Consider the following 69,700-nt stretch of genomic DNA (forward strand, 5'->3'; position numbering starts at 1 on the left):
AGTGCTTTCTAAGGCCCACTTGACCTCACTCTACTCAGAGTAGACACATTTAAATTAATGTACACCAGTCATGTTCATAAAGTTCAATTGGTTTACTCTGAGTGGGACTAACATTGGCTACAGCCCAATGAAATTTAGGGGTAAGAAAAATTTAGGAACAGCATCTTCACAGAAAAGAAGAGTACAATAATTAGCCTGTGAATTAAATGTGAAATAAAACTGTATTAAAGCATATGGTGACATGCATTGATTAGAGCAGGCAAAATTAGTTATTGCTGAGACAATTCTGCTCCTGGCCTTCCTCCTCCACCCCCCCCCCTAAAAGTATATTAGGTTTCCAAAGGGAGAAAAAGAAAAACAGCTAACTATTCAAAGCAGAAGTTTAAATCAATCCAGCAAAGGAAGCCCAGGGAAAATTAATCCAGTTAATACATTAGAGTAAAAAATAGCTTTAAAAGTGAAAATAGTTTTGTCTGAGCATCACCAGAGAACAAAGGAAACAAAATGAAATCAAAAAACAAAATTAACCTGACTTCTGTAATGAGAAAAGAGAGACTGGAAAAAAATGAAATACAACTGTTCCTAAGCCAATCCCCAACACAGGATGGCAGCTCAAAAGTTAGACTGAGCAACAAAATAATGAAGGGATGGGTGTTTGAAATCATTAAATTCTATCTTCTCTCAAAGAGAAGGCAAAAGCTGGGACTAGAAGGAGGAAATAATGCAGCAGTATACCAGAAAAACCAGAACTAAATACTGGGCCAAAAGTTAAATCAAGTAACAATGCAGAAGTGCAGCAACCAAAAACCTTTTCCTACTCTAACCTCAAATCCCTGACTGTCTAAAGACTGTCTCTCTGTTTGGGTATTTTGAGGAGGAGACTGGTGATGCTTATCAGGAACACTCTGGGCCCGTGAAGCTGTTGGGAGAAAGGAAGCATCTCAGCCTTGTATAGTGGTACCTCGGGTTAAGTACTTAATCCGTTCCAGAGGTCTGTTCTTAACCTGAAACTGGTCTTAACCTGAAGCACCACTTTAGCTAATGGGGCCTCCTGCTGCCGCCGCACTGCCGAAGCACAATTTCTGTTCTCATCCTGAAGCAAAGTTCTTAACCTGAAGCACTATTTCTGGGTTAGCGGAGTCAGTGACCTGAAGCGTATGTAACCTGATATCTGAGGTTGTTGAGGGCAGCAGTTGAGCTTGCAGGGCAGCAGTTGAAGAAGGAGCAAAAAGGGGTGTGGGTTTTTTTTTTTTTGTGTGTGTGTGTGTGTGTGTGTGTTTCTTTGTGGCTGATTAGCTGTTCTCCCTGTGCAAAGGTCAGAGGGGGCAGGATTTCTGTTGAGGCAGGTGATTAGCTGTTGGAGGAGCTTATCAGAGCTTGCAGGGTAGTTTGATCCATCTATTAGATTTAGGGGAGCTAGTCTCAAACGTTTGTTGGAGGAGACCTAGGTTTTTTTGTGGGGGGAGTTATTTGTCCTGTCTTCACGCTTTTTATGATGGAGGACCGCTGTAGCCACCCCCAAAGACACGTTCTCAAGATGGAGGGGGAGGGAACAGCTGCAGTCGCCTGCGGTTTCTGCGCAATGTTTGCCATCTTGCCAAAGGTTGCAGGCAGCTTTACCTGCAGCAATTGCATGTTGATTGCCCTCTTAAAAGACAAAGTCCAGCAACTGGAGGAACATGTAGCTACGCTCCAAAGAATTAGAGAGCTGGAGCTCTTCTTGGAAGCAACAGAGCACACCGTCTCCACCAAGGAGGAGACATGGGACTCCCCTGAGAAGGAGGCTAGTTCACCAACACAGGAGCCAGATATATGGAGAAACGTGACTCAAAGAAGTAGGAGGACCAGGGTTCGCTCTGATTGTTTAGAAATACACAATCGCTTTGAGGTCCTCTCCCCTAGCATGGAAGACAAAGAGCAGACTCCATTTGAGGATCTCTCCCTCATTACAGTCAATCAGGTATATGAAGACGAGCAGCAAAGTCAGTCCTCAGGGAATGTGCAGGCGACCTTGGAACGGACAGCTCACGGAAGAACCCCGACCAAACCTAAGAGGAGGCGTGTAGTGGTGATAGGGGATTCCCTACTGAGGGGAACAGAAGCAGTGATCTGTGGGCCTGACAAGATGTCTCGGGAAGCGTGCTGGAAAAATAGTGGAAGTGAACAGCTGGCTTCGCAAATGGTGTAAACAGGAACGGTTTGGATTCTTAGATCACGGACTGCAGTTTCTTGAAGATGGACTTCTGGCAAGTGATGGGCTGCACCTCACAACGGTTGGGAGAAATGTTTTTGCCAAGAATCTCAGAAACCTCATCAGGAGGGCTTTAAACTGACTAATGTGGGGGAGGGAGACAGTGCTCCTGAAGGTAGGAGTCTATCAATTGATGAAGATGATCATCCAAATGTCATAGACCAAATGGAGCAAACAGCACGCAGACCTAGTGGTGGGAGGAAAAAATCCTTAAATAAGAGACACGGGGGAATGATTAATGGACTTCAATGTCTGTACACTAATGCGCAAAGCATGGGAAATAAACAAGATGAGCTTGAGCTCTTGGTACAGCAAACTAAATATGACATAATAGGCATCACTGAAACCTGGTGGGATAAGTCCCACGATTGGAATGTAATAATGGGGGGATACAATCTATTTCAGAGAAACAGACCAGACAAGAAAGGAGGAGGAGTAGCGTTATATGTCAGGGATGTGTATACCTGTGAAGAGATCCAAGATTTAGAACCTCAAAGCCAAAGTGAGAGCATTTGGGTCAAAATTAAGGGAGAGAAGAATAACAGTGACCTCATTGTGGGAGTTTACTATAGATCCCCAAGCCAAATAGAGGACATAGATGATACCTTCCTGGAACAGATGGCCAAGCATGCAAAAGGAAGGGAGATAGTAGTAATGGGGGACTTCAATTGCTGTGATCACCAATAGTCAGCATGGATTTCTGAAAAATAAGTCATGTCAGACTAACCTGATCTCGTTTTTTGACAGAATTACAAGCCTGGTAGATGAAGGGTACGCAGTGGATGTAGCCTACCTTGATTTCAGCAAGGCATTTGACAAGGTGCCCATGATATTCTTGTAAAGAAGCTGGTAAAATGTGGTCTTGACTATGCTACCACTCAGTGGATTTGTAACTGGCTGACTGACCGAACCCAAAGGGTGCTCATCAATAGTTCCTCTTCATCCTGGAGAAGAGTGACTAGTGGGGTGCCACAGGGTTCTGTCTTGGGCCCGGTCTTATTCAACATCTTTATCAACGACTTGGATGATGGACTCAAGGGCATCCTGATCAAATTTGCAGATGACACCAAACTGGGAGGGGTGGCTAACACCCCAGAGGACAGGATCACACTTCAAAACAACCTTGACAGATTAGAGAACTGGGCAAAAACAAACAAGATGAATTTTAACAGGGAGAAATGTAAAGTATTGCACTTGGGCAAAAAAAATGAGAGGCACAAATAGAAGATGGGTGACACCTGGCTTGAGAGCAGTACATGTGAAAAGGATCTAGGAGTCTTGGTTGACCACAAACTTGACATGAGCTAACAGTGTGACGCGGCAGCTAAAAAAGCCAATGCAATTCTGGGCTGCATCAATAGGAGTATAGCATCTAGATCAAGGGAAGTAATAGTGCCACTGTATTCTGCTCTGGTCAGACCTCACCTGCAGTACTGTGTCCAGTTCTGGGACCACAGTTCAAGAAGGACACTGACAAACTGGAACGTGTCCAGAGGAGGGCAACCAAAATGGTCAAAGGCCTGGAAACGATGCCTTATGAGGAACGGCTAAGGGAGCTGGGCATGTTTAGCCTGGAGAAGAGGAGGTTAAGGGGTGATATGATAGCCATGTTCAAATATATAAAAGGATGTCACATAGAGGAGGGAGAAAGGTTGTTTTCTGCTGCTCCAGAGAAGCGGACACGGAGCAATGGATCCAAACTACAAGAAAGAAGATTCCACCTAAACATTAGGAAGAACTTCCTGACAGTAAGAGCTGTTTGACAGTGGAATTTGCTGCCAAGGAGTGTGGTGGAGTCTCCTACTTTGGAGGTCTTTAAGCAGAGGCTTGACAACCATATGTCAGGAGTGCTCTGATGGTGTTTCCTGCTTGGCAGGGGGTTGGACTCGATGGCCCTTGTGGTCTCTTCCAACTCTATGATTCTATGATTCTATATTTCTTCTGGCAATCTCATCCAGCCCAGCCTTTCGCATGATGAATTATGGATATAAGTTAAATAAGCAGGGAGACCATGTATAGCCTTGTCGTACTCCTTTCCCAATTTTGAACCAATCAGTTGTTCCATATCCAGTTCTAACTGTAGCTTCTTGTCCCACATAGAGATTTCTCAGGAGACAGATGAGGCACTCCCAGTTCTTTAAGAACTTGCCATAGGCTGTCTGGCTCAAGGTCAGCAACCACACTACCTGGGGTGTACAAGACATCCATATCTTTCTGGTATAATTCCTCTGTGTATTCTTGCCACCTCTTCTTGATGTCTTCTGCTTCTGTTAGGTCCTTTCCACTTTTGTCTTTTATTATGGTAATCTTTGTACAAAATGTTCCTTTCATATCTCCAATTTTCTTGAACAGATCTCTGGTTCTTCCCATTCTGTCGTTTTCCTATACAGTGGTGCCTCGCAAGATGAAAAGAATCCGTTCTGTGATTCTCTTCGTCTAGCAGTTTTTTTCGTCTTGCGAAACAAGCCCATTGAAGGATTAGCGGATTAGCGCTATTAGCGCTATTAGAGGCTTTTAGAGGCTTTTAGCGGCTTATCTGGTGATCGGATCAGCTGATAAGCGGCTTAGCGGCTTAGAAAAAGGGGGGGGGAGAAAAAAACCAGCAGGAACTCGCAAGACATTGTCGTCTTGCGAAGCAAGCCCATAGGAGATTCGTTTTGCGAAGCACCTCCAAAACGGAAAACTCTTTCGTCTAGCGAGTTTTCCGTCTTGCGAGGCATTCGTCTTGTGGGGCACCACTGTATTTCTTTGCATTGCTCGTTTAAGAAGGCCTTCTTGTCTCTCCTTGCTATTTTTTTTTGAAATCTGCATTCAATTTCCTGTATCTTTCACTATCTCCCTCACATTTTGCTTGCCTTCTCTCCCCCGCTATTTGTAAGGCCTTGTTGGACAGCCACTTTGCTTTCTTGCATTTCCTTTTCATTGGGATGGTTTTCGTTGCTGCCTCCTGTATAATGTTACGAGCCTCCATCCATAGTTCTTCAGGCACTCTGTCCACCAAATCTAAATCCTTAAACCTGTTCCTCACTTCCACTGTGTATTCATAAGGGATTTGATTTAGATTGCATCTTACCGGCCCAGTGGTTTTTCCTACTTTCTTCAGTTTAAGCTTGAATTTTGCTATAAGAAGCTGATGATCTGAGCCACAGTCAGCTCCAGGTCTTGTTTTTGCTGACTGTATAGAGCTTCTCCATCTTTGGCTGCAGAGAATATAATCAATCTGATTTCGATGCTGCCCATCTGGTGATGTCCATGTGTAGAGTCGTCTCTTGTGTGTTGGGAAAGAGTGTTTGTGGTGACCAGCTTGTTCTCTTGGCAGAACTCTATTAGCCTTTGCCCTGCTTTGTTTTGAACTCCAAGGCCAAACTTGCCAGTTGTTCCTTTTATCTCTTGACTCCCTACTTTAGCATTCCAATCCCCTATAATGAGAAGAACATCCTTCTTTGGTGTCATTTCTATAAGGTGTTGTAAGTCTTCATAGAATTGGTCAATTTCAGTTCAGTGGTTGGTGCATAAACTTGGATTACTGTGATGTTAAAAGGTCTGCCTTGGATTCGTATCGAGATCATTCTATCATTTTTGAGATTGCATCCCAGTACAGCTTTCGCCACTCTTTTTTTGACTATGAGGGCCACTCCATTTCTTTTATGGGTTTCTTGCCCACAGTAGTCATCTCATCTGTCCTCCCAGTTGAACGACGTGGCCCAGGGAGAGAGGGAAAAATAGTGGAAGTGAACAGCTGGCTTCGCAAATGGTGTAAACAGGAACGGTTTGGATTCTTAGATCACGGACTGCAGTTTCTTGAAGATGGACTTCTGGCAAGCGATGGGCTGCACCTCACAATGGTTGGGAGAAATGTTTTTGCCAAAAATCTCAGAAACCTCATCAGGAGGGCTTTAAACTGACTAATGTGGGGGAGGGAGACAGTGCTCCTGAAGGTAGGAGTCTATCAATTAATGAAAATGATCATCCAAATGTCATAGACCAAATGGAGCAAACAGCACGCAGACCTAGTGGTGGGAGGAAAAAATCCTTAAATAAGAGACACGGGGGAATGATTAATGGACTTCAATGTCTGTACACTAATGCGCAAAGCATGGGAAATAAACAAGATGAGCTTGAGCTCTTGGTACAGCAAACTAAATATGACATAATAGGCATCACTGAAACCTGGTGGGATAAGTCCCACGATTGGAATGTAATAATGGGGGGATACAATCTATTTCAGAGCAACAGACCAGACAAGAAAGGAGGAGGAGTGGCGTTATATGTCAGGGATCTGTATACCTGTGAAGAGATCCAAGATTTAGAACCTCAAAGCCAAAGTGAGAGCATTTGGGTCAAAATTAAGGGAGAGAAGAATAACAGAGACCTCATTGTGGGAGTTTACTATAGATCCCCAAGCCAAACGGAGGACATAGATGATGCCTTCCTGGGACAGATGGCCAAGCATGCAAAAGGAAGGGAGATAGTAGTAATGGGGGACTTCAATTACCCGGATATTTGTTGGATGTCAAACTCAGCCAAGAGCATAAGGTCAAACAGATTCCTCACTGGCCTTGCAGACAACTTCATTGTCCAGAAAGTGGGAGGAACAACAAGAGGAACAGCCATTTTAGATCTGGTCCTAACCAATGTTGATGACCTGGTTAGTGGGGTAGAAGTGGAAGGATCATTAGGCGCGAGTGATCATGCTCTTCTGAAGTTTACTATACAGCGGAAAGGAGCAGCCAAGCATACTAGGACTATGGGTATGTTTGTAGGGTATGTTCGTAGCAAAAGGAAGAACAAAGAAACAGTGGGGTCACTCAGAGGAGAAGATGGTGAAATGCAAACAGGGGACACAGAAAGGGCTGAACTCCTCAATGCCTTCTTTGCCTCAGTCTTCTCCGATAAAGAAAAGAATGCCCAACCTGAAGAATTTGGAGCAAATGATTCAGCAAAGGAAACACAGCCCAGAATAACTAAGGAGATAGTACAAGAATACTTGGCTAGTTTAGATAATAATAATAATAATAATAATAATAAATTTTATTTATATCCTGCCCTCCCCAGCCAAGCCGGGCTCAGGGCGGCTAACAACAATCAAATAAACAATCAAATAATAACACATTCTAAAAATATTTCATTATAAAAATTAGTTAAAATCAAATTGATGGCAACCGATTAAACAAAATTCTGTGCAGGTTGCCAGAGGAGGGAGTCAGGCTGCACCCTGACCAAAGGCCTGGCGGAACAACTCTGTCTTGCAGGCCCTGCGGAAAGATGTCAGGTCCCGCAGGGCCCTGGTCTCATGAGGCAGAGCATTCCACCAGATTGGAGCCGCAGCCGAGAAGGCCCTGGCTCTAGTTGAGCCAGCCTAACCTCTCTGAGGCCTGGGACCTTGAGGATGTTATTATTTGCAGACCGTAGGTTCCTCTGTGGGGCATACCGGGAGAGGCGGTCCCGTAGGTACGAGGGTCCTAGGCCGTGTAGGGCTTTGAAGGTTAAAACCAGCACCTTAAACCTGATCCTGTACTCCACCGGGAGCCAGTGCAGCTGGTATAGTACCAGATGAATGTGATCTCGCAGCGAAGACCCCATAAGGAGTCTCGCCGCGGCATTCTGCACCCGCTGGAGTTTCTGGGTCAGTCTCAAGGGCAGCCCCACGTAGAGCGAGTTACAATAATCCAGTCTGGAGGTGACCGTCGCATGGATCACAGTGGCTAGGTCAGGGCGAGAGAGATAAGGGGCCAACTGCTTAGCTTGGCGGAGATGGAAAAATGCCGCCTTTGTTATAGCTGTAATCTGCGCCTCCATAGAGAGGGAGGTATCGAAGATTACACCCAAACTCTTAACGGACGGTGCTGGCACTAATTGCACCCTCGCAAGAGATGGGAGTTGCCCCCTCGATCCCATATCGTCCCGCCCCAGCCAGAGGACCTCTGTCTTCGAAGGATTTAACTTCAACCGGCTCCCACGTAGCCATCCAGCCACAGCTTCCAGACATCTGGTCAGTGTGTCTGGGGCCGAGTCAGGATGGCCATCCATCAACAGATAGTGTCAGGGGTTCAGGAGCAGAGACGCAGAGAAGGGAGGAGACAGAGAGCGAGGGGGAGGAATACGAAGGAAAGATGAGTGGGGATGACGACCCGAGATCACCGAGCCTGTCCAGTGAGTCCGAGGATTCCCAGAAGGGAGCGCCAGCGGTCAGAGCAAGGGGGGAAAGCAGGGGGACACCCCAGGAAGAAGGGTCCAGAGAGGGATCAGAGAGCAGCAGTTGGAGATCGGGACCCACGTACCCAGCCGGGAGCAGCGGGGAGAAAGGGGACCAGATATCGGGTTCCGGAGGCTTTCAGAAGGAGGGAGGGCATGAGTCAGGAGTAGTCACGCCCACCTCGGGGAGCGACGAAACGATCAAGAGGAAGGTAGAGAGTTGGGCGCGCGCGCCAAGTTCAAATGTAGCGGAAGCTGGCGCAGTAAGCAGCCCAGAGAGTGAGCCAGGTCCCAAAGCCCGCCGCAAGGAGGCGGAAGGGTCAGGGGGATCCGCGTCAGAAGAGAGTAGGAAAGAAGAGACCCCGGGGGGCAGAAGGACCCAGAGACGGAAGGAAAGGCGCAGGAGGTGGAGCAAGGCTAGGGTATTAAGCTGGTGTGCTAGAGGCGGAGACTCAGACGGGTCTTCGCCGGTCTGACCTAGAAGAAGTAGGGCTGCACATTGCAGTTTGGAAATGGAACCTGTAATCCAATAAAGACTCTTTTAACCGGAACGCTGGCTAACGTGGTCCTATGTGAGCTGGGACTGAGTGGCAGCCCTGACAGTAAGACCCGTCTCCATTAGCTTCGGACACCTGATACCTCGCAGCGGAGGCAGAAGCAGCGAGAGGAGGAAATTGGTGTTTGGGAGCAAGCTCACAACGGTTGGCAGAGATGACGGAAGCAGAGAAAATTTCAGCGCTGCAACAGGCAGTGACCCAATTGAACGCGGAGGTACAGGCATCCAAGAAAAGGGAGGAGGATGCGGCAGCCGCCTACAGAGATCTCCACGCCAGGTTTGAAGCATTGGTTAAGCATGGGCAGCCAGGACCCAGACCGGAGGGGGTTGGGTTGGCACGGAGAGCAGGAGGGCTTGTGGCTCACTTCGATGGGAATTTACAACAGTACCCCAATTTTCGAGCAGACGTAATGTGCGCACTGCAACTGCTGGCAAAAGACTTTAGAGATGAGGAAGAGAAAGTGGGGTTTATACTATCCCATTTGCATGGGGATGCTAAAGCGTGGCTACGCAATTTGTGGAGGGATAAAGATCCGGCGCTTCAGAGTGCAGATGCCTTTATCAAAGCGATGGATGCGTGCTTTTTATCTACCATTGACGTGGATCTTGCCCGACGGGAGATTCATGGACTGGAACAAGGGAGGGCGAGCGTACGGCAGTACCACGCCCGCTTTTTTGCGCTGGTCAGTGCCTTGGAATGGGACCGGGATTCGCCCCCAGTCAGAGACCTATTCTGGGAGGGTCTGAGCAGTGCTGTTAAAGACGAAATTGCGAGGGGGGAGAGGCCCCGGAGCACGCAGGAGGTGGTCCAAAGGGCGCTGACTGTGGGGGTGAGGCTGGAAGAACGTCCATGGTGCAGAGACCAAGGACGTGGAGGGCGCGAAGCAGCAAGAAGTTTCTCTTTCGTTCCCAGGGAAGCTGCGCGTGCGCAATCCACACCTCCGCCAGGAGGGGGAGTGGAACCTATGGAGGTGGGAGGCGCCAGGGCTCAGTCAGCTACCAGAGCCCCTGCACCGGCGGCAGTCAAGACTAAACCTCCTAGAGGGACCCGGAAGTGTTACATATGCAACAGCTCTCAACACTTGGCGAAAGAGTGTCCCCAGAGGAGCTCCAAGCACACTGCAGCCTCCGCAACGGTGAAAGCGGCCACGCAACACAGCGAACCCCAGCAGGGAAACGATGATGTCTGGCTGGAGACAGAGGCACTGGGGCCCAGCCAGACGCATCACTGAAGCAGTCCCCAGCGATCTTGCAACCCACGGACCCCCTCCCACCCAAACCAGTAGTGCAGCTCACAGCATCTCTCCAGCTACCCGATGGCGTCACTATCGAAGTGCTGCTTTCTGTGGATTCTGGAAGCAACGCAGACTTTATAGCGCAGGATTTTGTGGAGCAGCACGCTATACAGCTATTACCTGCCACTCTGCCCCTGCAAGTCGTCACAGTGGATGGCAGAGAGCTGCTGGGGGGGCAGGTGGTGAAGCAGACGCCGCCAATGGTGATGCGCCTTGGTAACCACAGGGAAGTCATCAGTTTTAATGTCACCCGACTGTCGGACACACCCATTGTGTTGGGCATGAGTTGGCTGGACAGGCACAGTCCGACACTGGCTTGGTACCAGCGACAGCTGATCTTCGGCTCCTCTTACTGCGCAGAACACTGCATCCTGCCCAGACAGGAGGGAGAGGAGGAGGAATCACAACTGCAGTTGGGAACGTTGCAAGCAGTCCCCCACAAATACGCAGACTTTCTGGAGGTCTTCTGCGAGAAGGAGGCAGACAAGCTACCACCGCACAGGCAATATGACTGCAAGATTGACCTCCTACCAGGGGCGACGCTACCGAAAGGGAAGCTGTATTCCATGTCTGAGGACGAACTACAGGAACTCAAACAGTTCATAGATCACAATTTGGAGCGCGGTTTCATCCGGGAGTCCAGGGCAGTAGGGGGCAGTCCTGTTTTCTTCGTGAAGAAGAAGGACACGCCCCAAAAAAGACTGGTGGTGGATTTTCGCCTCTTGAACAAGATGACCAAGCCCTCTGATTTCCCCATGCCCAGGATTGACGACCTACTGGCGACGGTGCGCAAGGGACGCGTGTTCACCAAGTTGGACCTGCGAGGGGCGTACAATCTCATCCGCATGAGGGAGGGCGATGAGTGGAAGACAGCCATGTTCACGCCTCTGGGCACCTACGAATACAGAGTGATGCCGTTTGGATTGCAAAACGGTTCTCACTGTTTTCAAGCTTTCATGCATCATGTGTTGGCGGGACTCCTCTACAAGAAGTGCGTCTGCTTTCTGGATGACATCCTGATATTCTCCGAATCGCAGCAAGCGCATGACCAAGACGTTCGGGAGGTGCTGGAGAGGTTGCAGCAGCATAGACTGTACGCCAAACTGGAGAAGTGCCAGTTCGACACGAAGGAGGTGGATTTCTTGGGTTACAAGTTGTCGGACAAGGGGCTAGCCATGGACAGCGCCAAGGTTCGCGCGGTGTTGGATTGGAAGAGCCCGCGCAACCGGAAGGAGGTCCAGCGGTTTGTCGGCTTCGCCAACTTCTATCGCAAGTTTATCAAGGGGTTCGCGATGCAGACGGCGGCTATTACGGACACGCTAAGCTCCAAGAAAAAGAAATTCATCTGGACGGAGCAGGCGGAGCAGTCCTTTCAGGCACTCAAGCGTCTCTTCGCGTCGGAAGAGCAACTGCTGCATATCGACCCCAGCAGACCGATGCGGGTAGAGACAGACGCGTCCGATAGAGCAGTGGGAGCTGTCCTGCTGCAGAGGGACCCACAGGGGGTCTGGAGGCCGGGAGCGTTCTACTCCAGAAAGCTCAGCAAGTCGGAGCAGAACTACACCATCTGGGACAGGGAGTTGCTTGCCATTCATGCAGCTTTCAAGGCGTGGAGACACTTCCTGATCGGCGCCAAGCACACGGTGCAGGTCTGCACGGACCACAAGAATCTGGAGCACTGGCGCACGGCGAAGTTCCTGAACCAGAGGCAGATACGTTGGGCGGAGTTCTTTGCTGACTTCGATTTCCGAATAGAGTACGTCCCAGGCGACACCAACATCATGGCGGATGCACTGTCCCGAAAACCGCAATACCTCGAAGAGGCGACGCCAGCGGCAGCCATGCACATCTTCGCGCCAACAGCGTGGGCGTGCGCTTCAGCCACAGTAGACCTGGATGCGGTGCGGCGGGCGTTGCAGGACGACTCATTCGCGCAGGCGAAGATGGCCGAGGTGCACAAGGGCACGGCGAAGAGCGACGAGTTCCAGATACGAGACGGCTTGCTCTTACGTAAAGGGGCCATCTACGTGCCGGGAGACGAACTTCGCGCCAAGGTACTGCAGCAGTTGCACGACGCACCCACGGCCGGGCACTTTGGCACAGAAAAAACGGTGGAATTAGTCGCAAGGGACTTTTGGTGGCCCAGACTGAGAGGGGAAGTCGCGGACTACGTCGCGAGGTGCGACACCTGCCAGAGGGCCAAACCGGTGCACAAACCACCGGCGGGACTGCTGGAACCGCTGCAAACGCCGTTTGAACCGTGGGAGAGGGTGGCCCTGGACTTTGTCACGGATCTACCCAGCTCGAGAGGCAAGACAGCTGTACTAGTGGTGGTGGACTTGTTCACCAAGATGGCACATTTCATACCGTGTGCGAAGGTGGCCACGGCAGAACAAACAGCCAAACTGTTCATAGATCACGTGTTCAAAGTGCACGGGCTGCCGCGGTCTATACTGTCCGACCGCGGCCGCCAGTTCATCTCGAATTTCTGGCAGAAGCTGATGGGCTTCCTGAACGTCAAGATCAACCTGACATCAGCGAGACACCCGCAGACCAACGGGCAAGCGGAGAGGGTCAATGCCATCATGCAGCAGTACCTGAGATGCTATGCCAATCAACAGCCTGCGACGTGGGTGGATTACCTGCCGCTCGCCGAGTTCGCCTACAACAACACGAAGCACGTGTCCACAGGGGTGACGCCGTTCTTCGCCAACAATGGGAGGAATCCCAGAACCTTCCCGGGACTGGACAGAGTGGGGGAAGGGGAACCGCAGACGGCGGACGCTTTCGCGTCTGAGTTGCAGGAGGTCCACGATCAACTCCGACGGCAGCTGGAGCTAGCGAAGCACGCATACAAGGTGCAAGCTGACAAGCACAGGCGGGTTGGCGAAGAGATACGAGTGGGAGACTGGGTCTGGTTGGCAGCCCACGCAGTGCCGACCAGATCGTTAGCCAAGAAGAAGTTGGGGCACAAGCAACTCGGTCCATACCAAGTCGAAGCGCAGATCAACCCAGTAGCTTTCAGGCTGGTGCTACCGGAGGGTTCCAGGATGCATCCGGTGTTCCACAGGTCGGTGCTCACTCCCTACAGGGCACCTCACAGGTTCCAGGAACCAGGAACGGCACCGAGTCCGTCTCAGGAGCGGACGGAGGCGGGGAGATTGCCACAGCAGGACCCCATCAACGAAGTCACGGAGATTTTGGACTCCAGATGGGGGGGAAGACGGAGTAGAATACCTCCTAGCCAGAGAGGGCACCCGGGCCAGTGCTAATAGCTGGGTGCCAGACTACGCTTTGGAGGAACCCCTGCTCAAGGACGAGTTTCATGCCCTTTTCCCACACAGACCCATGCCGGCAGGCTTCTTCGACGACTGGTTGTTCACGCCCACACTTTCCTCCAGCACGTTCCATGGCTTCGACTCGGACGGGGAGCCCGCACAGGGCACACGTTCCCCAGAGGGGTCACCGGAGGGTTCGGCGTCCGACACCTCGTATTGGTGGGACGATCGGCCAGAGGAGCAGTGGCGCCGGAGGTGGCTGGAGATGCCAGGTCAAGCGACCGACGCAGAGACTGACATGGACGTGTGCGGGGAGGATCTCGGTTTCGAGCACGGCGGCACTGAAATGGAGGCGGAGCAGCTCACCGTTGACGAACGCGAGGAGGAAGACTCGGAGGTCTTCAGTTGGCGGCCAGCGACGAGGAGCGAACTGTATCCGGCATTCACTCCTGTGATGATGGAGCACCCTGCAACCACCCTTGAAAGTGGGGAGGGGGGAAGGGGGGGCTTCGAGGGGGGGATGGATGTCAGGGGTTCAGAAGCAGAGACGCAGAGAAGGGAGGAGACAGAGAGCGAGGGGGAGGAATACGAAGGAAAGATGAGTGGGGATGACGACCCGAGATCACCGAGCCTGTCCAGTGAGTCCGAGGATTCCCAGAAGGGAGCGCCAGCGGTCAGAGCAAGGGGGGAAAGCAGGGGGACACCCCAGGAAGAAGGGTCCAGAGAGGGATCAGAGAGCAGCAGTTGGAGATCGGGACCCACGTACCCAGCCGGGAGCAGCGGGGAGAAAGGGGACCAGATATCGGGTTCCGGAGGCTTTCAGAAGGAGGGAGGGCATGAGTCAGGAGTAGTCACGCCCACCTCGGGGAGCGACGAAACGATCAAGAGGAAGGTAGAGAGTTGGGCGCGCGCGCCAAGTTCAAATGTAGCGGAAGCTGGCGCAGTAAGCAGCCCAGAGAGTGAGCCAGGTCCCAAAGCCCGCCGCAAGGAGGCGGAAGGGTCAGAGGTCAGGCGGGCGCTGGTCCGGGTCAGGCGGGCCGAGGCGGGGGAGGGGCGGGGGGCGCCCCCTTGCCGGCTCCGCTCTGGGGGTCCCTCTCGCCGCGGGGGGGGGGCGGGGGGGGTCTCAGGGGCGGCGGAGCGGGACCCTCGGCGGCTCCAGCCTCCCGCCGAGCGCCAGTGACGCAGCAGCCGGAGCGGGGGGCCGCCAGGGGGGATGCCAAGGGCCGGGCGGCCCAGCCCCCCCCCAGCGCCCCCACCCGGGCCCGCCACGCCCCCGCCGGGCTGGGGGGGGCAGCGGGGGAAAGACCGTGGCAGCGCCCGGGGGTCCCCCCAATGCCAGGACCCCCCGCCCCCCTCCAAGGGGATCGCCCCGCTGCAGCGTCCCTGTGTGCCCCCCCTGCCTCAGGCCCCTCCCCCGATCCCCCTTCATGGGGGGGAGGGGAAAGGGGCCAGGGTCACTCGGGGTCCCCCCCCTCCAGGCCCCGCCCCACCTGCGCAGAGGGGCAGGCGGGTGTTCAACGGGGGAAGCTGCTGCCCCGGTGGCCAAGGCGCGCTCCGCCGGCCTCCCCCGGGGGGCCCCTCCCGTTTGTTTATTGATCTCCCTAGACATTGATCTCTCTCCCCCTAGATCTCCCTGGCCCCGCCCCTCCGGCGCAGGCCCCGCCCCCGCCCGCCCCCCCGCCCGCTCCCTGCGCGCCGCGGCCGTTGCCAGGGAGGGGCGGGGCCGCCTGCGGCACGCGCGCGCGCGCACTCACGCTCGCCCTCCCGCCGACGCTCCTTCCGGCGGAGGCGGGCTCGGGCGCCTTCTTGGGCGGCGCGCGTGCGCAGTGCGTGCGCCGAGGAGGGACTTAGGGGCGGAGCCGTGGGCGTAAGACGAAGAGGGCGGGTCCGGCCCGCGCGACGGGCGGCGCGGATTGGTCTCCTCCTCTCGCCGCCTGGCCATTGGCTGCCGGGCGGCGCCGCGGAGGAGGACGGGAGCTGTCCGTTTAAATCGACGGCGTTTGGGTCGGAGAGGGAGACGGAGGGCGAGGCGGAGGAGCCGGAGGGGCGCCGGTGAGGCCTCGGGGCGCGGGCAGAGGGCAGAGGGGCCCCTTCCTCGGGCGGGAGGGAGGGGGGACCAGCCAAGCCCCAGCAGATCGGGGGGAGGCGGCCTGAGGCCCGCGGGCGGATCCGGCCCCCGTCGCCTTCTCCCTCCGGCCCGCGGAGGGCCCGGCAATCGGCGCCCTTGGACATGCGCAGAAGGTGTCCTTTCCTTGAAAAGGCATCTCTGGCTTCTTTGCGGGGCCGAGGAATTCGCTCTCTTCCCCCCCCTCCCCGTGTAGTCCGGCCCCCCCAGGGCCTGCGGGACAGCGGACCGGCCCCCTGCGGGAAAGGGTTGCTGCCTCCCGGCCCAGAGGCAGCCTATCTCGGTGCTGGGGGCCATTTGGACTAGCCGGGCCTCCTTTGACCTTGCAGGCTGGGCTTCATTTCCTTACTGGCCTCCCACTGGCTTCTCCCCGAAGGCCTTGCCTGGAGCTGATGGATGGTCCACCTCCCGTGAGTCCCTTTCGGGGGCCGGGGGGGGCGCCTCTCTCTTGCCTGCCTCGGCCTTCGACTCCCCCCCCCCCTCCACCCTGCTTCTGAGATGCTTCATTAAATGAACTCAGCGGCCTTCTCTTTCTCTCCCCACGATGAACTCTGAGGGGAAAAGTTTTCTGCTGCCGAAAGGCCCCTCCCGGCTCCCTGTGTCTGCGCTGCACCTCAAGCGCCCGGCCAGCGATGAGAATGAGCCCCCCAGGGTGAGTTCCCAAGCCCCTCCCTTCTGCAGCATGGGGGGGGGGGTGCGAATGGGGCGTTGCCATTTCCAGCAGAGAGGGACGTGGAATAGGACCGGTGAGGGGGCATCCAGCCTGGCCCTGGAGAATAACAAGCGGCTGCCCTTTCCTTCCTCCCAGAAACGGGCTCGGGCTCCCCTGGAGCCTACCAAGCAGGGAGGACCTGTGACAGCAGCCCCCTCCGTTCCGAAGCCTCCGCCAGCGGCCCCTGCGCTCCGAGGCCACCGCCAGGCCGGTAAGCTCAGGTCGGGGGGGGGGGCGGGGCAGAACCTGGGGAGCCCTTCTGGACTTTGCTGTAACACCGCTTTCTTGGCAGGGGGGCGCCGCCGCTCGAGCACTCGGACCCAGGCGACTGCGGGTGTGGCAGGGCCGTCCACCACAGGTAGGCAGCGGGCTGCAGAAGCGTCCCTGTTAAGGGTGCCATATCGTACCTGTAAGGAATTGATCATTTAGAGGAGCAGCACCCATCGTGTTATTTTTCAAAAATATTATAAATATTGTTGTATTGATTTCCATTACAGTGGTACCTTGCTTCTCAAACGGCTTAGTTGTTGAACAAATTGGCTCCTGAACGCTGGAAACTTGGAAGTAAGCTTTCCAGTTTGCGAACGTTTTTTAGAAGCTGAACATCCGACACAGCTTCCGAATGAGTGCAGGATGCTCCTGCAGCCAGTCGGAAGCCGTCCCTTGGTTTGCGAATGGTTTCTGGAGTCTTGGACTCCAGGAACGGATGAAGTTTGAGAACCAAGCCACCTCTGTATAAAAAACAATGGCATTGCATAGCTAACCTATGGAACTTCCTCCCACAGGAGGTAGTGATAGCTACTAACTTGGATGGCTTTACAAGAGGATTAAACAGATGCACATCCGAGAGGGCAATCAGTGGCTACTAGCTGTGATGTCTGTGCTCTGCTTCTATGGCTGGAGGCAGAAATTCTTCTGGATACCTGTTGCTGGAAGCCACAAAGGGGGAGAGGGCTCTTGGACTTGAATCCTGCTCTCTGGTTTCCCACAGGAAACTGTTTGGCCACTGAGAACAGGATGCTGGGCTAGACAGGCCCCCTTGGGCCTGATCCAGTTATGTTCTTACAACACCAGGCAGCTATCTTTGCTGGACTCTTTTTGGCACCTGCTGAAGCCATTTTAGTTTTTCCAAGCTGATTCAGATGTGTAGAATGTGGGTTCCCCGTAATCCTGCATCTGGTGCCCCTTTAACTTGTGTGCATTCAGTGTAGGAAACAATATTAAAAGTTTGGAGAGGGGCTGGGGAAAATGCTCTGGCAATCCTGCCCACCATTAAATCCAGCATATTTCAGCTATACGTGATTTTGACTTTAGGCGCAATCCGTGGAAGGGAACCCCCACATATGTTGCTTTAATCTGTCTTGAGTTCCTTGCTGATTTTATGTTTTGAAGTATTACTATTGTTTGGAGATATTTCATGAAGCAACGGAGGGGAGACAGGGTCCCCTTGGGAATCCTTTCACTGCTTCATGTCTCGTTCCTTGTTTCCCAGCAGGATCCCGTCGGACGGTGGCTGCGGCAGCCCCTAAGCCAGGTAAGGCCTAGAGAAGGGAGGGAGGTGCCCCCCCCCCCGTGCCATCCTTGAGCCGCCACCGGGTCCCTCACACTGTCCTCTCTCTCTCTCCCTCTCCCCTTGGCAGCCGCTGCTCCTGCCGCTGCTGGCGGGGGTGAGAAGAAGCGGGCCCCCTGGGACTTGAAGGGGCAAGTGAGCGACTTGCGGGCCAAAGGGGGGACCTACAAGGAGAAGGCCCAGGGGCTGGCCGGGGAGAATGAGGCCCTGAGGCATCAGCTGAGCCAGCTGGAGGGGGAGCTGAAGCAGGCGACGGCCCGCAACCAGCAGCTGGAGGGGCAGAACAGGTGAGCGAGCAGCAGCCTGAGAAGGGCATGGCGGGCTCCGTCTGCTCCTCCTGCAGCAGGACCTGACCTCTGCCCTACCCTCTCTTGGCAGTGCCCTGGCCTTGGAGCTGCAGACCTGCCAAGCGCAGGCCACAGAGAGCCGGCAGAGGGTGGAGCAGCTGGTGAAGCAGGAGCAGCAGCTGGAGGAGACCGTCAAGAGCCAGAGCCAGACGATCCAGGAGCTGGAAACCGCTGGCCGCAAAGCCAGGGAGGACAAGGAGGATTTGGCTGCCCAGCTGGAGGCCAGAGAGGTGAGGGGGGGGGCTGGGGACCCTTCCACCCGCCCTTGAATGGTGCTTGGAATCCCAAGGTGAGGCGAGGAATCCTTGGGACTAGCCAACATCCGCTTGTGACGCCTGCATTCCAGCGGGTTGGACTAGATGTCCCGTAGGTACCCTTCTGATTCCACAATGCCAGACTCAAGATCACAGTTAAGGGTCCTCAGCCCCAGAAAAGAGAGCTAGATACCTTAAAAAATGTTTTTTTAAAAAAATTATTAAATATTTTCAACATATAATACAAACCAAACTAGTTTTAAAAAAGATAATAAGATGAGAGAAAGATGTTGCAAACACTTTTGGAAAACAAGAATTTTTTAATAAAAGATAATAAGAAATACAGAAAAAAGCAATAAAAGGTGGGAAGATAAGGAGAAAAAGAAAGAAAATAAATAAAAATCACAACAGTAATAGTAATAATCGCAATAAAACACAAAATTTTATGTGTCTAGCCCTCTATCATAATTATATCTTAATCTTCAATCCCCCCCATACAGAGAAGTGTATCCCTCTCGGCTCTCGCGGGAAGCGCTTCCCTTCTCCTCAGCCTCACACCCTGTTTCTCACACAAGTCCCTTTTCTATCCATCGCAAGAGGGCCCTAGATATCTGTCTGGGGGAAGTGCTAACCTCTGCTGTGTCTGTTCCTGCTGGTGCTTTTCCTTTCCCAGCTGAGGAAGCCTGCATTTGCCGCCTCCTCCCTGAATTGTTGCCTGGCTGAGAGGGCGGGTGGGCGGCTCTGGGTTTGAGGTGGCCCGTCCCTCACTGGCCCTGGGGTTTCTCTGACGCAGGCGGAACTGCGCCTGGCGCAGGAGAGCCTGGCCCGGCGGGCGCAGGAGAATGAGGCGCTGGCAGCACACAAGGCCCAGCTGGAGCAGAAGCAGCACGAGTCGGAGATGGAGCGGCGCTCCCTGCACAACGCCGTCCAGGAGCTGAAGGTGGGCCGGTGGTGGTGGGGGGCTGGCACTGGGGGACCCTTTGTGGGGCTGGGTGCTGACGACTCCCCGCTCCCTCCAGGGCAACATCCGTGTCTTCTGCCGCGTGCGCCCCCTGCTGAGCAGCGAGAAGGAGGCCCAGAAACAGGGGGTGAGCCACCTCCGCTTCCCGCCAGACAACAGCAAGAGCCTGGTCTTATCCAAGGCGGAGGAGGTCAGTCTGGGGGTGGGGGGACAAGGCGGTTGTCGAAGTCTTGGTGGCATCTTGGGCTGTCACAGTTGCCAGGGGACGTCAGGAAGTCTCCACCTGCCGCAAAGCCTGCCGAGAGCCAGTGTGGGGTAGTGCTTAAGAGCGGTGGCCTCGTAATCTGGGGAACCGGGTTCGCATCTCCGCTCCTCCACATGCAGCTGCTGGGTGACCTTGGGCCAGTCGCACTTCTTGAAGTCTCTCAGCCCCACTCACCTCATAGAGTGTTTGTTGTGGGGGAGGAAGGGAAAGGAGAACGTTAGCCACTTTGAGACTCCTTTGGGTAATGATAAAGCGGGATATCAAATCCAAACTCTTCTTCTTCTTCAAATAAGCCAGTGTTGTTCCTGCAATGACCTTTGCAGGAGCAGGAGAAACCCAAATGTTGATGGCCGGCCCAAGGCCAACAGACCCAATGCCAGCTGGAGGATATGTGTGTGTGTGCGAGAGAGAGCATTGTGGCCCCGGGAGAGCTGGCCAAGGGGGAACGCGGCCCCTGTCACCACTTAGTCGGTAGAGGCTCATAATCTCAGAGTTGTGGGTTCAAGTCTTGCTTGGGGGTGGACTAGATGAGCCTCGTGGGTCTTCCAACTCTGCAATTCTTTGATTCTCTGCCAGTCCCACGTTGGCCGGGAGCGAAAAGAGGACATTGTCTATGAGTTCAACTTTGACCAGGTCTTCCCTCCGTCCAGCTCCCAGGAGGAGGTCTTTGAGGAGATCTCTCTGCTTGTGCAGGTAAGGAAAAGCATATTATTCTGTCAACCACCCTGAAGAGCACATAAATCAATCAAATAAATATATAGAATAAATACATTAAGGGGGGAAGCGGCCCAGTTCTTCTAGTTTGTTATTATGTTGAGCATGGTACAGTCGTATCTTGGCCCTCAAACACCTTGGTACTCGTACACTTTGGCCCCTGAACGCTGAAAACCTGGAAGTAAGTGTTCCAACTCCCCAACATTCTTTGGCAGCCTTAGTTTTTGAACGGACTCGGTTCGACAACCAAGGTGCCACTGTATGATGATGATGATCGTGAGGATGATTTCCCGGCTGATTTGGCTGGTTTGTCCTGTGAGTCGTGGCTGAAGGATGGTCTGGAAATTCCACATAGGGCGGCTCTCCCCCTCCGGGGGCAGGTGGGGTCTGGTGGACGCCAGCCTGACGGCTTCCCTTCCTCCCCGCAGTCGGCCTTGGACGGCTACCACGTCTGCATCTTTGCCTACGGGCAGACGGGGAGCGGCAAGACGTACACCATGGAGGGCCCCGACTGCCAGGACCCTTCCACGGCCGGCATGATCCCCCGCGCAGTGCAGCAGATCTTCAGGAAAGCCCGGGAGATGGAGGCCAAAGGCTGGAAGGTGGGGGCAGAGAGGGAAAGCGGATGCAGGTGTCCAAAGGGGGTGGAGACCCCCGCTGCATTCACTCGCCATGCTGCAATTGCCAGGGGGGTTTCGCACTGGGCTTGGGAGCTCCCAGAGAGGGCGCTGGTGAGAGAGGGCTGCCTCCTTCACCCTCACCCACCCCACAGGATGGTGAGACCGCCAGTGTTTTTCTGCAGGGCCTTCCGTTCAGCCTCACAAGATCCCCTGAACACCCGAGGGCTGGCCTGTCTGAACTCCTGGGCCTCACCTTTGGAAGCCTCCTCTTGGAATAGCCATGCCAGTTGGTCCCCGAGTCTGAGCTGGGAGCGATGTGCTGGCTGGGCACACGCCACCCCAGCCGCCTTCCCTGGTCTGATCCTGCCCCTCTGCCTGTCTCCTCCCAGTACCATTTCACTGCCAACTTCCTGGAGATCTACAATGAGTCTCTGCGGGACCTGCTGGTGTTGCGCCCTGAGCAGGGCTCTGAGCTGGAGATCCGGCGAGTGAGCCAATGCACGGAGGAGCTGCACGTTCCCAACCTCTGCTACGTCCCCGTTGCTTCGGAGCAAGAGGTACCGCGGTGGGGGGGGGGCAGCTGTCTGTCTGGGATTTTCCTGGGGGGTTCCAGCGGTGCAGGGGGTCGGGTAGATGACCCTTGGGGGTCCCCTTCCAACACTACTCTTCTCCCGCTCTCTGCACTGTGTCCGGCCACCAGCCTGCTTGCAAGGGGTGGAGGAGAGGCAGAAGCCAGAGAACCAGCCCCATTGTGACCCGTTTTAGGGCCTTGGTCTGGGGACAAGGCAGCCAGAGTGTGTCTGCATCCAAAGCCTCTGAGGGGAGGAGCAGAGGGAGGAATCTGGGGTTGGGCTAGATGACCCTGGGGGCTCCCCTCCGACTGTGCCGTTCTCTGAGAGGCTTCTGCATGAAGGCCTGAGCCATCCTGCCTGTCTGGAGAGCTCAGATCACCTGGGTCTTGGCCCCTCGGCTCCTTATGGGGCTTCTGCCTGCCCTAGAGTTCCCAGAGGAAGAACTCCCCCCCCCCCCATGCTTCCCTTTCTATTTGCAGGCAATGGTAGAAACTCCAGTGTAGAGGCTAGGCACCAAGCGGCTCCTTAAACCAAGCTTAAACTCACCCAAATGGGATGTCTCGTTGCCATTTTGGGGCCAGGCGTTCTAAAGTCTTATTTTTCAAATGATGGCCTGACTGACTGACTGATTCTCAGTTAAACATCTGGCCAGTTCAGATGACCACCTTGAGCTGGGATTGGGGCAGTCCACATATCTTGGCCTATTCCAACTTCTCTTTCTTAACTGTACATTCAGAATATAAGAATATTCTTTGCAGCTGAGCGTGGGGCAGTGGGGGCAGCGGGGGAGTGAAGTCAGGTGAGAACAAGGAGCTGCCATTGTTCACTGCTCCTGCTCAGGCTGCTGAGAGAAACCGTTTTGGTTCCTGATACTCATTCTGATTGTGTAACGGATAGAATTCTATAGGACGAGGTCCTCGTGTGTGGAAAGAGTCTTGCTCCGAGGATTCCCAGGCTTCCCCTCCAGGCGGTGATGTCCAACGCCATCGGGCGCCCGGGCATCTCAGTCTGGTCGCAAGTAGCCAATAGCCGGGGGGGGGGAATGTGCCCGGCTAGCCTCTTCACGCTGTTTGCCTGGGGCTGGCTAGGGCCAGAGGATCTCTGGGGTCCCTTCCGACCGCCATTCTCCGCCTCCTGCCCCCCGCTTGCCCCTTCAGGTCCTGAAGCTGCTCCAGAGAGCCAAAGCCAACCGCTCGGTGGCCAAGACCAATCTCAACGAGCGCTCGTCCCGCAGCCACAGCCTCTTCCAGTTGCGCATCGAGGGCCACAACCCCAACCGGGAGCTGCACACCTCCTGTGAGTGTGGCCGGCCCCACGACCCCCTTCGCCGGAGGCCTCTGTCCCTGCCCTGGCCCAGAGGCGCTCCCTTGCTCTCCCTCCTCTTCTAGGCCAGGCCCTCTGTGGGTCCCTGGTCCCCAGCACCCCCCCCTTCTCCCTCCACCCTCACCCCTCCTTTGTCGTCCCCCCCCCCCCGCAGCCGTGCTGAGCTTGGTGGACCTGGCTGGCAGCGAGCGCCTGGACAGGTCCCTCTCCACCGGCGACCGCCTCAAGGAGACCCAGGCCATCAACAGCAGCCTCTCCAACCTGGGCCTGGTCATCACCGCCCTCAGCAACAAGGTAGGCGGGAGAGGGGGGTCGCGTGTGCCTCCGGGGGGGGGGGAGTCCTGGCCAGCCATGGGGCAGCCCTTTGCAGCCCCACAGCCCGCCTCCCGCAGTGCGCTGGTCTTCTGCGAGGGTGAGGATGTGGCGTCCAGCACTGTCTCACGTGTGGGGTGCCCACCTATCGGGGGCTCTAGAGCTGTGATTCCTTCCAACTCTACAATTCAATCGGGAATGGGACAGCCTCATGATGCTGGCGGAACCGGCCTGCCCTAAGTGGGGAGGAGGGTCCCCACACATTTCCCCCTCCTGCACCCATCCTTGTCCGCTTCCTTTGCCCCCTTGCAGGAGGCCCATGTGCCCTACCGGAACAGCAAGCTGACCTACCTCCTCCAGAACTCCTTAGGCGGCAATTCCAAGATGTGAGTCGGCAAGGAGGGAGTTGATGGCTCCCCCTCCCCTTTGAGGCCTGGTCTGCGCTGTCCTGCCAGGAACGCAGGGGGTTGGGCTAGATGACCCCTTTCAACCCAGAGGTCTCTGACAGGGGGGCCATGCACCCCCCTTGAGGCAGCCTCTGTTTCTCCTCACCCTCTCCTCTGGCCTTTCCCCCCAGGCTGATGTTTGTTAACATCTCGCCCTCGGAGGAGAACTTTGCCGAGTCCCTCAATTCCCTTCGCTTTGCCAGAAAGGTAAGTGGCTGCAGCATCCGGCTGGGGGGGGGGGGCGGGGGTGTCCCTTTCTCTGGGCTGCTTGCAGAATCTCCTCTGCGGAAGGGGCATCCTGACCGCAGCTGGATGGAGGAGGTGGCGGCAGCAGCAGCTGTGGGGACCAGTTTCTGGCCCCCCAAATCTGCCCGGTCTTGCCTTGCAGGTGAATGACTGTGTCATTGGCACAGCGACAAAGAGGAAGTGAGGGCGGCGGAGGCGGCTGGTCTTTCTGCGTCTTGGATAGCGACTCCCATTCTTACTCTTTTGTCTTCTAAAGTCATGATACTTTTTTTGTAATAAATGTTTATATTTCTGCATTTATATTCTGAAATTTTCTTCTTCCACTGCTGAATTTGGCTTTTTCTGCTGTCTTCCTCCGGTGAGCTGCGTGCCCAGGCTCCACTTCAGGGCGTCTCCTCCCTCTCAAGCCTCCCTGCCCTTTCGTTGGCAGCAGTGCAGTGGCCTGTGTGGTGTAGTGGTTAAGAGCAGTGGACTCGTAATCTGGGGAACCGGGTTCGTGTCTCCGCTCCTCCACATGCAGCTGCTGGGTGACCTTGGGCCAGTCACCCTTCTCTGAAGTCTCTCAGCCCCACTCACCTCACAGAGGGTTTCTGGTGGGGGAGGAAGGGAAAGGAGATTGTTAGCCACTTTGAGACTCCTTCTGGTAGTGATAAAGCAGGATATCAAATCCAAACTCCTCCTCTTCCTCCCCCTCTTCTTCTTCTTCTTCTTCAGGGGTAAGGGAAATAGGTGGCTTGAGCTTGAGTTTGGCCCTTCTGGAAAGGATCCTGTGGCAACGGGAGGACTTTAACTGTGGCTGAGGCAGGAAAGCCTTGTAGGTAACCGTAAGACCCTTGTGGTCTGAGGAGGCTTCAAGGGCTCTCAGCAACCAACTCTTGCATGATGTGGCTTTGCTAGCAAGGCCAAAACATGCAGAAATGGCCCGCCAGGAAAGATGGGCTACTCCTGTTGAACTCCTTCCTGCAAAAAGCAGCCACAGCACCTCGCCAGAGACTCCTGAACAGGCTATTATGTTCTTATGTACGAAGAGATAAAAGTTTAGCTGTGTTTCAGAGGAGAAAAACATGCTGGTTGTGTCAGGGCTTGTTTGTGAGTTGGGGGGTTCATCCAAGCAAAAATACACACCATAGTAACAAACAACATACTGTTACGGAAGAATCTAGGTGGGAGGCTGCTCAGTCCCCCAACCGGTCGGGCAGAGCCAGAATAAAGGAGGAGTCCAGCCACCAACCGGAGCAAATAGCTGTAGACCAAAGTTTATTCTGCAACAGGGTCAAAGAGGAATTTGGAACCCCGAGGATGGGGTGGCGACTTTTTAAAACTTTCCCACCATATCCCAGAATACAGTTCAAAGGGGAGGGGTTAACCTTGGCAAACATGTCCAGACAAGTCCTTGGTACAACATCAGCATAAGCAGACATGTCAGGGCAAGACCCAGGTGTTAGATTAGCATAGGCAAACACTTCTGAAGTCCCACCACCCAAAGTAAAACAGAACTTCCTTTGCATGTCTGGCCCCTTGGCAAGTTTGGGGATGGGATTAGGCTCTCCTTGGTATGTAGCCTTTTTAATCCATGGGTAGGAAAAATTGTTGCACCCGAGCAGAGACAAAAGGAGCCAAACGACACCAAGGGGTTAATCCAGAGAAAGAGTGTTTTATTCTGCCATGGGGGGGGGGGCAGAGGCACCTGTGTGATTCAGTTCACAAAAGACAGGCCGCAGCAAAAAGTATTTTACATCAGGTTTTTATCCTGTTCTCCAAAGCCCCTCCTTCCCTCTCCCCCTTCACAGATTCTTACATAGAAATGTTGCTTTTCGTTCTCTGACTCTGTTCCCGGAAGTATGTTGCAAGTCAATGTACCAGGACAAGGTTATCTTGGATCTGGGAAGCGAAAGGGGGCGAAGCATGCGTGAAATCATATTGCGTGTCATTGTATGCAAGCATTGCAGCAGGCAAGGTACAGAAAAGCAAAAAATTAGCAAGATGAACAGTGGGCCAAGCAGCAGCAAAACCAGGCCTTTTACCCATCCTAGGTTTGGCAACCAGTCAAGCCATGACATGTCCCATCCCTCCCAGGTTTCGGTAGGAATATGGGCCACTGTTTCAAGTCCTGCTGCCAAATTGCGAATGGCTTCACCATGATCAGAGATGTTAAAGCAACAGGCCCCACCCGTGAGATTTAACGCTGCACAAAAGCCGCCATATTGCGCCAGGAGAAAGTCCAACGCTAAGCGGACTGAGAGAAACGCGTGTCTCATCCAATTGCGTGGCAATTAACCTAAGGGCCGTGGCTGTTGTGTTAGCAACAATCTCTACCACTGCCTGGAGTCTGATTACGCGGTTCAAGTTCTAGATCAGCCCCCTTGCCCCAGAGATTTTCTCTCCCCGATTCCATGAGGCTGGAGAATAATGGGCCAGTATCCTTTCTGGAGGCCACTGATTTTTGCCCCAATTCTGGGAACTCCCACCTGCAATTGTTGCCAGGTCAGTCGAAACGCCTCCTTCTAGGGAGTGCAGAGGCAATCTGGTCAGGAATCCACATGGGGGGGTATTAAGTAGGCTGGAAAACAGACCCCGTACCATCCTCTTGGGAGGGCATAGAATCATAGAAGAGTTGGAAGAGACCACAAGGGCCATCGAGTCCAACCCCCTGCCAAGCAGGAAACACCATCAGAGCACTCCTGACATATGGTTGTCAAGCCTCTGCTTAAAGACCTCCAAAGAAGGAGACTCCACCACACTCCTTGGCAGCAAATTCCACTGTCGAACAGCTCTTACTGTCAGGAAGTTCTTCCTAATGTTGAGGTGGAATCTTCTTTCTTGTAGTTTGGATCCATTGCTCCGTGTCCGCTTCTCTGGAGCAGCAGAAAACAACCTTTCTCCCTCCTCTATGTGACATCCTTTGATATATTGGAACATGGCTATCATATCACCCCTTAACCTCCTCTTCTCCAGGCTAAACATGCCCAGCTCCCTTAGCCGTTCCTCATAAGGCATCGTTTCCAGGCCTTTGACCATTTTGGTTGCCCTCCTCTGGACACGTTCCAGTTTGTCAGTGTCCTTCTTGAATTGTGGTGCCCAGAACTGGACACAGTACTCCAGGTGAGGTCTGACCAGAGCAGAATACAGTGGCACTATTACTTCCCTTGATCTAGATGCTATACTCCTATTGATGCGGCCCAGAATTGCATTGGCTTTTTTAGCTGCCGCGTCACACTGTTGGCTCATGTCAAGTTTGTGGTCCACCAAGACTCCTAGATCCTTTTCACATGTACTGCTCTCAAGCCAGGTGTCCCCCATCTTGTATTTGTGCCTCTCATTTTTTTTGCCCAAGTGCAATACTTTACATTTCTCCCTGTTAAAATTCATCTTGTTTGTTTTTGCCCAGTTCTCTAATCTGTCAAGGTCGTTTTGAAGTGTGATCCTGTCCTCTGGGGTGTTAGCCACCCCTCCCAGTTTGGGGTCATCTGCAAATTTGATCAGGATGCCCTTGAGTCCATCATCCAAGTCGTCGATAAAGATGTTGAATAAGACCGGGCCCAAGACAGAACCCTGTGGCACCTGTGGCATGGGTCTGTGTGGGAAAAGGGCATGAAACTCGTCCTTGAGCAGGGGTTCCTCCAAAGCGTAGTCTGGCACCCAGCTATTAGCACTGGCCCGGGTGCCCTCTCTGGCTAGGAGGTATTCTACTCCGTCTTCCCCCCATCTGGAGTCCAAAATCTCCGTGACTTCGTTGATGGGGTCCTGCTGTGGCAATCTCCCCGCCTCCGTCCGCTCCTGAGACGGACTCGGTGCCGTTCCTGGTTCCTGGAACCTGTGAGGTGTCCTGTAGGGAGTGAGCACCGACCTGTGGAACACCGGATGCATCCTGGAACCCTCCGGTAGCACCAGCCTGAAAGCTACTGGGTTGATCTGCGCTTCGACTTGGTATGGACCGAGTTGCTTGTGCCCCAACTTCTTCTTGGCTAACGATCTGGTCGGCACTGCGTGGGCTGCCAACCAGACCCAGTCTCCCACTCGTATCTCTTCGCCAACCCGCCTGTGCTTGTCAGCTTGCACCTTGTATGCGTGCTTCGCTAGCTCCAGCTGCCGTCGGAGTTGATCGTGGACCTCCTGCAACTCAGACGCGAAAGCGTCCGCCGTCTGCGGTTCCCCTTCCCCCACTCTGTCCAGTCCCGGGAAGGTTCTGGGATTCCTCCCATTGTTGGCGAAGAACGGCGTCACCCCTGTGGACACGTGCTTCGTGTTGTTGTAGGCGAACTCGGCGAGCGGCAGGTAATCCACCCACGTCGCAGGCTGTTGATTGGCATAGCATCTCAGGTACTGCTGCATGATGGCATTGACCCTCTCCGCTTGCCCGTTGGTCTGCGGGTGTCTCGCTGATGTCAGGTTGATCTTGACGTTCAGGAAGCCCATCAGCTTCTGCCAGAAATTCGAGATGAACTGGCGGCCGCGGTCGGACAGTATAGACCGCGGCAGCCCGTGCACTTTGAACACGTGATCTATGAACAGTTTGGCTGTTTGTTCTGCCGTGGCCACCTTCGCACACGGTATGAAATGTGCCATCTTGGTGAACAAGTCCACCACCACTAGTACAGCTGTCTTGCCTCTCGAGCTGGGTAGATCCGTGACAAAGTCCAGGGCCACCCTCTCCCACGGTTCAAACGGCGTTTGCAGCGGTTCCAGCAGTCCCGCCGGTGGTTTGTGCACCGGTTTGGCCCTCTGGCAGGTGTCGCACCTCGCGACGTAGTCCGCGACTTCCCCTCTCAGTCTGGGCCACCAAAAGTCCCTTGCGACTAATTCCACCGTTTTTTCTGTGCCAAAGTGCCCGGCCGTGGGTGCGTCGTGCAACTGCTGCAGTACCTTGGCGCGAAGTTCGTCTCCCGGCACGTAGATGGCCCCTTTACGTAAGAGCAAGCCGTCTCGTATCTGGAACTCGTCGCTCTTCGCCGTGCCCTTGTGCACCTCGGCCATCTTCGCCTGCACGAATGAGTCGTCCTGCAACGCCCGCCGCACCGCATCCAGGTCTACTGTGGCTGAAGCGCACGCCCACGCTGTTGGCGCGAAGATGTGCATGGCTGCCGCTGGCGTCGCCTCTTCGAGGTATTGCGGTTTTCGGGACAGTGCATCCGCCATGATGTTGGTGTCGCCTGGGACGTACTCTATTCGGAAATCGAAGTCAGCAAAGAACTCCGCCCAACGTATCTGCCTCTGGTTCAGGAACTTCGCCGTGCGCCAGTGCTCCAGATTCTTGTGGTCCGTGCAGACCTGCACCGTGTGCTTGGCGCCGATCAGGAAGTGTCTCCACGCCTTGAAAGCTGCATGAATGGCAAGCAACTCCCTGTCCCAGATGGTGTAGTTCTGCTCCGACTTGCTGAGCTTTCTGGAGTAGAACGCTCCCGGCCTCCAGACCCCCTGTGGGTCCCTCTGCAGCAGGACAGCTCCCACTGCTCTATCGGACGCGTCTGTCTCTACCCGCATCGGTCTGCTGGGGTCGATATGCAGCAGTTGCTCTTCCGACGCGAAGAGACGCTTGAGTGCCTGAAAGGACTGCTCCGCCTGCTCCGTCCAGATGAATTTCTTTTTCTTGGAGCTTAGCGTGTCCGTAATAGCCGCCGTCTGCATCGCGAACCCCTTGATAAACTTGCGATAGAAGTTGGCGAAGCCGACAAACCGCTGGACCTCCTTCCGGTTGCGCGGGCTCTTCCAATCCAACACCGCGCGAACCTTGGCGCTGTCCATGGCTAGCCCCTTGTCCGACAACTTGTAACCCAAGAAATCCACCTCCTTCGTGTCGAACTGGCACTTCTCCAGTTTGGCGTACAGTCTATGCTGCTGCAACCTCTCCAGCACCTCCCGAACGTCTTGGTCATGCGCTTGCTGCGATTCGGAGAATATCAGGATGTCATCCAGAAAGCAGACGCACTTCTTGTAGAGGAGTCCCGCCAACACATGATGCATGAAAGCTTGAAAACAGTGAGAACCGTTTTGCAATCCAAACGGCATCACTCTGTATTCGTAGGTGCCCAGAGGCGTGAACATGGCTGTCTTCCACTCATCGCCCTCCCTCATGCGGATGAGATTGTACGCCACTCGCAGGTCCAACTTGGTGAACACGCGTCCCTTGTGCACCGTCGCCAGTAGGTCGTCAATCCTGGGCATGGGGAAATCAGAGGGCTTGGTCATCTTGTTCAAGAGGCGAAAATCCACCACCAGTCTTTTTTGGGGCGTGTCCTTCTTCTTCACGAAGAAAACAGGACTGCCCCCTACTGCCCTGGACTCCCGGATGAAACCGCGCTCCAAATTGTGATCTATGAACTGTTTGAGTTCCTGTAGTTCGTCCTCAGACATGGAATACAGCTTCCCTTTCGGTAGCGTCGCCCCTGGTAGGAGGTCAATCTTGCAGTCATATTGCCTGTGCGGTGGTAGCTTGTCTGCCTCCTTCTCGCAGAAGACCTCCAGAAAGTCTGCGTATTTGTGGGGGACTGCTTGCAACGTTCCCAACTGCAGTTGTGATTCCTCCTCCTCTCCCTCCTGTCTGGGCAGGATGCAGTGTTCTGCGCAGTAAGAGGAGCCGAAGATCAGCTGTCGCTGGTACCAAGCCAGTGTCGGACTGTGCCTGTCCAGCCAACTCATGCCCAACACAATGGGTGTGTCCGACAGTCGGGTGACATTAAAACTGATGACTTCCCTGTGGTTACCAAGGCGCATCACCATTGGCGGCGTCTGCTTCACCACCTGCCCCCCCAGCAACTCTCTGCCATCCACTGTGACGACTTGCAGGGGCAGAGTGGCAGGTAATAGCTGTATAGCGTGCTGCTCCACAAAATCCTGCGCTATAAAGTCTGCGTTGCTTCCAGAATCCACAGAAAGCGGCACTTCGATAGTGACGCCATCGGGTAGCTGGAGAGATGCTGTGAGCTGCACTACTGGTTTGGGTGGGAGGGGGTCCGTGGGTTGCAAGATCGCTGGGGACTGCTTCAGTGATGCGTCTGGCTGGGCCCCAGTGCCTCTGTCTCCAGCCAGACATCATCGTTTCCCTGCTGGGGTTCGCTGTGTTGCGTGGCCGCTTTCACCGTTGCGGAGGCTGCAGTGTGCTTGGAGCTCCTCTGGGGACACTCTTTCGCCAAGTGTTGAGAGCTGTCGCATATGTAACACTTCCGGGTCCCTCTAGGAGGTTTAGTCTTGACTGCCGCCGGTGCAGGGGCTCTGGTAGCTGACTGAGCCCTGGCGCCTCCCACCTCCATAGGTTCCACTCCCCCTCCTGGCGGAGGTGTGGATTGCGCACGCGCAGCTTCCCTGGGAACGAAAGAGAAACTTCTCGCTGCTTCGCGCCCTCCACGTCCTTCGTCTCTGCACCATGGACGTTCTTCCAGCCTCACCCCCACAGTCAGCGCCCTTTGGACCACCTCCTGCGTGCTCCGGGGCCTCTCCCCCCTCGCAATTTCGTCTTTAACAGCACTGCTCAGACCCTCCCAGAATAGGTCTCTGACTGGGGGCGAATCCCGGTCCCATTCTAAGGCACTGACCAGCGCAAAAAAGCGGGCGTGATACTGCCGTACGCTCGCCCTCCCTTGTTCCAGTCCATGAATCTCCCGTCGGGCAAGATCCACGTCAATGGTAGATAAAAAGCACGCATCCATCGCTTTGATAAAGGCATCTGCACTCTGAAGCGCCGGATCTTTATCCCTCCACAAATTGCGTAGCCACGCTTTAGCATCCCCATGCAAATGGGATAGTATAAACCCCACTTTCTCTTCCTCATCTCTAAAGTCTTTTGCCAGCAGTTGCAGTGCGCACATTACGTCTGCTCGAAAATTGGGGTACTGTTGTAAATTCCCATCGAAGTGAGCCACAAGCCCTCCTGCTCTCCGTGCCAACCCAACCCCCTCCGGTCTGGGTCCTGGCTGCCCATGCTTAACCAATGCTTCAAACCTGGCGTGGAGATCTCTGTAGGCGGCTGCCGCATCCTCCTCCCTTTTCTTGGATGCCTGTACCTCCGCGTTCAATTGGGTCACTGCCTGTTGCAGCGCTGAAATTTTCTCTGCTTCCGTCATCTCTGCCAACCGTTGTGAGCTCGCTCCCAAACACCAATCTCCTCCTCTCGCTGCTTCTGCCTCCGCTGCGAGGTATCAGGTGTCCGAAGCTTAAATGAGACGGGTCTTACTGTCAGGGCTGCCACTCAGTCCCAGCTCACATAGGACCACGTTAGCCAGCGTTCAGGTTAAAAGAGTCTTTATTGGATTACAGCTTCCATTTCCAAACTGCAATATGCAGCCCTACTTCTTCTAGGTCAGACCGGCGAAGACCCGTCTGAGTCTCCGCCTCTAGCACACCAGCTTAATACCCTAGCCTTGCTCCACCTCCTGCGCCTTTCCCTCCGTCTCTGGGTCCTTCTGCCCCCCGGGGTCTCCTTTTTCCTACTCTCTTCTGACGCGGACCCCCCTGACCCTTCCGCCTCCTTGCGGCGGGCTTTGGGACCTGGTTCACTCTCTGGGCTGCTTACTGCGCCAGCTTCCGCTACATTTGAACTTGGCGCGCGCGCCCAACTCTCAACCTTCCTCTTGATCGTTTCGTCGCTCCCCGAGGTGGGCGTGACTACTCCTGACTCATGCCCTCCCTCCTTCTGAAAGCCTCCGGAACCCGATATCTGGTCCCCTTTCTCCCCGCTGCTCCCGGCTGGGTACGTGGGTCCCGATCTCCAACTGCTGCTCTCTGATTCCTCTCTGGACCCTTCTTCCTGGGGTGTCCCCCTGCTTTCCCCCCTTGCTCTGACCGCTGGCGCTCCCTTCTGGGAATCCTCGGACTCACTGGATAAGCTCGGTGATCTCGGTTCGTCATCCCCACTCATCTTTCCTTCGTATTCCTCCCCCTCGCTCTCTGTCTCCTCCCTTCTCTGCGTCTCTGCTTCTGAACCCCTGACAGATATTTATTAAGATTTTCAAAGTATTACAAAATAAAAATAAAAAGTAAGAAAATACAAAATAAAAATAGTTAAAAACAACTCATTCTTTCCATTACTTATTTTTCATTAGCTTATTTCCCGGACCTCTCACACCTCCCTTTTTTGTATTCCAGTTCAGTTTGTTGGTTCAGCAAATCCTTACCCTCTTTGTTTATCCTAGTCTTTAATCTTAAGCTATTGTAACATTAAATTTTTACCTATTAATAATCCATTTTTCATATTCCTTTATAATATTACAGCTGAAAACCCCTTAATTTCTATCCAACATCATTCTAACATTCATTAATTTTACAATATTTCTGTAAATAGTCTTTAAATTTCTTCCAATCTTCTTCCACCGACTCTTTTCCCTGGTCTCGGATTCTGCCAGTCATTTCCGCCAGTTCCATATAGTCCATCACCTTCATTTGCCATTCTTCCAGGGTGGGTAGATCTTGTGTCTTCCAATACTTTGCAATGAGTATTCTTGCTGCTGTTGTGGCATACATAAAAAAAGTTCTATCCTTCTTTGGTACCAATTGGCTGACGATGCCCAGGAGAAAGGCCTCTGGTTTCTTCAGGAAGGTATATTTAAATACCTTTTTCATTTCGTTATAGATCATCTCCCAGAAAGCCTTAATCCTTGGGCACGTCCACCAAAGGTGAAAGAATGTACCCTCAGTTTCTTTACATTTCCAACATTTATTGTCAGGCAAATGATAGATTTTTGCAAGCTTGACTGGTGTCATGTACCACCTGTATATCATTTTCGTAATATTCTCTCTTAAAGCATTACATGCCGTAAACTTCATACCTGTGGTCCATAACTGTTCCCAGTCAGGAAACATAATGTTATGTCCAACATCTTGTGCCCATTTAATCATAGCAGATTTCACCGTTTCATCCTGAGTATTCCATTTCAACAGCAAGTTATACATCTTTGACAAAATCTTAGTTTTGGGTTTTAACAGTTCTGTTTCTAATTTTGATTTTTCCACCTGGAAGCCAATTTTCTTATCCAAATTATATGCCTCCATTATCTGATAGTAATGAAGCCAGTCTCGCACTTTATCTTTTCACAACTTCAGCATCATGATGTTCCAGAAGCATCAGGGACTTTTTTAGTAGCCTTGATTACTCAGCTAAATATGAACTCTATGCTGATTTTAACATGTGTATTATTTGTTTTCTTGATACCAAGTACTCAGTGTATCTATCTTCCCCCTGGCACTTCTTCTAGTCATAACTATAATTTGTGGATGCGTTTCGCTAAAGTGGCTAACGTCTCTCATTTTTGTCTGAGTGAAGCATATGATATGCACACTACCTTAGGAAATTGTATACTCCCTGTTTGTACACAACCCTTTCATATGGCACATGCCACACACATGGGAAAGTGGTTTTCTAAATGGATTCCTGAAGGTATCATTGGTTATACCAATCTCCATGACTGGGAAAAGGTGACACAAAAGTTACCTCTGGATGCGATAGCATTATACACACCTAGAGTTGCAGCACCACCAGACACCTCTTGTGTTCAGATTGGGAATTGCAGTAAGAAAGCAACTTGCTGTCTGGACGCAGGATGGCCAACTTGGAATTGCTCACATGTTCAGCAGATTATTTTTAATTATGCTCATGTTAGCTTGCCAGATGATTGGTTTTTCACGTGTAATCAAAGAAGTTATAACTACATTCCCGCCAATTTATCTGATGCTCAGTGCTGCCGCAGCAGACTGACTTTGGTCTTGCCTAGTCACTCAATTTTAGAAAAGAATAGGCAGAGGTTGTCGAGCACTCCTTTAGGAATGTCTGCTAGACATCGTTATGTGATACAAGAACACATACATGAACATGAAGAGAACACAGTACATCTATTACCTTAACCTCTACTATCTTAAGCTCTTCTTACAAAAAACAAAAACAAATAAAAAAATTTAAAAATAAAAAGCGGTGAGATGTAGGGGTGCAAATATCCAGAGTGTGGGGGTCAGGTGGGATTGCTATGAGGAATTATGAAATATGGAGCAAGCCATTTGTGTCTGCGATGAAAGCATCGCGTTGACGGGGGTTGATTCATTGACAATAATTTCTGATCGAATCCCACAAGCCTCTCCACCTCTGCCATTTGCTTTCTCTACGCCTGACAGGCACGTATAAACATTCTAAATACACAGGCCAGTTGTTCATCAGGCATCCTGGGTCATAAAGATAGAAGGTAGCTTTGATGTAGTTTAATTTTTAGATAGATCTTAAGGGCCAGGAAGAGAGTTCACGAGAAGATAGTAAATACTGCCATCCTGCCTCTCCTGTTTACGACCTCTAGGGTTTTGCTGAATGCATTCCTCCTTTTATTCCTATTTTATTTACTCTGAACTACATATGCATGCTCAAGTAGGAAATAGTTTCTTTGTCGTTAAAAGAATTTCTTCTGATCTGACTTTGTCCCACGTTGGGGTTTTGAAATGCTCAGAGGAAATCTGATTGGTTCTTATGAACACTGTGTAAAAAGTTCTTTTGTGAATCAAACGACCTGGGCCAAGGGGTGGACAGAGGAGAATTATTATTATTGGCACTCCTCCCAGAGTTTTGCTGTTCAAGCCTCATGTGAATTTTGGCTAGGGCTGATGGGAGTTGGGAGTTCACAACATCCGGAGAGGGTCTCCAATTGGCTACCCCCATCTACAGTAGCCCTTTGGGCAAGTTTATTGGAAGCTAAAAATGAAAGCAGTGTATCATTTAACTGTTGGTCATTTAATATGTTGTTATGTTGCTTAGCATATAGTAAGAGAGGCTTTTTAAAAATAATTTGCCTAAGCTCTTCCCTGCAACCGCATTCATTGAGTCCTAATTGAAATAAAACACTTAAGACTGAAGGTCTATACCTCCATTACCAGTAATGGAAATATTCTGGATTGACTTCTTTGGCATAATTTCTTTAAAAGGCATGTGCAACCCTTCTTGAGCAGGCTTGGCTTTCAGTCCCTGCATATAAAAATCATACCCACTTTTCTGCTTTAGACTTCTGCAAAAATTGACTTTGGAGGCAACAAAAGAGTAGAATTTAGATAGCCATTTCCTTCAAGTTGTCTTTTTTTTGTAAATTGCTTTGAGTGTGGGTGATTCTTTTCATCCAAGATCACTACATGCCCCAAATGAATAATACTGTGCAAGTAAAGTTAGTAACTTTATAAAGTGAGATGCAAGGTTATTACAGAATTTCCGCATGCAGTCTGTCTTTAGCATGAAGCAAACAAACTGTGTCATAGTTTAAATGTCACAGTCAAATGGCTTCCCCAGGTCTATGTTGTTGTGTTTTATGTGTTTTTAACATTTCACTATACACTAAGTCACTTGAAAAGGTGAAAGTCTATAGTAGATGGCAGGTAACTGAGCTAGGTGCAAGCAGCTTCCAACCTCTGAATCATCCCTTTACAGGCAAGATGCTCATACTAGAGTACAGGGATGGGGAACCTTTGGGCCCACCAGGTACTGCTGCACAAAAGTTCCCATCATTTCTGACCAGGGGCCGTGGTGCTTAGGACTGATGGGAGCTGGAGTCCCAACATCTGCAAGGCCACAGATTTCCCCACCTCTGCCCTAACTAGTATCGGTGTGCTCTCAGCTTTAGGAGACTTAAACTTTCATTTTATATAGATGGGAGGAAACCAGTCTCTTCTAGTGTGGCTAATCTTGGCTTAGATCTTGGCTTAGAGTATGAGGCCTGGGATTGCTACCGTGGAGGGGCGAGGGAGGTATGGCGGTGGGGGCAGATGTCATAGGCGAAGGGGATCGAGATACGGATATGCTCGTACCCCTTCCAATCTGCGCCCCATCCCGAGAGACGAGGGTAGGGTGAGCAAGGATTACTCACCTCCGTCACTGGTGTTGTGCAATGCCAGGTCTATAGGCAACAAAACCACGAGATTTCATCATCTCGCAGGGGGTCGACCTGGCTTGTGTGACGGAGACCTGGGTGCGCGAAGGGGATACTGTTACCTTACGAGAGATGGCGCCCCCGGGTTTCTCCGTCCTCCACCAGTCACGGACTGTGGGCCGCGGGGGAGGGGTGGCACTATTAATCCGGGAAGATTGTTCTTTCAGGGCTCTACCACCGCCATCGATCCCCGGCATTGAATGTGTTGGCCTAGTGTGGGGCTCCAAGGTGAGCTTGGCTGTCTGGCTGGTGTACCGGCCACCTAGCGCACCAGCAGCCACCCTGTCAGGCCTGCTGGAGGCGGTGGCCGGCTGGACCTTGGAGTTCCCCAACCTATTGGTATTGGGGGACTTCAACATCCATGCCGATGCCACTCCCTCCTCACAGGCTCTGGACCTGGTGTCTTCCATGGCGACACTAGGGCTCTCCCAGTTTGTTTCGGGCCCCACACATCAAGCAGGCCACACGCTGGATCTGATCTTTGGCGTCGGTATAGATGTGATCATGTTTCCTTCGATGAAGGTGCCATGGTCTGATCACTACGCTCTGAAAGCCAGGATTGACGTTCCACCCCCACCCTGCTTAGGTGGTGCGCCGATTTGGGCTCGCCCGTGGAGGCTGATGGACCCGGATAGATTCCGTCAAGCCTTGCGGGACCTTTCTCCCCCTGGCGACTCATTGACTGAGCTTGTTGAGGGCTGGAATACCCAGCTCCTGGCAGCCATCAATGAGATCGCACCTAAGCGCCCTCTGCGACCCCGCAGAAACCGGGCTCCCTGGTTTACTGAGGAGCTCCAGAAAATGAAGCGGGACCTCAGACGGCTAGAGTATGGCGGGGTGCCCGTGACGGAGCCTCAAGAACATCTTATAGGATTTTTATGAAAACCTACGAGATGGCAGTGAAGGCCGCTAAGAAGTCTTACTTCTCGGCCTCCATTGCATCCGCTAGCTCTCGCCCGGCACAATTATTTAGTATAATTCGGTCTTTAACGTCCCTCAAAGGACAGCCAAATTTAAATAACAATTCGACACACAGCTGTGAGGCATTTGCGAGCTTTTTTGCGGAGAAGGTCCTGTCGCTCCGCCATGACCTCCCTGCCAATTTGGATACAATAAAGGAACTGGAGGCCCCTCGACTGTCCTCGGGTCCAGTATTGGACCACTTTGACCGGATATCCCCAGCCGATGTGGACAGACTCCTCCGAGCTGGAAAGCCCACCACTTGTCCTCTCGACCCGTGGCCGTCTTGGCTGATTAGAGCGTGTCCAGACGAGGTGCGGGCCCCCCTGGGGGATATCATCAATTTGTCCCTTGGCACCGGGACATTCCCAGGGGAACTGAAGGAGGCAGTGGTGCGTCCGCTCTTAAAGAAAACATCATTAGATCCCTTAGATCTATCCAATTACCGCCCAGTTTCGAATCTTCCATTCCTGGGTAAGGTGATTGAGAGAGCGGTTGCTGAACAGCTTGGTAGGTTTCTGGATGAAACATCGGCTCTGGATCCATTCCAGTCCGGCTTCCGCGCTGGTCATGGGACCGAGACGGCTCTGGTCGCCCTAACAGATGATCTTCGTAGACAGCTGGATCGAGGCTGGTCGGGGCTGCTGATTCTTCTAGATCTGTCAGCAGCTTTCGACATGGTCGATCACGAACTTCTGGACCACCGCCTCGCCGATGTGGGGATCCAGGGCACAGTCCTTCAATGGCTGCGCTCGTTTCTCTCTGGTCGGGGACAGAGGGTGGCGCTTGGGGGGGAACTGTCATCCCGCCACTCCTTGGTGTGTGGAGTGCCTCAGGGTGCAATTCTCTCCCCGATGCTTTTTAACATCTTTATGCGCCCCCTCGCCCAGCTTGTCCGGAGTTTTGGGCTGGGCTGCCATCAGTATGCTGACGACACCCAACTCTATCTGTTGATGGATGGCCATCCTGACTCGGCCCCAGACACACTGATCAGATGCTTGGAAGCTGTGGCTGGATGGTTACGTGGGAGCCGGTTGAAGTTAAATCCTTCGAAGACAGAGGTCCTCTGGCTGGGACGGGACGATATGGGATTGAGGGGGCAACTCCCATCTCTTGCGGGGGTGCAATTAGTGCCAGCACCGTCCGTTAAGAGTTTGGGTGTAATCTTCGATACCTCCCTCTCCATGGAGGCTCAGATTGCAGCTATAACAAAGGCGGCATTTTTTCATCTCCGCCAAGCTAAGCAGTTGGCTCCTTACCTCTCTCGCCCTGACCTAGCCACTGTGATCCACGCGACGGTCACCTCCAGACTGGATTATTGTAACTCGCTCTACGTGGGGCTGCCCCTGAGACTGACCCAGAAACTCCAGCGGGTGCAGAATGCCGCGGCGAGACTCCTTACGGGGTCTTCGCTGCGGGATCACATTCATCCGGTGCTATACCAGCTGCACTGGCTCCCGGTGGAGTACAGGATCAGGTTTAAGGTGCTGGTTTTAACCTTCAAAGCCCTACACGGCCTAGGACCCTCGTATCTACGGGACCGCCTCTCCTGGTATGCCCCACAGAGGAACTTACGGTCCTCAAATAAAAACATCTTGAAGGTCCCAGGCCACAGAGAGGTTAGGCTGGCCTCAACTAGAGCCAGGGCTTTTTCGGCTGCGGCTCCAACCTGGTGGAACGCTCTGTCACAAGAGACAAGGGCCCTGCAGGACTTGACATCTTTCCGCAGGGCCTGCAAGACAGAGCTGTTCCACCAGGCCTTTGGCCAGGGCACAGCCTGACTCCCTCCTTTGGCAATCTTTACAATACTTTAGTTTATGGTTGCCATCATTTTTGATTTTAATTAATTCTTATGATGTTTTTGATAATGTTGCACTATTTTAGTGTTGTTAGCCGCCCTGAGCCCGGCTTCGGCTGGGGAGGGCAGGATATAAATAAAATTTATTATTATTATTATTATTATTATCTTATGTATAACCGGAAGCAAAGCAAAACAGGCAATTTGCATCTTATGTGCATTTAACATGTGTTTTCAGCAATACATGCTTGGCGGCAGCCACATTCCAGCCTTTTTCTTCTGCCTGCTTCTGTTTCTCTGCTTGCTTCCCTCCCATCAGCCCACAAACCCATGTTTGCCCAGGCAAGTACTGCTTGGCATGTTCTGTGAGTGGGGTGCCTTTGGTGGAAGTGTGGTACCTCTTGAGAGTGAAGATCCACAATGTTCTCATGAGAAGTTGCAATAAAGGTCTGGGTGTACTTGAGGCCTCCAGCTTCCTCCCACCTCTGAGCCTTCAACTTGCCAGTTGCCCCCTTTGAACAGTCATGGCTTCTCAAAGAATCCTGTGAACCTCAGTTAAGAGTACTGAGAATTGCTAGGAAACTCCCTTTTCCCCTCACAGAGTTACAATTCCCAAAGTTCCCATGGTAAAAGGATTGACTGTTAAACCACTCAGGGAATTGTAGCTATCAGAGGACTAGGGGTTTCCTAACAACTGCGGCACCCATAACAAATTGAAGTTCCCAAAATTCTTTGGGGAAATCATGACTGCTTAAAGCAATGTGATATTGCTTTAAACACATGGTGCAGTTGGGGCCTCATTTTACTTGCTAAAGAATTGTGTTGCTGGTGCTGTATACCCCACTGTGCCCAATAAACAATGGTGCCTTTCAATATATTTTCAGACTTGTCTCTCTCTTCTAGCAAAGTATTCTATGGCAGATGTTCATTAAATCCAGTTTGAGATTGCGCATCTGATAACATTATATAAGTACAGATGAACAGTCTGTGTATGTAACTAATAAAGCAGAATGTATTTTATAGAAATTGTGGATGTGTGTGAAATGTTTCAAAGCACCCTGCATGGCACCTAACAGTACCATGAAGCTAGTGTCTTCTTCTTTTTTTTTAGGCCAGCATCTTTCATGCATTTCGGTGTCAAAACATTTTTCAGAACCACATGCAGGAGACAGATTTTGATGCTGCCTCCTTATATACAGGTGAAACTCGGAAATTAGAATATCGTGGGAAAGTTCATTTATTTCAGTAATTCAACTTAAAAGGTGAAACTAATATATGAGATAGACTCATGACATGCAAAGCGAGATATGTCAAGCCTTTATTTGTTATAATTGTGATGATCATGGCGTACAGCTGATGAAAACCCCAAATTAACAATCTCAGGAAATTAGAATATTAAATAAAATCAGAAAAACAAGGACTGCAAATAGAGCCATATTGGACCTCTGAGAAGTAGAAGCATGCATATGTACTTAGTACTTGGTTTGGGCCCCTTTTGCATCAATTACTGCCTATCAGCCTGTGGCACTGCTGAGGTGTTATGAAAGACCAGGATGCTTCAATAGCAGCCTTCAGCTCTTCTGCATTGCTCGGTCTTATGTCTCTCATCTGTCTCTTGGCAGTGCCCCATAGATTCTCTATGGGGTTCAGGTCAGGCGAATTAGCTGGCCAATCAAGCACAGTAATCCCATGGGCATTGAACCAGGTTTTGGTATTTTTGGCAGTGTGGGCAGGTGCCAATTCCTGCTGGAAAATGAAGTCAGCATCCCCATGAAGAATGAAGTGCTCCAAAATCTCCTGGTAGACGGCTGCATTGACCCTGGACTTAATGAAGCACAGTGGACCAACACCAGCTGATGACATGGCTCCCCAAATCAACACAGACTGTGGAAACTTCACACTGGACTTCAAGCATCTGGCATTGTGTCCCTCCCCGTTCTTCCTCCAGACTCTGGGTCCTTGGTTTCCAAATGAGATGCAAAAGCTGTTCTTATCAGAAAAGAGATTTGCTCTATTTGCAGTCCTTATTTTGCTGATTTCATTTAATATTCTAATCATCACAATGATAACTAATAAAGGCTTGACATATCTTGCTTTGCATGTCATGAGTCTATCTCATATATTGTTGTTGTTTAGTCGTTTAGTCGTGTCCGACTCTTCGTGACCCCCTGGACCAGAGCACGCCAGGCACTTCTGTCCTCCACTGCCTCCCGCAGTTTGGTCAAACTCATGCTGGTAGCTTCGAGAACACTGTCCAACCATCTCGTTCTCTGTCGTCCCCTTCTCCTTGTGCTCTCCATCTTTCCCAACATCAGGGTCTTTTCCAGGGAGTCCTCTCTTCTCATGAGGTGGCCAAAGTATTGGAGCCTCAGCTTCAGGATCTGTCCTTCCAGTGAGCACTCAGGGCTGATTTCCTTCAGAATGGAGAGGTTGGATCCTCTTGCAGTCCATGGGACTCTCAAGAGTCTCCTCCAGCACCAGAATTCAAAAGCATCCATTCTTCAGCGATCAGCCTTCTTTATGGTCCAGCTCTCACCTTTTAAGCTGAATTCCTGAAATAAATGAACTTCTCCACAATATTCTAATTTTCCGAGTTTCACCTGTATACTGGCCACATTCACAAAACACACTTAAAACACTATTGTTTTAAATAGTCATGGCTTCCCTCAAAGAATCCTGGGAACTGATTTGCTAAGAGGGCTGATGTCAGGGAACTGACATCGGAGCTAGAGGCGGAGGGAAGGCTCTTAAATGATGCTGGAGAAGGGCCCAGCAGGGAGAGATGCAGCTCCGCAGATGGGGAAGCAAATCAGCGCAACACCAGGGATATAGAGGGGCTGATGGGGGAATCGGCGAGAGGGCTCCAGGACTCTTCACCGGACACCAGCGGGGAGAGCACGGGTCCTCCGCTACCCACGCCCACCCTGCACAGAAGACTTCCGCGCAGAGAGAGTAGGAGGAGACTGGGTGTCAAACAACTTTTATGTTGGAAAAGATTTAAGAAACGCCCACTGACGGATTCTGCTAGCGACTGAGGCAGCCACGAATTGAAGGGCTATGCAGACAGAAAAGTTTAACAAGGCAACATAACCAGGAGAGGCAGCAACTTACGCATGAGCAACCCCATACCCATTACAGCTGAGAACCCCTTTTCTGCTCCCAGAGCAGTTTATCAATCCCTCTTCACAGGGAACTCTGGGAATTGTAGCTCTGTGAAGAGACTAGTGGGTCTTCTAACAACTCTCAGCACCCTTTGATGGGAGCAGTGGTTGAGGCGAGAGAGCAGGCAGAGCTGCAGGCAACATGACCACCAGTCAGAAGCATCAGGACTTCATGGCTGAGCCCATGGGGGACAAGTCTCTTGGTACTTTAGCTGGCATTGGAGATGTACTTGGCAGGAAGCTGGAAGACAAAGGCTTTGACAAGGCGTACGTGGTTCTGGGACAGTTCTTAGTGCTGAAGGACCTCTTCCGCGAGTGGCTGAAGGACACATGCGGTGCCAACGCCAAGCAATCCAGAGACTGTTATGGCTGCCTGAAGGAATGGTGTGATGCTTTCTTGTGATTGTTGGCCAAAGCCTGGTGGATGCTGTGAGGGCTTTTGTAGTTGAATAGAGATTGTTTCTCCCCATCTCTCTCAGCACCTACTTCTTATAAACCTTCCAACATCTACACAAGCTGCTGAGGGCTATTGCTCCCAACACTGGGGCAGGGTGGGGGGAAGCCACGGCTGCCTTTTAATGTAACTGAATCTTTTTTCCTCCAGGGAGAGGATTGAGAAACATCAAATGTTCTAAACATCAAGTAGGTCGTTGTTTTTTACGTGGCTTTAATAGCACCCCCCCCCTCACTGTTAGGCCACCCAACTCCAGAACCAGACCTGCCTGCTAACAATAATGGAAGTTCCCCTACTACCTTTGTTTGAGCTCCAGTTAGACTGAGATTTACCCGTCAATTCTGAAGACAAAAGATGTTATTAGGATTATTACAGTGGTGCCCCGCAAGACGAATGCCTCGCAAGACGAAAAACTCGCTAGACGAAAGGGTTTTGCGGTTTTTGAGCTGCTTCGCAAGACGAATTTCTCTATGGGCTTGCTTCACAAGACGAAAACGTATTGCAAGTTTGTTTCCTTTTTCTTAAAACCGTTAATACCCAGGGTGCATTGCTTGAAGAGGTGCAGTTGCGACTTGACTTCGAGGAGCAACTCATAGCACGTGGTGTGGTAGTATTTTTTGAAGTTTTTGAAGACTTTGCTGCTTTTTGAAGCTTTCCCAAAACTTCTTTTGCAGCCATTTGGTAAGTTAAACTTTTAAAACTTTTTTGGGGGGTTTTGGATTTTGGGTTGGGGTGTTTGGAAATCAAGGACTTGGTGTTGGGGAGGGGTTTGTAAGAATCTGGAAGCTTGTGTGTTTTTTTCCTGCATTTTTTGTGACCATTGGGCCACTCTGCTGGTTTTTTTTTTAAAAAAAACTGGGTTTGAATTTCTGTGTGGTGGGTGGCTGGGGGAACAGTTGAGGAGGGGTTTGCAATAATTTGGAAGCTTGTGTGGTTTTTTCTGCATTTTTATGATTTTCTGTGACCATTGGGCCACTCTGCTGTGTTTTTTTTAAAAAAAATTCTGGGTTTGAATTTCTGTGTGGTGGGTGGCTGGAGGAACAGTTGGGGAGGGGTTTGCAACAGTTGGGGAGGGCCTGGGGGAACAGTTGGGGAGGGGGTTGCAACAGTTGGGGAGGGGGTTGCAACAGTTGGGGAGGGGGTTGCAACAGTTGGGGAGGGGCTGGGGGAACAGTTGAGGTTTTTGAAGACTTTGGTGATTTTTGAAGCTTTTCCAAAACTTCTTTTGCAGCCAATCGGTAAGTTAAAGTTTTAAAACTTGGGGGGGGTGGTTGGATTTTGGGTTGGGGTGTTTGGAATTCAAGGACCTGGTTCTGGGTTTGAATTTCTGTGTGGTGGGTGGCTGGGTGCTTTTGAATTTTTTGGAATTGAAGCACTGATTTATTTATTTTTGGGGGTTTGCGAAGGTAGGAGCTGTGCTGCCATGGGACCCAAGAAGACTGCTGCTGCAGAGGCCGGCGAGGGGAAGAAGGCGAAGGTTACGCTGGAAATGAAGAAGGAGATCATCCGGAAGCACGGCGGTGGAATGCGTGTGACAGACCTCGCCAGGGAGTACGGGAGGAATCCATCGACCATCGGGACCATCCTGAAGGTGAGGGAGAAGATCCTTGCGACTGATGCAGCCAAGGGAGTCACCAGGATCGTGAAGAACCGCCCAGCTGTTCTGGAGGAGGTGGAGAAGTTGCTGCTCATCTGGTTAGAAGAGAAGCAGCGTGTAGGGGACACAGTGACTGAGGCCGTCATTTGTGAGAAGGCCAAGGCCTTGCACGCAGACCTCGTCCGGGAACAGCCAGGAACCTCAGGCGAGCCAGAAGTCTTCAAGGCAAGCAGAGGCTGGTTTGACCGGTTCAAGACAAGATCTGGAATCCACAGCGTGGTCAGGCATGGAGAGGCTGCAAGTTCTGATGTTTCTGCGGCTGAAGACTTTGCAGCGGAGTTCCTGGAGGTTGTGACGACGGAGGGCTACGTTCCACAGCAGGTCTTCAACTGTGACGAGACCGGGCTGTTTTGGAAGAGGATGCCCAAAAGGACTTTCATCACACAGGAGGAGGCCACGTTGCCTGGCCACAAGCCCATGAAGGACCGTCTGACCCTGCTCTTCTGTGCCAACGCAAGCAGCGACCTGAAGATCAAGCCCCTGCTGGTGTACCACTCGGAGAACCCACGGGCCTTCAAGAAACACAAGGTCGACAAGGAGCAGCTGAGTGTCATGTGGCGATCCAACAGTAAGGCTTGGGTCACACGTGTGCTGTTTGTGGACTGGGTCAATCTTGCTTTTGGCCCTGCTGTCAAACAGTACCTGCTGGACAACGACCTGCTGCTGAAGGCTTTGCTTCTGATGGACAATGCTCCTGCTCATCCTAAAGGCCTTGAGGAGGACTTGTTGGAGGAGTTCAGCTTCATCAGCATCATGTTCCTGCCGCCTAACACCACGCCACTGCTCCAGCTGATGGATCAGCAGGTCATCGCCAATTTCAAAAAACTCTACACCAAGGAGCTTTTCAGGCGATGCTTCGAGGTGACTGATTGCACCACCATCACCCTGCGGGAATTCTGGAAGGACCACTTTGACATCGTCACCTGCTTGAAGATGATCACCACGGCCTGGAATGGGATCAGCCAGAGAAATTTGAATTGCGCTTGGCGCAGCCTGTGGCCGGACTGCGTGGCACCAAGTGACTCTGATGCACCAGAGTCAACAGTGGTGCAGGACATTGTTGCCTTGGGGAGGACCATGGGCCCTGGAGGTCACAGAGGAGGACATCAGCGAGCTGGTGGAGGAGCACGACCACGAGCTGACCACCCAGGAGCTGGTCGAACTGCAGGCAGAGGCTGCGCAGGAGCAGGCCTCGCTGGAAGAGGAGGAAGCAACTGAGGAATGGCCGTCCTCCAAAGAACTGAGGGACATTTGCCTGAAGTGGAAGGATGTGCAGGCTTTTGCACAGCGGCACCACCCTGACAAGCACGTGGCACATGACCTCGCGAACACTTTTGATACGAGGGTCATGTCGCCTTTCAGGGAGGTGCTGAAAAGGCGGATGAAGCAGCAGACCATGGGCAGGTTCTTCAGCAAGAAGCAAAGAGTGGAAGAGGAACCTTCTTCGAGTGGTCCCCCAGAGTCTTAGAAAATGTACTGTACACTTTGTTGATTTTTAAATGTTTTTCTGTCATGTTTAGAAACTTACTTGTTCCTTCAATTTTTGAAATGCTCTTTACAGTATGTGTGACTTTAAAGAGCACTTAATAAACTCTTGTTGTACCAAATTTGGCTTTGTTTGGACTTTTTTTGACCATAGGAACGCATTAATTGAATTTCAATGCATTCCTATGGGAGTTCGTGCTTCGCAAGACGAAAAATTCGCTAGACGAAAAAACTCGCGGAACGAATTAATTTCGTCTTGCGAGGCACCACTGTATTTTTGTGAGTTCTCTCCAGTATTTGATCCCCGCTATAATTTTTATGCTACTCAGTTTATTGGCAAGAACCAAAAATCAGCTGTGTTAACTAAAACGACTCCTCTCAGCACCCTTAACAAACGGCAGCTCCCAGAATTCTTTGCAGAAAACCATTACCAGCTAACGCTTGTTCTAATCAGTAAACCCAAATAAAGTAATGGACCCAAGTTAGTCTCGTTCATTAATTTCAGTGTATCTACTCTGAGTAGGACTAGCATTGGCTACAGCCCATTGCTTATGAATGGATCACACAGAATTCAAGCACAAAAGGCAGGAGCAGATGTTTTATTGCAACCCATGGACTTGTAAGGCAGCCTCTTGTGGCATACTGTTTTGCAGGAAGATTAATTTGTCAGTATGCAGCAGCTTTAGACAGAATGCCTTCTTCCCAAGACAAAAGGGGAGGGGGAATCCTCAAACACTAAGTAACATCTCCTGCACCTTTGGAGCATCTCTGTAACAAGTAGATCTTGGTACCTTGTTTCACCCCGAAAATAAAACCATATTGATCATAACCGTGGTCAACTCATCTTCGTGTGAGAAAGATGAGGAATATAGTGTGGTTGCCCCCCAAATCCATTTTGCTTCGAAGTCAGACTTTTCGTCCACTTAACTCAGTACAGTCCACTCTAAAGTAGGCGAAATTCTGCCACTGTCCACCAGACAATGGTGAACTCCTAATTCCTATCAACCTCAGCCACCCTATTTCAGTGGTCAGGGAGGATGAGAGCTATGATTCAGCACTGTCTGGAGGGCCACAGCTTCCGCACTCCTTGTCTACTCCAGGGATACAGGCAGCAAATGGTCATTTCCCAGGCTGGCAACTCAGAAGCATTTTTAACTGGTGATGTCAGCAGTTCAGCCTGGGACCTTCTGCATATCCAGTCTCTGCTCTTCCACTAATAATCTAGGGCCTCTCAGTTGTAAATAAACCCACTCTACAACCACCTCAAAGTAAAAAGTAAAAAATGCTCAATTTCACTTCTGTTGCTGCACCCATCAGCAAGGCTCAAGGTCTCTTTCACAAGTAAAAATGTCCATCTATGTTTATACAATGAAGCATGCAAAGTTAAAAACAAATATTTTATTAAGCACAGCAGCCTAGCAAGGTTGCACAAAAGAAACCATCAAGTAAGGAAGATCCCATCTTTGTAGGGAAAGCAAGACTTGCTCTGCTTGGAGGAGGAACTCCATTTAAAACCTAGAGGAGAGCAGCTCAGTCTCTTCTGCTATTTCTAAACAGAGTTTGTTGGGCTCTTGAAACAAATTCCTGCTTTCTTCCAAAGCTCACAGGTACCAGGCACTCCCACTGTCCACCCTTTGGGCTCTAGAACTCAAAGTTCCCAAACTGAGATTAACAATTGTTTGGTTTGGGCTGGGGTTTGTAGCCAATCCGGTCATGTATCATCTGCTCCCGGCTCTTATGATCAGTGCTGAGTCCCAGCGCACACTCAGCATCGCTGGCTCCCACCATGTCCACCTCCTCGCGCTTCCTACGACTCTGTGGAAACATAATTAAAGCATAATTAAAGAAAACTTCTCCAGGACAATCACATATGTACCTCCTCCGCCCATGCCATGACATGTTTTCTTTTTCAAATATAGCTGTAATGAATCTGATTCTTTGCTTTCAGATTTAAGACATTGCAAGCTGTCAAAAAATTCTGCCACAGAAAGGGGCCAAACACCTTTACTCGTGAGTGCAGGGGGCTAACATGGAGGCAACCTCAAGCATAATTTGGCATTTAGATCTGCTACTGTGTACGCACAAACACACCTTCTTGCACAGGAATACAAGTAGCCATTTTATACCAAATTGGACCATTGTTTCATCTTGTTCAGTATTGTCTACTCTAACTAACAACAATATTGCAGGATTTCAGGCAGGGAGTCTCCCAGCCCTACCTGGGAGACTGAACTTGGGAGCTTCTGCATGCAAAGGAAATGCTTTACAGCTGAGCTTATGGTCATGGAACAAAACACAGGAAGCTGCCTTTTACAGAGTCAGACCATTGGATCCACTTAGCTCAGTATTGTCCACCCTGTTTGGCAGCACTTCTCCACGGTTTCAGGCAGGAAGCCTCTTCCAAACTTACTTGGGGATACTCACAATTGAACCTGGGACCTTCTCAATGCAAAGAAAACCCTTTGACACTGAGCTGCGACCTTTTCCCCAGCCAACAACCTTTTATTAAAACAAGCAAATGGCAGCCCTGAGGAGCCAGTGTTCTTTCTCCGTACTGTGCATAATTTTATAAGCTTGTTTGTGCATGTTCCACCCAAGTAAGAACAGTGGGGGGGGGGACTGCGCCCAACTCCAGCGGGTGGCTCTACCTCACCGCCTGTTTACTATACTCGGTACCCTCCTGAGTGGGAGAGAGAAGACCGGGCCTTGCAGCTCAATAACAAACAGGATGGCTACTCCCCTTGTGAGGAGAAACAGGTTTTTAAAAAAGAAAAGAGAAAGCAAGGCCAAGAGAATCTCTAAGCATGTGCAGAGTGCGCAAACAACAACACCAACACCGAAGAAAGGTGGGCAAGGAGCGCCTTGCCGTCCCGCAACCAACCAACCAACCAACCACTCACCCCAGTGGCATAGCGTGGGGGGTGCAAGGGGGGCAGGCCGCACCGGGCGCAACATCTGGGGGGGGCGCGCTCGCTGCCTCCGGAGTCGCCGAAGAGCCTCGGGCGCAGGCTGTAGCGGAGCCGCATGTCTCGCGGAACCGACGAGCTGTGCGCGCGCCCGGGCTGAAGGCGCCCGGCAGGCAGCGGCTCTCAGTGCTCGCCGCGGAGGACGCGCCAGGCAGCCCCTCCTCACAGCCCCGCCTCCGCCGGTGCTGCTGCCGCTGCTGGACCGTTGCATTTTCCTCGCCTCTCTGCCCCCCTCCTCCTCCGGGCAAGCGGCGTCGTTTGGGCAGCAGCGCCAGCAGCAACTCGCAGGTTAGGGGTTAGGGGGGCGCAAATTACGTGCCTTGCCCCGGGTGCTGACAACTCACGCTACGCCGCTGACTCACCCACCTCGAGTTCCTTGCGGGCGCCGTCGAACTCCTCGATGTCGTCCAGCTTCAACTCAAGCCGCGTCGGTTTCCGCCGCAGCATCTTGCAAGCAGACCTTTCCCCACACTGCGGCTCTCTCGCACGTGCGCAGCAGCTCCCCGCTCTTTTCTTCACCTGCACCTCTAGTTCAGACGCCGACGCCAGAGGCTCGATCCCACCACGCCCCACGTCGCCAGCCAGCAACCCGGAAGCTCTCGCTCCGCATAACCATGGAGCTCCAGGGAAGCTAGAGCGGCCCACTCTCCGGGATGGAATGGAAAGGCATCATTGGCTGTGGCGCTCTGCAAGGGCGGGGGAAGCCGCTGTGCCGGAAGTGTTTGTGGGGAGCCCGTTGCGTGTGATTCCCCCACTACAGAGCCCCGGTCTGAGAGCAGGGGTCGGGAAAGCGCCATGGCTGCGTCGCGGATCGCCGCGGTGAATAAGGCAGGGGGTTTGAAACTGGGATAGAATGTGGTTTCTTTGTTTAAAAAACGTGTATCTTTTCATAGAAATGATAAAATGAAAAATCTGTTTGAAAGACACCAGTGTCTACTTATTTACTGCAGTGACTAACGTAACCTCACGTCGGTAGTAAAAGTTTTTAGAGCGTAACGGATTGTATCCAACTAAAGCTCAATTCAAGGTTGGACTCATTTGAATTAATGAATATGACTCGCTTGCGGCTGTTAATTTCAGTGGCTCTCCTCTTTCAGTTGAGCTGAGTTGGGTGCAACTCAACGCTTCAGCTTCTGCCACAAAAGGCAAAATGTTATGCTTTAAGAGTTCTAATATTTCTGCTGCATTAAAACAACAAGGCATTCTTTGCCACCTTAAAGACTAACAAACGTTGTTGTTTCAAAACCACCTATTAGAGTGGACTTGTAGTCCATGAAAGTTTATGCCAGAATAAATATATATATATATATGTTAGGATTGTATCCAGTGCTATCTCTACACGGAGCAGACCCACTGAAATGAATAAACATAACCAATTCAAGCCCATTAGTTTTATTGGGCCTACTCAGAGCAAGACATGGATTTCCTTTGCTTTTAAAGTACAGTGGTACCTTGGGTTAAGAACTTAATTCGTTCTGGAGGTCCGTTCTTAACCTGAAACTGTTCTTAACCTGAGGTACCACTTTAGCTAATAGGGCCTCCTGCTCCCGCCGTGTGATTTCTGTTCTCACCCTGAAGCAAAGTTCTTAACCCGAGGTACTAGGTCTGGGTTAGCGGAGTCTGTAACCTGAAGCGTCTGTAACCTGAAGCGTCTGTAACCTGAGGTACCACTGTACCATGATACTCATGGACTAACAGGACTGTTCCTGTGGAATATTTTATGTTAGTCACTGTAATAAATATATTACCAAACAGTATAATCCTTAACAATGTCAACTCACAAGAAAGTCCTATTGAGTTCAGTAGTGCTGACTCCCACAGAGGTGGGCTTAGGGTTTTAGCCTTAATGATTAACAGTATGCTGGGATTCAAAACAAAATTGTCTCATGTACTGTTTGATGGGGTGGGGGCTGTCAGATGTGCGCAGATGTCATGAGTCAGGAGTATAGGGGGAGGGGAGCTGGTTACTGCCTTTTGGCTCCATTCCTCTCCAGCCTCCTCTTCTGCCTCAGTCTGGACTGCTCTCTGCCCCATGTCTCTTCCTGCTCACTAAAGCCTGTTGCCTCTTCTCCCTCTGACCATGCATCGCTGCCCCCCTGGCTCTGAGCCTTCTTCCCCAGTTCTCTGCATCAAGCCAGCCCATGACAGCAGGTGGGGGAAAATCCAAATTTGCTCTCTTCCTTCTCCATGTAGGCTACTGCTGAGTTTCCTTCTTGCAGGGTTCAAAAACAAAGGCTTCAGATCAAGGGGATGCTCCTCCAGCCAAGAAAGCCCCAATTTTCTATGGGAGCTTAGAGGAGAAAGAGCAAGAGCGTCTCCTCAAAGGGGAGTCTGGGTTGATGGGCAAGGATGCAGTCAAAGCAGCTATTGAGGCTGGCAACATCAATATCACCAGTGGTAAGAGATGGTAGTGAGCTGACTGGGAGATGGAAGGAAAAGGATGGAGGGAAGAACTGCTTAGTGGGGCTGATAATTTGTTTAGAATGCTTGCAAGCAAGCCATTTTCAGCAAATGCTCTCAGAGAAGTTCTCAGTTCAATACTAAAATTACAATTAAATCAGGAAGTCCTTTAAAACAAATCACACTAAAGCATTACACAGCATAATGAGATTAAACGAGATGCTGACATAAAACCACATGCAAACAAAGAAGACATTCACTTGGTGCTGACAGAATGCCACAACTAAGAAGCCTGTGTCATTGTCCACCATACTTCCAAGGGTGGTAGGACCTAGAATATATCTTAATGTTTGGGTGGGTTCATGTGGGAACAGGTAATCTTTCAACTAGCCTGGCCCCAACCCATTTGGGGCTTTGTAGGTCAAAATCTGCACTTTGGCTTGAGCTTGGCAATGAACTTTAATCCAGTGTATCTCTTTAGGACAGGCAAAATAGGTTCCATATGACCAGTCCCATTTATTTGCTTTAACTGTAGTTTCCAAGCAATCTTCAAAGGCAGCCCCAAGTACAGTGCGTTATAGTAATCAGCCCATGGATAAATGTGACCAGGCTATCTTTATCCCAGGGATGCTATCAGTTATACATACAGTGGTACCTCCAGTTACAAACCTAACCCGTTCCAGAGGTCCGTTCGTAACCGGAAACCGCTCGTAACATGAAGTGCGCTTCCGCTAATGGCACCTCCCGCTGCTGCCGCACCACCGGAGCGTGGTTTCTGCTCGCATCCCGGGACAAAGTTCACAATGAGGGGCATCTACTTTCGGGTTAGTGGAGCGCGTAACCCGAAGAATTTGTAAGGGGGACGGTTCGCAACATGAGGTACCACTGTAGTTCTTTACAGGAGAAAGCAAGCAAGAGACAAATCCCTGCCCTGAGGTCTTTATAATTTAAATCTAGATAGGGGTAGCAAAAAGCAAAACACTAGATGAGAAGGAGTGTCACAGGTGGCAGCAGATCAATGTGGGTAGGTTTCGTTTCAGGGGAACAAATGCTTGTTGGCTAGCTCCTGCGCATCTGCAGATCCTATTTGTTCCCTCTGGATATAAAAATGTGTACTTCCAGTGGCCATAAGAGATTGTGCTCTCTTACCCCCCCCCCCAGCAAAACATTAATTACATTTTGCCTTTGTATGAATGTTGATTTTAAGCCATTTGGGGAGCCAGTTTTGGCTGAAAAGAGGGATAATAATAATAATAAATTTTATTTATATCCCACCCTCCCCAGCCGAAGCCGGTCTCAGGGCGGCTAACAACAATCAAATAATCAGTCAAATAGTCACACAATCTAAAAATATTTCATTATGAAAATTAATTAAATCGAATTGATGGCAACCAATTAAGCAAAATTCTGTGCAGGTTGCCAGAGGAGGGAGTCAGGCTGTGCCCTGACCAAAGGCCTGGCGGAACAACTCTGTCTTGCAGGCCCTGCGGAAAGATGTCAGGTCCCGCAGGGCCCTAGTCTCTTGGGACAGAGCGTTCCACCAGTTTGGAGCCGCAGCCGAGAAGGCCCTGGCTCTAGTTGAGGCCAGCCTAACCTCTCTGAGGCCTGGGACCTTGAGGATGTTATTATTTGCAGACCGTAGGTTTCTCTGTGGGGCATACCAGGAGAGGCGGTCCCGTAGGTACGAGGGTCCTAGGCCGTATAGGGCTTTAAAGGTTAAAACCAGCACCTTAAACCTGATCCTGTACTCCACCGGGAGCCAGTGCAGCTGGTATAGTACCGGATGAATGTGCTCTCGCAGCGAAGACCCCATAAGGAGTCTCGCCGCGGCATTCTGCACCCGCTGGAGTTTCTGGGTCAGTCTCAAGGGCAGCCCCACGTAGAGCGAGTTACAATAATCCAGTCTGGAGGTGACCGTCGCATGGATCACAGTGGCTAGGTCAGGACGAGAGAGATAAGGTGCCAACTGCTTAGCTTGGCGGAGATGAAAAAATGCCGCCTTTGTTATAGCTGTAATCTGCGCCTCCATAGAGAGGGAGGTATCGAAGATTACACCCAAACTCTTAACGGACGGTGCTGGCACTAATTGCACCCCCGCAAGAGATGGGAGTTGCCCCCTCGATCCCATATCGTCCCGCCCCAGCCAGAGGACCTCTGTCTTCGAAGGATTTAACTTCAACCGGCTCCCACGTAACCATCCAGCCACAGCTTCCAGACATCTGGTCAGTGTGTCTGGGGCCGAGTCAGGATGGCCATCCATCAACAGATAGAGTTGGGTGTCATCAGCATACTGATGGCAACCCAGCCCAAAACTCCGGACAAGCTGGGCGAGGGGGCGCATAAAGATGTTAAAAAGCATCGGGGAGAGAATTGCACCCTGAGGCACTCCACACACCAAGGAGTGGCGTGATGACAATTCCCCCCCAAGCGCCACCCTCTGTCCCCGACCAGAGAGAAACGAGCGCAGCCATTGAAGGACTGTGCCCTGGATCCCCACGTCGGCAAGGCGGTGGTCCAGGAGTTCGTGATCGACCATGTCAAAGGCTGCTGACAGATCTAGAAGAATCAGCAGCCCCGACCTGCCTCGATCCAGCTGCCTGTGGAGATCATCTGTTAGGACGACCAGAGCCGTCTCGGTCCCATGACCAGCCCGGAAGCCGGACTGGAATGGATCCAGAGCAGATGTTTCATCCAGAAACCTACCAAGCTGTTCAGCAACCGCTCTCTCAATCACCTTACCCAGGAATGGAAGATTCGAGACTGGGCGGTAATTGGATAGATCTGAGGGATCTAATGATGTTTTCTTTAAGAGCGGACGCACCACCGCCTCCTTCAGTTCCCCTGGGAATAATTTGTTCCCCTGGGACAAATTGATGATATCCCCCAGGGGGCCCCGCACCTCGTCTGGACACGCTCTAATCAGCCATGACGGGCACGGGTCAAGAGGACAGGTGGTGGGCTTTCCAGCTTGGAGGAATCTGTCCACATCGGCTGGAGATATCCGGTCAAAGTGGTCCAATACTGGACCCGAGCACAGTCGAGGGGCCTCCAGTTCCTTTATTGTATCCAAATTGGCAGGGAGGTCATGGCGGAGCAACAGGACCTTCTCCGCAAAAAAGCTCGCAAATGCCTCACAGCTGTGTGTCAGATTGTTATTTAAATTTGGCTGTCCTTCAAGGGACGTTAAGAGACCGAATTATACTAAATAATTGCGCCGGGCGAGAGCTAGCGGATGCAATGGAGGCCGAGAAGTAAGACTTCTTAGCGGCCTTCACTGCCATCTCATAGGTTTTCATAAAAACCCTATAAGATGTTCTTGAGGCTCTGTCACGGGCACCCCGCCATACTCGCTCTAGCCGTCTGAGGTCCCGCTTCATTTTCCGAAGCTCCTCGGTAAACCAGGGAGCCCGGTTTCTGCGGGGTCGCAGAGGGCGCTTAGGTGTGATCTCATTGATGGCTGCCAGGAGCTGGGTATTCCAGCCCTCAACAAGCTCAGTCAATGAGTCGCCGGGGGAGCAAGGTCCCGCAAGGCTTGACGGAATCTATCCGGGTCCATCAGCCTCTGCGGGCGAGCCCAAATCGGCTCGCCACCTAAGCAGGGTGGGGGTGGAAAGTCAATCCTGGCTTTCAGAGCATAGTGATCAGACCATGGCACCTTCATCGAAGGAGACATGATCACATCTATACCGGCGCCAAAGATCAAATCCAGCGTGTGGCCTGCTTGATGTGTGGGGCCCGAAACAAACTGGGAGAGCCCTACTGTCGCCATGGAAGACACCAGGTCCAGAGCCAGTGAGGAGGGAGTGGCATCAGCATGGAAGTTGAAGTCTCCCAATACCAATAGGTTAGGGAACTCCAAGGCCCAGCCGGCCACCGCCTCCAGCAGGCCTGACAGGGTGGCTGCTGGTGCGTTAGGTAGCCGGTACACCAGCCAGACAGCCAAGCTCTCCTCGGAGCCCCACACTAGACCAACACATTCAATGCCGGGGATCGATGGCGGTGGTAGAGCCCTGAAAGAACAATCTTCCCGGATTAATACTGCCACCCCTCCCCCGCGGCCCACAGTCCGTGACTGGTGGAGGACGGAGAAACCCGGGGGTGCAATCTCTCGTAAGGTAACAGTTACCCCTTCGCGCACCCAGGTCTCCGTCACACAAGCCAGGTCGACTCCCTGCGAGGTAAAGAAATCTCGCAGGGTAGTGGTTTTGTTGCCTATAGACCTGGCATTGCACAACACCAGTGAAGGAGGTGAGTAATCCTTGCTCACCCTACCCTTGTCTCTCGGGATGGGGCGCAGATTGGAAGGGGTACGAGCATATCCGTATCTCGATCCCCTTCGCCTATAACATCTGCCCCCACCGCCATACCTCCCTCGCCCCTCCACGGTAGCAATCCCAAGCCTCATACTAACCTCCATTTACAAAATAGAAAACAAAACAACCAAAACAATTATGCCCAAACAAAACCAGTCCCCACCCCACTCAAATGTCCAACCCCAAAACCAAAACAAGACGGAACAAACAAAAATACATAGATAAAAACCACCATTCACGGTGGTACAACAAAGTAAACAATAAAAACACCTTTAAAACAACTTAAAATATATATAAACATCTTTAACATTTGCTGCAGATAATGAAATAATATAATATTATAAAAAACAACAACCCCCATTTAAGGTGCTGCAAATTAAAAGCAATTAAAACATTTAAAACTATTTTGTCCATTGCTGCCGGTAGCTGCTCAGTCCTCTAAACTGTAATGGTAGTGCAGGCCCCGCCCCCTAGGCCAGATGGAGTTGGCAGGAGAGGGAGCGGTCTTCCCAGCACTCACACAAGCAGCAACAGCAGCCGTCAAAGTCTTAAGCCACAGGCCTCACTGATAACATAAGCTTTGACCTGGACACTCAAGGAGCAGAGAGAGGTGACACAGCATATACCACATATTGTTGCTCTTTGAATGTGGCTTCATTGGAATGAAGCAAACTTTTGAAGTGAGGGTCAAGTGTTGAGGCTTTGTAGGGTCCTGTTGGGGTTGTATTTCCTATAACCTTTGGCTTTCTACTATGATCAGGTGAAGTTTTTGACTTGGAAGAGCACATCAGCGAGCGCCAGGCAGAGGTCCTGGCAGAGTTTGAGCGCCGGAAGCGTGCCAGGCAAATCAATGTTTCCACAGATGACTCTGAGGTCAAGGCCTGCTTACGAGCCCTCGGGAAGCCCATCACACTTTTTGGAGAGGGCCCTGCAGAAAGGAGGGAGAGGTGAGAGAGGATGAAATTGACTTGCTCTCACTTCCTTTTCCAGTTCATTGATGTGACTCATATAAACAAAGGCAAGTTAATCTTCACTTTATTTCTCAACAGGCTACGTAACATTCTGTCTGTGGTTGGCACAGACGCATTGAAGAAGACCCAAAAAGAAGATGAGAAGTCCAAGAAATCAAAAGAGGAGGTAATAAATTTTAAAGTGTGTTATGAGTGACAGCAGCTCTGGGGTTTCAAATGGGAGTCTTCACAAACCCTGGGAGCTCACACTTTCCCACTGAGCTCCGACCTTTCCCCTTAGCTATAAATGTGTGCCCACTATAGTACCCAAGTCTCACAAGAGATACCCACCCCTTTAATGTTTCATTTCTCTTAGTATCAGCAAACCTGGTACCACGAAGGACCAAATACCTTGAAGACGGCCAGACTGTGGATCGCCAACTACTCCCTCCCTCGGTAAGGGGCTGGGATTGAGAAATGCTAACGCAAACATTGATGAGGCCTTGTATATCTATTGTCCCTAACTAGAGTGGTGGTGATGGTTGAGAAATGGGGGATTTCAAACCCACCTCAAAAGACAGATGGCACGTGGCAGAAGAATTGTCACCATTACAACTTGTAGGCCTCTGCAAGGGTTGAATATGGGCAAGACCTGGTTGCATTAATTTTTGTTCCCTTCACAGGGCAATGAATCGATTGGAGGAAGCCCGGCTGCTCAAGGAGGTCCCTGAGGCCACACGGACTTCCCAGAAACAGGAGCTGCACAAATCTCTAAGGGTAAGTGGGACCCATCTCTGCTATGACTTAAAAGTTCTGGGCACTGGGCTGCTGCAGCCCAGAAGGCCCCCGAGATGCTGAGGTTCAAATGAGCTTGCAGAAGGCTTCTGTGCCTCTGCTCCTCCTCAGCATAATTCAATGGTAGATCAAATGCTTTGCATGTGGATGATCCCAGGTTGACTCCCTGGCATCTCCATCTCCTGGACAAGGAAAGATCTCTGCTGGTTGCTTGGAATTCAGCTGCCAGTTCAGAGCACATAACATTGCACTAAATGGGTCCCACAATTCAGCTCAGTAGGAAACACTACTGGGGGTGAGGTGGGGGAGCAGCCTGGGCAGGAAACGTCATCTCTTTTCTTTACCATCTCAGCGCCATCTCATTTTATTGAGCCCTTCATTTCCTCTGGTGGCAAAATATTATCTTTTTTTGTTGTTTTTCTTTCAGTCTTTGAATAATTTCTGCAGCCAAATTGGAGACGACCGCCCTATCTCCTATTGCAACTTCAGCCCCAACTCCAAGCTCCTGGCTACAGCTTGCTGGTAAACTTTGTTCTGCTTTTCATTATGTCCCTCCCAATCCTGCTAAGTTCTCCTATAGTGCACAGGAGAGGCTGCCTGAGCTGTTGGGAGCAGTCATAAAATCATAAAATTGTAGAGCTGGAAAGGATCCCGAAAGTCATCTTGTCCAACGCCCTGTAATTAGCAAGTTCTGGAAGGCTATTGTGGGAGTAGTTTTTAGAATGTGATAGTTCTGTGGGTGCATTTTATCATTTTGTTGAAGGTTGTTTTTAGACTTGCTATCTTCTGTTTTGTTTTTAGACTTGTTATCTTGCAACTGAATTTTGCTTGGTTTTTATATGTGTTTGGTTTTTTTTTTACTCTCTTAGCTTCCTTGATTGCTTTTGTTTGATTGGTTTTGTTTGTAAAACAGAAAGACAAGGGATAGAAAACATTTTAAGATAAAATAAAATGCCAGTCAGTTTTCCTTCTGCCTTTTCTCTCCCAGGAGTGGCCTCTGTAAACTGTGGTCAGTGCCGGATTGTAATCTCATCTGCACTTTGCGAGGTATAGTATCTGACTCCCACCGCACCCATTGCCAAAGCAGCCTGCTTTTCTCTTATCTTCCCTCAAATGACTGGAGCAATTACAGTATATGGCTGATTAGGAGCATAAGGCTACATGGGTGGGAGGCTATGAATTTTGAGAGTGGTGCTGTGCAAACTTCTTCCTTTATTTGTTTGTCCCCCTTGGGCTTGGGTGAGATGGCATTCCTTTCTGGAAGACAGCCTTGACTCTAATAATCAGTGTTGGGAGTCATATCCTATAGGTCCACTGCTTAGCTGCTGACTAATTCAGAGCATGGGAACGTCAGACCCGTGGGCCACATGTGGCCCTCACAGCCTCTCTGGCCCTTGGGGCTCTCTTCAAACTGCACCAACCCTGCTTGGCACCCTCCTTTAGTGTTTTTACTTGGGTGGAATGTGGCCTTGAATTCTGATCAGGCCTGGAAGGAGACTAGAAATGGGAGTGTGAAGGCAGGTAGCCTACTATACAAAGGGAAAAGCTGCATTTGTTGCTCCACCTTCTTTTGCTTTTGGCCCCTCCCACTATTGGCATGCAGCAGAAGACACTCAAGAAGGGCGTGAAGCAGGGAGAGTGAAGTGTGTGGCCTGAGGGGAAAGAGTGAATTAGTGTGGGGAGAGTGCCAAGGACCAAAGTGGAAGGCCTTGAGAGCCACATTTGGCTTACAGGGCCAAGGTTCCCCACCCCGGCTTTAGCACAAAAACTAAATTTGGAGTGATTCCCAGTCAAAGAGTCTCTTCGGAGCAATAGGAAGAGGCCCAGACTCAGACAGAGGAAGCAAGCTTAAAATTGGCTGGCTCTCAAACTGTCTGTCTGTCTCGTCTGTTCCCAAGGGCACAACACCAACGTTGGAGCCATTGTCTTTCACCCAAAGGCAACCATCTTCCTGGACAAGAAGGACGTCAACCTGGCTTCATGCGCAGCAGATGGCTCTGTCAAACTCTGGAGTCTTGAAAGGTACGCCTGGGCCCAGGAAAATCAGTTGCCTTCCCTTCCTTATTTTATTGGCTGCTGCGGGTGGTAGAGAAAAATATTAAAGAATGGCTTCCTGCTTAACCTCCTTCTGCAACAAACAAAACACTAACACAAGTGATTGAGGCAGGGGCATGACCACACCATACTTTTAAAGCACATGGCTCCCCCCAAAGAATCCTGGGAGCTGTAGTTTGTTACAAGTGCTGGGAATTATAGTCCTGTGAGGGTGAACTATAGTTCCCAGAGTTATTTTGCTGTGGGTGCTTTTGGGGGCCTGATCCAGCAGTGCTCCTCTCTCCTTATAATGAGGCTTCTTTTCTGTGTTACTGTTTCTAAACCTTTATAGAGACACGAGTTTGCTTGGCTTATTGGTTGTGCCCCCTGGCCCAAACTGTGAGGTGGGGGGTTCCCACTTCTCCCCCATGTCATACTTGTCTTACTTTTTACACCTCTTGTCTTGCTATGTCCCCAGATAGGCTGCATTTGTTCCAACAGTCAAGGCACTGTGACTCTTGGGGAAGGCAGTTGATTCTGTCAGTGCGTTATCCAAGGAAACAGAGAGAGAGCAGATTCTTTAATTGGGCCTCAGGGAAGAGGTTTATTTCTGTCAGATACTGTTGCTGTGGGCCGAAGCATCAGTGGTGGTAAATTCGCACTCCTTCTCTCAGTCTTGGGTGCCTGTGAGGTCATAGAATCATAGAATCATAGAATTGTCAAGTTGGAAGGGACCACAAGGGTCATTGAATCCAACCCCCTGCAATGCAGGAATCTTTTGCTCAAACTCATATTTAGTGATAGATTTTTTCCCACCTGTTGAACTCGAGACCCTCTTATGCAACAGTAAGGGACCTGTGGCCCATGGGCCTGACTGGGCCTGGCAGGGAACCTGATATGGCCCATGGGGCCATTTTTGCCAAGCCACACCTGCCCCACCCCTGACATCTTGTATAACATGGGGCAGGTAAAGACACGGCCGCAAAAGGAACAAGTAGAAGAGCTTTAAAACATGTTGTTCTGGGGCCATTCTGTGGCTTGTTATATTGATGTCAAATTCAAACCCCACTGGGCTAGGCTTCCTTCTGGAGTTCCCTGAGTTCCTTCACCTTTTGTTTAAGAAAGTCAGGGTTGCGTGTACAGGACTGGATCATTCCAGCAACAAGGGGGCTCAATCAAACTGAAGAGAGCAGCTACAGTAAGTGGAGCTGGTCTAGTAGCTCTTATACTTGAGGAAGTATTAGGACTTCCTCCTGCCAATGAGGTTACTGGTTCACTATCCAGTTGCTTTCTTTTGGAACACAGGGTTGTAGACCCATTGAAATGCATGGACATGCATTAATTTCACTGGGTCTACTCTGAAATGAACTGAATTGAATACAACCCCATAGGAAGCTGCTTTATAGCAAGCCAGACTAATTGCCTCTCAAGGCCACTGTTGTCTGCTCTAACAGGCAGTGGCTCTCCACAGTTTCAGGTGGGAGGATTTCCCAGCCGTACTTGGAGACACCAGGGATTGAATCTGGGATTCTTTTGCCTGCAGAGTGTGTCTACCACTGAGCCACAACTGCTCTGCTTGGGCAGGCAGGGTTTTCCCTTCTGTTTCGAATGCCCTTTGATTACTTTAATATTTGTACTTTGCAGCCCTGGGAACAATGGGGAGTAGCCTACATGAAGCATCCCAAGCTGCCTGTGTATTTTTGCAGCCAGTCAGAGACAGCATTGTTTGTTTACTTGTGAACTAGTTTTGCAAAGCCCCGTCACAACATATTTTAGGCTTGAAAGGCAGCAAGCAGTGTACAAATCTTATACAGTAGTATACTATGACTAAGCTGTTAATAAAGTCATTGGATAAAGCCAAGCTAGTCTGTGAATCTTTCAATAACAACTGAAACATTTTTCTCTTCTGGGCACCCTTCAGGGGGGTCACTTACCAGTGGTGGGTGGAGTAACTACTGTAAATTTTACCTTCACACAGCAGATTAGTTTCTGTACACACCCCCCCCCCTCTGTCCTCCAGCCAGCCAGCTGGAATCCACCCATCGCACCTTTCCCTTTCTCCTATTCTGTATTGCTCCCTCTTTATTTTAGTCTCTCTTATGGGACAGTCAGCATCATCAAGAATTTGCCGTGAGATGTTGTGTTTCTTTCAGTGATGAACCAGTGGCTGACATCGAGGGACACACAGCGAGAGTAGCCCGGGTGGCATGGCATCCCTCTGGCAGGTTTCTGGGCACCACCTGGTAAGTCAGAGGAGGGGGTGCTGCCCAAAGGGCCACACATGGCACCTGGTCTAATTTCTTGTGGGTAGCAAGGAGGTGAATAAATAGGGAAATGATGTGATGGAGAAAGAGGAAGAGCAGAGAGCAGCAGAAAGAAAAGGAAGAAAAGAGAGTTCCTTCCATTGTTAGTAGTCTCACCACCACTGGCAATGCCACCACCATGGGTTACCTTCGAAATAATTCTGCCCTCGATAGAAAAACAGTTGTTGTCATCCCCTTGTGATATGTTACTTCTTTCCACTCAGCCCAGCACTCATTACACAAGACTGGAAAGTGAGAGGTCAGAATGGGAGGAAGCTGCAGTTGAAGATCCCAATACTGAGCAGAGAATTGAATTATGTGTCCTAAATGCTACACATATCCCTGTATCAGTTGGCTGATCGTCTAAGTTTGTGGGGGCCAGGGGCAGATTAGATTAATTCCATGGTCTTAGCTTGTAGTGGAGATCAGGATAGACAATCCAGCCACCTGCTTGAACTTCGGGGGGGGGGGGACCTGTTGGGGCCTTGTGAGATATTCACTTGAGTCTTTGTCTCTTCTCCACCTCCCCCCCTGCAGCTATGACCACTCTTGGCGCCTGTGGGACCTGGAGGCTCAGGAGGAAATCTTGCACCAGGAGGGGCACAGCAAAGGAGTTTACGACATCACCTTCCATGTTGACGGCTCCCTTTCTGCCACTGGGTAAATCTACATGCATGTGCAAGTCCTAACCCTCCCTGGGGGTGTCACTGAGCAAGTATCAGCCAGTCAGTAATGATGCTCATTCTTGCTAGTTCTAAAATGCCAGAAAAGAGAGAGAACTGGTTGGGATTCTACCTTCAGAAGATCCCACTCAAGTCTTCACTCCTGGAGCTAAAAAGTCACAGGGTGGAAATTCTAATGAGGGAGGGGCCATAGCTTCGATAAGAGCGTCTGCTCTGCGTGGAGAAAGTCACAGCTTCAATCCCCAATGGTTATCTTCCTATCTATAATCCTGGAGAGCAGCTGCCAGTCAGTGTAGACACTACTGAATTAGATGGACCAATGTTCTGACTCATTTCTAGGAAACTTCCTTTGTTCCTAATAGCTTGACTGTATTCCTGAGTTTATACTGCTCATTAAAATAAAAGTTTCAACTTTTTAGGGCAATATTAAGATTTGCCCCATCATTGTTCTTAATTTGCAAATTCTGATCTGGGCAGCTCTTGCTTTAGCTTGTTTGTAATTGAGTCGATCCTTCATTGTCATGTAACTATGCTTTGGAACTCCCTGCCTATTGACATTAAGCAAGCTATATAGTTGTAGGCACCTGCTGAATCCTTTTTTTTTTTTTTTTGGCTTGAAAAGCCTACCCAAGTGCATAATTTAGTTACTTTGTTTTTAAAGTTCTACTTATTTTTATGCGTGTTTATAATGCCAATGGCTTTTAGGTATATTTGCTTTTTAATTGTTCTGTAGATTTTAGCTATGTTTCACGTTCAGTTTTTGTACTCCTCTTAGATAACTTTTTGATTTAAGTGCATAATAAATATTCTAAATCTATGCAAACAAAGTGTGCTAATTAGACTTTCCTACATGTGATTTGCCAGGTAGGTCAGATCTGGGTCCTGCTTGCAAAACCTTGGAACTGCAGACAGGAGGTGGTAGTAACATGGGAGGCAATCCGAGCTGCATTGCAGAAAGGCTTTGCTCCAATTTAACAACTGTGGTTCGCAGAAGCTCCTTTGGCTCCTGTTTAGTGATGTTAAGAGGCATCCAGCCTAGGTGACAACTAAAGAGGAAAGAAGATCCAAAGATGGCTTTAAGTGATGCCTCTTATTCAGAGTGGAAGCATGGGAAGGGGGTTGTGTGAGAAAGAGATTGTTTGACGTTTTTCTCTTCCTTTCAGTGGCCTTGATGCATTTGGCCGCGTGTGGGATCTGCGCACAGGGCGTTGTATCATGTTTTTGGAGGGTCATCTCAAGGAGATCTATGGGATCAACTTTTCCCCTAACGGGTAAGAACCAATTTGCCTTCCCCTCTTGGGGTGCAGGTCTTAATATTGACACACAGACAACTAACTTCTGCTTGGAGTAGATTAATTGAAATTAATGGAACTAATTTGGTCTGCATGCACACTATACATTCAAAGCACATTTCCCACCCCAAATCACCCTGGGAATTTTAGTTTCCCCCTCACAGAGCTTATAATTCCCTATGCCCTTAGTAAACTACAGTTCCCAGGATTCTTTGGCAGAAGCCGTGTGCTTTAAATGTATGATGGGTACATAGCCTTCCCCCCTCCTCCAATATATTTTATTAAAGCTTTTTCATAATCATGTAGGATTATGAATAGGGCTGAAACTGGGAACAACCCCCTTGCACGCAAACCCGAATTCCTCCTCTTCCGTACTTCTCATAGGTACCACATTGCCACTGAAAGCGGCGACAACACCTGTAAAGTGTGGGATCTCCGCCAGAGAAAGTGCATCTACACCATCCCTGCCCATCAGAACCTGGTGACCAGAGTGAAGTTTGAACGTAAGTCTCTGTAGCTGCTAATGCCTTTTCCCAGAAACTGAGGATATATAATGGGTTGAAAAGTACCTTGTCTGTGGTTTCCATGTGCAACATAGATTCCCAAGACTTGGATATATACCGCTCCCCACCCTCCCCAAATACACTGGCTCTTGAGAATAGCCTGTATGCTCTGTCACTCACCCTCCCTCTTCCTGCATCCCCCGTTCCCTGCTTATGGTTGGCTTTTGGGTAAGGTTTTGGGGAAACTGGTAGCACTCTGGAAGTTGTTGGACTCCCATCAGCCCCAGCCAGCATAGCTAATGGTCATGGACGATGGGAGTTGTAGTTCCTCACCCCTGCTGTAAGTGGTAAATCTCTATATTACCTCCTTAGTCCTCCTCCCCACTTCCTGTTATTTTTCTCTTTCCGCCACCCAGCAAATCATGGCAACTTCCTGCTTACTGGATCTTACGACAACACAGCCAAGGTCTGGACGCACCCAGGCTCATCCCCGCTGAAAACCTTGGCAGGACACGAGGGCAAAGTCATGGGCTTGGACATCTCCCTGGACGGGCAGCTGATCGCCACATGCTCTTATGACAGGACTTTCAAGCTTTGGATGGCAGAGTAGGCGGAAGGAGCATTTCTGCCGGATTGGCCCTGCCCAGCTCCCGCAGCCAAGGAAGGCAGCCTGCTGTGACTCCCTGGGCCTCCGCTGCAGATCAGGGCATGGTTTGATGCACTTCTGGGATACTGCCTCCTCCTAACACATGCACACACCCTCTGGTCAGGCCAAGCTGAGTTTGAGAATGCCTTTCCTATTGCATTTTGCTTTAGTTGTGTACTCTCCTCTCCCTTCCCTGTGGAATTGGCTTGCATTGATCCAGCACTACCAACCTTTAGGAATACCCAGGGTGCTAACAGAGATGGTAGGGTGGGTTGTTCTGGTTGTTATTTTGGAGTGGGGTCACAGCTTCTTCTCACTCGGACAGAGACTTTTCTTGAAAAACGACACCCTAACATTAAAGCAGAGTGGCTGCTTGAAAATGGTGACGCCTGTGTGGGTTGCGTTTTTGACACATTTCTTGAGCCAAACAGCCTCTGGTGATGGGGTGCCTCCCCTGCCCCACCCATCAGTGCTCAGCTTTCCTATTATCACTCCTGCATTCATAGAATCATAAAGTTGGTAGGGACCTTAAGGATCATTAGCCCAGGAATGGTGAAACCACAGGCCCCCTAAGCCAGATGTGGCCCTCCAGGCTTCCCTGCCTGGCCCTCAGGACTCTCCCCTGGCCACAACCCTCCACAAACCATGTTTCACATCCTCCCTGAGAGTTTTTGCCTGGCAGGAATGCGTTCTTTCACTCTGATAATACTTCTTGCTTGCCTAGATGAAGGATATGGAAGGGCGTGTGTGGATATGGAAACTGGCCTGCTGCACAGAGGTAACATTTACATTAGCTGCCCTACTCATTTTTGCCTCACCCCACCTACCACTGGCATGTGGAGCTCAGAAGGTTGCCCAGAATAATTTATATGAAGCCGTGGACAGAGATAATCTGGGGGTTGGAGCTGGGTGTTCATCAGTATGAGGATACCCAGCTCTACCTCTCATATAAATCAGAACCAGTGAAGGCGGTGAACGTCCTGTGTGGGTGTCTGGAGACAATTGGGCGATGGATGGCAGTCAATATATTGAGGTGGAATCCCGACAAGACAGAAGTATTGGGGGACGGAGGAGGGCCGGTGTGGGAAATTCCCTGGTCCTGAATGGAGTAACTGTGCCTCTGAAGGACCAGGTCACAATCTGAGGGTCATTTTAGATGCACAGCTGTCCATGGAGATGCAGGTCAATTTTGTATCCAGAGCAGTTGTCTACTAGTTCCATTTGGTACACCAGCTGCAACCCTACCTTCCTATGCACTGTCTTGCCAGAGTGGTACATGTTCTGGTTATCTCCCACTTGCACTACTGCCACATGATGTTCATGGAGCTAACTTTGAAGGTGACTTGGAAACCACAACTAATCCAGAATGTGGCAGCTACACTGGTGACTGGGAGCAGCCGCTGCGACCATATAACACGGGTTCCGGAGGATCTGCACTGGCTCCCAGTACGTTTCTGAGCACAATTCAAAGTGTGGGTGTTGACCTGTAAAGCCCTAAATGGCCTCAACCCAGTACACTTGAAGGAGCATCTCCACCCCCGTCGTTTAGCCTGGACACAGGATCCGGCTCTGAGAACCTTCTCTGCAAGAAGTGAGGTTACAGGGAACCAGGCAGAGGGCCTTCTCGGTAACGGCACCCTCCCTGGGAACGCCCTCCTGTCATATGCCAAAACATTTGAAGGCAGTCCTGTATAGGGAAGCTTTTTAATGTTTGATGTTTGATTATGCTTTTTCTTATTTCTCGGGAACAACCCAGAGGGGCTAAGGCAACTCATTCAGATGAGTGGGGTACAAATATAATAATAACAACTACAGTTGTTGTTGTTGTTGGAAGAAGAAGCTTAAACAAGAGGGCAAGGCTTATTTTCATTTTCTTTAACCCCAAAGCCATTTACAAAAAAAGTAAAATCAAGAAAAAACCACAACCAATCCTTAAAAAGTATACAGAAGTTAAAATACTAAAACAGATTAAAATTACTTCTACTTTGTAAGCATCCGGGTAGGCTTGGCAAGCACGAAAGAGAGTACAGTGAAGGCTCCTGCTTGAATTCAATAGGCCAGGAGTTCCACAGTGTTGGCATTGCCACACTAAGCAATTGAAAGACGGGTGTTGTTTGGCAGCTGTAGCAGCACCAATTCCACTGTACAAAGCGAGTGGGCACAGGTGGGGTAAGGAAATCTCATGAGTAAACGGGTCCAAGCTGTTTTGCTACCCAAGTTTTTCTTCAGTTTTACAGAGCATGATTTGCAGATTTTGTATGCTTTTTATTGTAATATATGGATCCCCCCCTAATAATAATAATAATAATAATAATAATAATAATAATAATAATAATAATTTATTATTTGTACCCCGCCCATCTGGCTGGGTTTCCCCAGCCACTCTGGGCGGCTTCCAACAAAGATGAAGAATACACTAAAATGTCACATATTAAAAACTTCCCTGATGTCTTCTGAATGTCAGGTAGTTGTTTATCGCTTTGACATCTGATGGGAGGGCGTTCCACAGGGCGGGCGCCACCACCGAGAAGACCCTCTGCCTGGTTCCCTGTAACTTGGCCTCTCGCAGTGAGGGAACCGCCAGAAGGCCCTCGGAGCTGGACCTCAGTGTCCGGGCAGAACGATGGGGGTGGAGACGCTCCTTCAGATATACTGGACCAAGGCCATTTAGGGCTTTAAAGGTCAGCACCAACACTTTGAATTGTGCTTGGAAACGTACTGGGAGCCAATGTAGGTCTTTCAAGACTGGTGTTATATGGTCTTGGCGGCCGCTCCCAGTCACCAGTCTAGCTGCCGCATTCTGGATTAGTTGTAGTTTCCAGGTCACCTTCAAAGGTAGCCCCACGCAGAGCGCATTGCAGTAGTCCAAGCGGGAGATAACCAGAGCATGCACCACTCTGGCGAGACAGTCCGCAGGCAGATAGGGTCTCAGCCTACGTACCAGATGGAGCTGGTAAACAGCTGCCCTGGATACAGATTTGACCTGTGCCTCCATGGACAGCTGTGAGTCCAAAATGACTCCCAGGCTGCGCACCTGGTCCTTCAGGGGCACAGTTACCCCATTCAGGACCAGGGAATCCTCCACACCTGCCCGCCTCCTGTCCCCCCAAAACAGTACTTCTGTCTTGTCAGGATTCAACCTCAATCTTTTAGCCGCCATCCATCCTCCAACCGCCTCCAGACACTCACACAGGACCTTCACCGCCTTCACTGGTTCTGATTTGAAAGAGAGGTAGAGCTGGGTATCATCCGCATACCGATGAACACCCAGCCCAAACCTCCTGATGATCGCTCCCAGTGGCTGCATGTAAATGTTGAAAAGCATGGGGGAGAGGACAGAACCCTGAGGCACCCCACAAGTGAGGGCCCAGGGGTCTGAACACTCATCCCCCAACACCACTTTCTGAACACGGCCCAGGAGGAAGGAGCGGAACCACTGTATATATAAACAGTGCCCCCAGCTCCCAGCCCCTCAAGACGGTCCAGTAGGATGTTATGGTCGATGGTATCAAATGCCGCTGAGAGATCCAGCAGAACTATTAAACAGCTCTCACCTTTGTCCCTAGTCCGCCGGAGATCATCAACCAGTGCGACCAAGGCAGTTTCAGTCCCATGGTGAGGCCTGAATCCCGACTGGAAGGGATCCAAATGGTCCGCTTCTTCCAGGCGTGCCTGGAGTTGTTCAGCAACCACTCGCTCAATCACCTTGCCCAAGAATGGAAGATTTGAGACTGGGCGATAATTGGCCATCGTGGCCGCATCTAAAGATGGTTTTTAAGAAGCGGTTTAATAACCGCCTCTTTCAGCAGGTCTGGGAAGGCTCCCTCACAGAGGGAAGCATTCACCACCCCACGAAGCCCATCGCCCAGTCCTTCCCGGCTAGCTTTTATAAGCCAGGATGGGCAAGGATCCAGGAGACAGGTGGTTGGCTCCACTCGTCGAAGCAGCCTGTCCACATCCTCGGAGGTAACAGGTTGGAATTGATCCCACGCAACTTGACTAGACAGAACTCTAGCACTCTCCCGCCCTGCTCCCACGGTGGAGTCTACCTCTTCCCGAATCTGAGCGATTTTATCTGCAAAAAACTTTGCAAAATCATTGCAGGAGAACATGTGGCCCGTATTGGGCCCCGATGTTGCAGGTGGTTCCGCTAAATTGTGAACCACCTGAAAAAAACCACATACTTTTATGCTGTGCTTTATGCTTTTTAAAAGTTTTGTAAGTTGCTTGGAGACGCTTTACATGGCAATCAGTTAACAGGCTGAACATTTAATAAACGTTACCTTACAGGGCTTTTGTAAGGATTATCATTGGGAGGTAGCTACATGCTATTATACACTATGGTAGGCACAACTGCCTACCAAAGTCCTCAAAGGT

The 69,700-nt window shown here is 51.0% G+C and overlaps 3 protein-coding genes and 1 pseudogene across 6 annotated transcripts; 3 read left to right on the forward strand and 1 right to left on the reverse strand.

Moving 5' to 3' along the window:
- Window positions 1–17,798: 17,798 nt before the first annotated feature.
- LOC308578137 (carboxy-terminal kinesin 2-like) lies at window positions 17,799–24,188 on the forward strand (the record flags this gene model as incomplete). The annotated part of the gene is made up of 13 exons (XM_081178403.1): window positions 17,799–17,946; window positions 18,053–18,269; window positions 18,361–18,559; window positions 19,377–19,523; window positions 19,603–19,734; window positions 20,386–20,502; window positions 20,952–21,125; window positions 21,533–21,700; window positions 22,873–23,011; window positions 23,193–23,332; window positions 23,663–23,736; window positions 23,928–24,023; window positions 24,185–24,188. Coding segments are annotated over 13 exons (1,755 nt in total), but the record flags the coding sequence as incomplete, so codon positions are not given.
- Window positions 24,189–42,885: 18,697 nt separating this feature from the next.
- Window positions 42,886–43,507, forward strand: LOC308578275 (barrier-to-autointegration factor pseudogene; annotated as a pseudogene). Its single transcript has one exon. The product of its transcript is annotated as a barrier-to-autointegration factor pseudogene (transcript).
- A 4,314-nt stretch (window positions 43,508–47,821) lies between these two features.
- Window positions 47,822–50,018, reverse strand: LOC308578034 (anaphase-promoting complex subunit CDC26-like). Its single transcript, XM_081178327.1, has 2 exons — window positions 49,771–50,018; window positions 47,822–48,253 (listed from the first exon to the last, which is right to left on the reverse strand). Exons 1-2 carry the CDS (start codon window positions 49,849–49,851, stop codon window positions 48,107–48,109), a joined length of 228 nt encoding a protein of 75 aa, XP_081034453.1. The 5' UTR covers window positions 49,852–50,018; the 3' UTR covers window positions 47,822–48,106.
- Window positions 50,019–50,172: 154 nt separating this feature from the next.
- On the forward strand, window positions 50,173–65,707 carry LOC308578272 (U4/U6 small nuclear ribonucleoprotein Prp4-like). Of its 3 annotated transcripts, none has more exons than XM_081178540.1 (14): window positions 50,173–50,223; window positions 51,624–51,801; window positions 56,878–57,064; window positions 57,167–57,254; window positions 57,444–57,523; window positions 57,751–57,844; window positions 58,290–58,384; window positions 58,851–58,909; window positions 59,761–59,884; window positions 62,050–62,139; window positions 62,737–62,859; window positions 64,046–64,153; window positions 64,559–64,677; window positions 65,094–65,707. In XM_081178540.1, exons 1-14 carry the CDS (start codon window positions 50,200–50,202, stop codon window positions 65,285–65,287), a joined length of 1,563 nt encoding a protein of 520 aa, XP_081034666.1. In that variant the 5' UTR covers window positions 50,173–50,199; the 3' UTR covers window positions 65,288–65,707. The 3 variants fall into 3 exon arrangements, with proteins under 3 accessions (XP_081034666.1, XP_081034665.1, XP_081034667.1); XM_081178539.1 differs by having other exon boundaries at window positions 50,176–50,232; XM_081178541.1 differs by lacking the exon at window positions 50,173–50,223 and adding an exon at window positions 50,247–50,431.
- Window positions 65,708–69,700: the final 3,993 nt, after the last annotated feature.

Source organism: Podarcis bocagei (assembly GCF_964188305.1).
Source record: "Podarcis bocagei genome assembly, chromosome: W".
Classification (NCBI taxonomy): domain Eukaryota; kingdom Metazoa; phylum Chordata; class Lepidosauria; order Squamata; family Lacertidae; genus Podarcis; species Podarcis bocagei.

Coding starts and splice junctions, on each gene's coding strand:
- LOC308578034 (XM_081178327.1), bottom strand. CDS start 49,851: ATGCTGCGGCGGAAACCGACGCGGCTTGAGTTGAAGCTGGACGACATC. Junction 48,254..49,770: donor GCGCCCGCAAGGAACTCGAG/GTGGGTGAGTCA, acceptor ATGTTTCCACAG/AGTCGTAGGAAGCGCGAGGA.
- LOC308578272 (XM_081178539.1), top strand. CDS start 50,200: ATGGCTGCGTCGCGGATCGCCGCGGTGAATAAG. Junction 57,255..57,443: donor CCAAGAAATCAAAAGAGGAG/GTAATAAATTTT, acceptor CATTTCTCTTAG/TATCAGCAAACCTGGTACCA. Junction 64,678..65,093: donor GACCAGAGTGAAGTTTGAAC/GTAAGTCTCTGT, acceptor TCCGCCACCCAG/CAAATCATGGCAACTTCCTG.